Here is a 72,089-nt window from a genome sequence, read left to right on the forward strand (position 1 = left end):
CTTGCCTCAGGGTTATTTACAGAGTCCCACCATTTGTCATGGCATGGTCTCCCAGGACCTGGAAATCTGGCAAAAACCCCACTCTGAGTTGGAATTATTTTATTATACTGATGACATTATGTTAACCTGTGATGATTGTCTCTCCTCTCCTAAGCTGCTGCCCCTTTACTGACACTTTTACAAAAACAGGGATGTGAAATGAACACTGACAAGATCCAGGGACATGAGCAATCAGTAAAGTTCTTGAGAATTGTCTGGTTGGGTAAGAAAAAAGTTATACCAGCCAAGGTAATTGATAAAATCCAAGCCTTGCCCACTCCATAGTTCATCAAAGAATTACAATCTTTTCTTTTGGGGGTGGGGGTTACTAGGTTATTGGCATCTTTTCATACCTCATTTGGCACTAATAATACAGCCTCTATACTGTCTAGTTAAAAAGTAATACCAGTCACTCCTCATTCATCACTTCCTCCACTCCTTCCAGAGCCATAGGAAACTACTAATCTACATTCTGTCTGGATAGATTTGCCAATTCTGGATATTTTATATGAATGGAATCGTACATTATGTGCAAAAAAGGGGGGGGGGGACAAAAATGGGATTGGCACTACCCCCACTGTAACCTGCAGAAACAACCCCTGAGACATAGCCCTGGTCGCATTGGATGAGCCACTGACCCAGGGACCCACTGGAAAGTGTACTATATCAACCTGCTACCCACCTCAGAGGGATACAAACACACATTAACCTGTGTTGGTACCGCCACCAGTCTGATGCAATCCTTCGCTAGTAAAAGAGCAAATCTGGAGTGATTGTATGCTAAACATAGTCAACTGGGACATACTGCTCCTTTTCATAAAGAGGGACAAAATCACACCTTGTTGGCCAGACATAAACATATGGAATAGCTACCACCATCCTCTTGTTCTTTTGTCCACTTGGTTTTACAAGCTGAATGAACAGGTCAGGAGGTTTGACCAAGTTGAAAAGTGTGTAAGAGACCCCACTCACATAGATAGCAACCAAGGGACCCATTTCATTGGACATGATGTACAAGAATGGGCAGAAGCCCATGAGATTTTATGAACCTTCCATCTGATGTATAACTCAATGGCAGCAAAGTGGGTAGAAAGAGTTAATGGGTTACTGAAAGAGACATTGAAGAAGATTTCTCTGGACAGGTCTTTAAGAGGATGGTCTTCACAACTGTTAGAGGCCATCCAGCTATTAAACACTGCAACCCACTGCAGACTATACACCTGTTTATTTTATTTTTTTATTATTATTTTTAACCTTGAAGAACATCATTTTTATTATTTATTTATTTATTTATTTATTTATTTATTTATTTATTTATTTGGGTGCATTGGGTTTTCACTGCTGCAAGTGAGCTTTCTCTAGTTGTGATGAGTGGGGGCTACACTTTGTTGTGGTGCAGGCTTCTCAATGTGGTGGCTTCTCCTGTTGGGGAGCATGGATTCTAGGCATGTGGGCTTCAGTAGCTGCAGCACACAGGCTCAGTAGTTGTGGCACATGGGCACTAGAGCATACGGGCTTCAGTAGTTTTGGCTCACAGGCTTAGTTGCTCCACAGCATGTGGGATCTTCCTGGACCAGGAATTGAACCTGTGTCCCCTGCATTGGCAGGCAGATTCTTAACCACTGCACCACAGGGAAAGTCCCCATACACCTATTTATGAGACACTGACTGCACTTGCTCTGTCAGCTAGGGCCTTAAAAGTACAAGTGTTAGAAGGAGGACTGAGACCCATCTAGCAGGATATGGATAATGTCCTAAGAGTGCCACAGGACCTCCCAACTCAGAGACTGTCTTAGATTGGAGACTTAAATGGGAACCCCCTTCCAGGTGGCTTGGCCTCCTTATATCTTTGTGGAAAGTGGTAGCCCCTGCCATAGTATTTCCCCAACCTTTCTAAGTGAAGGCCCACACATAAACAAGGTGAAATTTTTCTTGAAATTAGATGGGGAACTGAAGTAGGGCTCCTCTTATGGGCTCTACCAAAGCTCGCACATATAATATATCCCTGCCCACTTCTGACATAAAGGGGAAAAATGTCTGGTATTGTCCCTTGGGAAGTGCCAAAGCCTGGGGTGACCCTGGTACATGGAGACCAAACTTTTATGGTGTTGTTTCTGGATGAGTTGCCTTTCTTTGTACCATTAAAACACATCATTCTTAGCTTTTTCTTTCTGAGATTCATGCCACCTACCTCCAACAATGTATTTCTGTCCTGGGCCACCACCTATGCTGAAGTCCATAACTACTGTGACTGCTGGGTGTTGAGATTCCTGCCAATGTCTAGCACTAAAGAAATGCCATGGGTCATTCTGCCTTTCAGCCTCATGGCATGGGGACAATGGGCAGGTATGGAAGGTAAACTCCTGTTGGGGACACTAGATGACACCATGGCTCATATTTCCCCCTTTGACTGTAATGATAGTAAAAAGTATTTCCTCCTTGGCTTGTTCTCAATCCCAACCCCTCTAAGTTGCCTATCATATGAGGGACGGTCTCAGGTGGTTATGTGCTAAACACAGTCAACTGGGACATACTGCTCCTTTTTGTAAAGAGGGACAAAATCACACCTGGTTGGCCAGACATAAGCATATGGAAGGGCTACCATCATCCTCTTGTTCTTTTGTCCACCTAGTTTTACAAACTGAATGGACACGTCAGGAAAATAAGACTCTTAAGTCAGGGGCTTTCTTATCACCCAAAGGTGGCATATGGATATGTGGCACCAACATTTGGTCTATCTCCCATATGGGTAGACTGGCCACTGGCTTTCCCTCTGTGTCTGGAAAGATCTATTCCTCATTGCCAGACACTCTGCAAAACTTGCCGGTTCTCAGAACTGGATGGAATCATAGTTTCTCCTGGGGGGAATGGCTGGTCTCTATCTTTCTTCCTCAATATGTAGGCATTTGTGCTAAATTAGAAATACAAGCCCTAGCCAAGTTCACTGCTTTTGTATTAAATAATTCTAGATAAAGCATTTTTTTTTTTTTTACTAAATCAGGAAACTCTCCAAATGAGGAAAGTAGTTTTACAAAACCATACAGCTCTGGAAATGTTGACAGAGGCACAAGGGGAAACATGCCCTAATTCAACAACAGTACTGCACTTACAGCCTCTCTTATCAATCTAACATCACTGATTTATCATCTCATATGAAAAAGGCTATTAGCCATATAGAGAGTGTTTTTTTTTTTTTTGCAGATGACTTCATCCATTGTTTGACTTCCTTACCTGGCAAATGGGCATGGCCCCATTAAGCATTCTTCCTTGTCACACAGGGATTCATTATGGTTGTTTTTGTGTATATTGCTGCTGCAGTATAGGCATACAGGTTACCTCCCAATATCTGGCCCTAGGGTATTCAGGGAAGAATACCCTAGGGCCAGATAAGATTACCATAGGGCAGATAAGATTGTGTGGGCCATATAGATGTTGGGGGTGAAATGTGTGGCTGAACCACACTGACTTAATTTTTTTCAGCTCCATCCAAGTCCTGCACTCCTATCTCCTCCCCTTTCCATGTGACTGAGCTTTAGCTTACTCACAAGGAATGTGTCCGAACCAGATAAGTTCCCTATCAACTTTCACCTTTGCCTTCATCTTATATGAAAACTGAGAGAATGGTGTTTGTTTATTTGTTTGTTTGTCAGTTTGCTGATACAGATGAGGGATGACCATCACAAGAACCCCAGGGGGAGGAAAAACCCCAGTTGCTGTTATGTGGACACGCTTCTCCCTTAGTATTCAGATTCTATTTTTAGTGTTCACCCTGTTAAATGCCCCTGTACTCCTTTCAACAGCTCAGAGTGCAGCTGTGAATACTCCCAGAGTGGTAGGTCATCAAGACCCCACACAGGATTAGGAAAAGAAAGATTAATCTTCTAAGGAGTTACATTTCTGGCATCAGAAGAAGGAAAAAGTGATCTTTATGATTGAGCAGACATTCCTGCCTGTGAGGAGGTCTGGTTAATGTATAATACAGGTGCACATTGCCCATTAGGGAGGCACCAATATGGGCAGGGAGTATGTTACATTTAAATTTTCTCACCCTGACTCAAAACAAAAATTTTATTCCATCATTTCACTGTTCTGATCATTAATCTTTCTATAGAAAGCATTAGGTGAGGAAATACTTGGTCCTTCGACACCAAGGTGGTTTCTTACCTGTCCTGGATCCATCGTGTCCTGTAATAACAGGTCCCATTAGGCCAGGTTCTTCTATCTTTCAAGGTTTTATGCATCAGTAAAATACCAGTCAAGGACTCAGTGCTAATCTCAGGCTGTTCAATAGAACTCATGCCAATTATTGTCCAATCATCCTGCTATGTGCATTGTACAGTCCAATATTTTATGTAGAATTATACATATGATCAACAGTTTCAAGACTGTCAGACATCATTATTTTACTTGCAGGTTTGTATATGTAGCAAAAAGCACAATAGTTTATTACTCTATAAATGATACAGCACATAATCAATATAGCCAACAACAATAATAAAGTCACAAGCAGAGATATAAGCCATGAACCCCCAGAGCTAAGCCATTTACCCAAGATGTCACCTAGACTAGGAAGGGGATCCCTTAATGTAGAGATTTAATTTTTAATGTGACTCATTACATCAGATATATTAGAGCACATATCTGGTTTAAAAACACAAACTCAGGTTCTTCCTTGCCAAGTGGTTAAGATGTCAAGACTCATTTGGTTTTGCAACACTGCTTTCCTTATCATAAAAAATTCAGAATTAAGCAAAATAAAGGAGAAATTAATTAATTGAATAAAGTGAACAACACAGAGATATATGTTAACAAGGAAACATTTGATAGGATATACATGTTATCAATCATGTTGCACAAACATTTATGTGTACTTTTAGCAGTAGAATTTAAGCAAGCAGTGAAACATGCTATGAGTAGACTTGATAGCTAGGAAAAGGATAATGATACATACAATGAAAATAATAGTCACCTGTAAAACAGAGCAAAAAAATTATCTAGTCCTATAGGGAGTCAACTAAACAGATTTGTACAAGGGTCTTCTTGTTTTTTAATGTAACCATTTTGCCTTTTGGAAATTTTATCCAGGAGCATCTCTACTTCTGCAGAGGTATTGATATAAGTGCAGCAAGTAGTGTGAGCAATAGCACAGACAACTTCTTGGCTACCTAGCAGAAAGTCGAAGGTGACTCTACTGTCCAGTACTACTTGGGCTAAGGAATTGAGGGATGTCTGTTGTGCTGCAATGCTTTTTGCAGTCTCTTCAGCTGTTTAACCAACGGTGGCTGATAGATTTAGGACCATATCTCTCTTTACATATACTCCTGCACTAGGAATCAAGGTTCTCAAAAGACCTTGCTACTAGGTATCCTGATAACATGGATCTCTTGATTCTGTAACGAAGAGAGAAAGGAGGGTCCCCTGTCTCTTTCATATAGACAAACATAACATCCCCCAAAAGCATCAACCTCCTTACCTGCCAGCTATTAAGCTATTTATGTGCTCATTCTTGGGAAGGTGGGTCAAATCCAATGCCACATATGAAGACAAAACCTGAGAGAGTGCAGGTGATCCTTCCCAGAATGCTTTCATGGATAGCCTCGCCAATTGGAAGTTTTACTAACATGGTATTAAACCACAGGTCACTTCTCTTGCAGGCTTTCCAAGAGCCATCTGTACGGTATTTGACATAAGGGAGTTGCTAGTACAAGTTACTTGTCTTTTTCTCCTCAAGATATTTGTCAATTAAGGAAAGGATGGAGCAAAGGAGTCCTGGGGTAAGTTATGTTCAGTCTCTTAAGGACTGAGGATAGTATCAGACAGGGTATGGATGCGTTAGTATGCTGGTGAATTTGAACCTGAAAGGTGAGGCCAGAAGGAGGTTGATCTAAGTAAGTGGTGACATTAGGAGCATCTGAAAAGTCAGTGACAGGAATGATGAGGGGCCTATAACAATCTTGTACTGACCTAGGAATTTGATGACAAATCCAACAATCGGTTAAACGGCCCCCAGTAGATACACTCTGTGACAACTTTACTAAAGAATTTTCTTTCCATCCTAAACACTGGGGCAAAAGTAGAGCTGGAAGCAAAACAGTAACTCTCAATGTTGACAGAGAGACAGACAGTTGGTGAGCAGCACAATTGAACTAGTAGGATGGGTCTTACAGGGCTGGTCTGGACCCTTGGGTTAGCTGTCTGCTACTGTTGTTGACTTCTTCTCATCCCAGCTTGGTGATGCTGGTCTTAGTCGAAGCCAGATGCCAGAAACTGGGGTCATTGATCCTGTAACAGAGAGAGAAAGGAGGTTCACCTGTCCGTTTTAAGAGCAGAAGCCTTTTTGAAAAATAAGAGATAGGAACCCAGGAGTTTCCTCCTTTGAGCTTTGCAGCACAGGGGTTGGTTAATAGTACCCGATGTGGCCCTTTCCAATGCAGCTGCAAAGAAGCTTGTATTTATGCCTTTTCCAACAGACAAAATCTCCAGGTTGCAATCCATGATCCAGAAGGTCTTCATCTCCCCTGGGAGCTCAGGGTGAAAGCACTTAGTTACCCACCTTTATTTGCCTTAACGAGTCCCTGGCAATAATGCAACACATCATCACCTTTATGCAATGTTGGTTCGTACATGCCTTCATTTGGGCACGTAGGTTGTCCAGTGGTTATTTCAAAAGGAGACAGTTGATGTTTACCAAAAGGCATGGACCTAAGTTTGAGAAGCACCAATGGGAGAGCTTCTGGCCGTGAACAATTAAAAGCCCTTGAGAGTTTTGTCAGTTTTTTTGATAGTGCTGTTAGTTCTTTCAACCAATCCTGAAGATTGGGGGTGGTAAGTGCAGTGAAGATTCTGTTTGGCCAGATATCACAAATTGATTTAATTATTTGTCTGGCAAAGTGAGTTCTCTTGTTGCTGTGCAACTCAGAAGGAGTTCCCCAAACAGGAATTATTCTTTCCAATAGTGCTTTACCTACCATTAAAGTTGTTGCTCTCCTGCAGGGAAAAGCTTCAACGTAGTGTGAAAACATACAGACCATTACCAAGATGTATTTATAACCATATGATGGTGGCATTTGAACAAAATCCAACTGCCATATCTCAAAGGGTCCCTTAGGAAAGAGAATGTGGCCTTGTGACTCATGAAGTTGTTTTCTGGGATTATATTTAGGGCACAGCGAGTACATACTTTGTGAGCCACCCTGGGAGAATGTTTCCAAAACTATAGTTTCTTTCCATAAAATCATCTTTCAAGTGCCTAATGAGTTAAAGAATGTACATGCTGGAGTAATGACCATTGTGCTCTAAATGGCACTATAGGTTTGTTTTTTGTAGTTGTTGCTGTTGTTTTATCAGGTTCAAACCATATTTGTGTGATGGAGTCAAAATTTCCCCCTTTTTGTTTCTACAACTATTTATCTTCTCTAGTGGCTATTTCTTGAGCTTGTGGGGGGAATTCTTTTACTGGATTAGCAGGGTTCACAGAGAACAGTGGACATTCTCAAAGCTGAATAAGATGAATTTTTTAAGTTATCTGTTTGACTGCAACATCAGCAAGCTAACTTTCTTAGTGTCAGATTGGGATGCCCTGGTGTTTTAATAATTGTTAACCATTTTGGTAGTTGTATAGCACTTAATAACTCTGCAACCTGTATTCCATTTTTTATAGGCTATCCTGAAGAGGTTAAAAACCCTTGTTTCCATAGCATTCCAAAGTCGTGCACCACTTCAAAGGCGTAATGACTGCCAATATATATATTTGCTATCTGGGCTTTATCTAGTTAACAAGCTCAGGTTAAAGCAATTAATTTGACTTGCTGGGCTGACTTTGTTTCTGGTAGATAAGCACTTTCTATTATGTCCACTGTGGATGTTACTGCATATCCAGCTTGCTAATGTCCCTGTTCATCCTTTAAGTAGGGTCCTTCTGTAAACCAATTTAAATCAATGGTTATCAATAGGAATTTCTTGTAAGTCAAACCTGGAGCAAGAATATAGTCTGTTAATAAAATGTAGTGTGGTTGTTCTTTTACTGTGGTGCTGAAAGCAAGGTTGCAGGGTTAAGATTATTACATTGTGGTTTGTGCCCACACAGGGACAATTGAAAAAAAAGATTATTACATTGAACTGAGGTAATGTTAAGTACAGAAAGCAATAATACTTCATAAGAAGCTACTCAGCTTACAGAATAGTGCTGATAGTGGTGAGAGTTTAGAAAAGGCTCAACTGAGTGTGGGACATAAATCATTAAAGGAGATCCCATTGTTATTTCCTCAATAGCCTTACATAAGAAAGCTTTTGCTGAAATAGCTCTCGTATAAGGTGGAAGTCCTTTTCCTACTGAGTCTAATTGCTGACTATAATATCCTATAGGTTGATATTGATCACCATGTTTTTGAGTAACACACCCAAAGCAGTTCCTTCATCTTCAGGTACAAAGAAAAAAGGGCAAATTATAATTAGTGTGACACAAAGCCCATCTCTGAGTCAAGATGGATTTTAAGGCGTTTATGGCCTCTTTTCCTTTTCCATCCATTCAATCATATCAAGCTGCTTGGACTTAAGTAAAGTATATAACAGTTGAGAAATAAGTGGAAAATTAAGTATGCAATTGCTACAATATTCAGTCAGACCCACAATACATACCGAAGGCAGTAGAAGTGTATACTACTTATAAGGTAAGGTCTCAGGATGTTCACTGAAATGTCATTTATAATAACATAAAATTGGAAACTACCTAAATATCAAAAATATAAATTTAAATAAATTAATACATCTATAAGATAGAATATTATGCAGCTATTTAAAATGATGCCCAGAAAACTGTCATAATTATTGAAATACAACAGATGATAAAACAGTATAGTATGACTCTGCTTTTGTAAAATATACTTATTTGTTCTTTTTTTTTTTTCATGGGATCTTCCTGGAGCAGGGATCGAACTTATGTCCGCTGCATTGGCAGGCGGATTCTTAACCACTGCGCCACCTAGGAAGCCCCTAAAATATACTTATTTGAATTTTTAATATAGAATAAAACTGACAAACTAAAACTGAAAAAAAAAAAAAATTCAGTCAGACCCAGAAATCGCCTCTATTGTTTCTTTGGGGAAGTGAGAAAGCTAAAATCCCTTTAGTTCTTTTACTTTTTTTAAACTGCAAATTTCAGTATGTTGTCTTTTTTTTCTTTTCTTTTCTCGTTTAATATTTGTTTATTTATTGGGCTGTGCCGGGTCTTAGTTGCAGCACACGGGATCTTTGTTGCTGTGTGCAGGATCTTTGGTGCAGTACGCGGGATCTTTAGTTGAGGCAAGTGGGATCTAGTTCCTTGACCAGGGATCGAACCCGGACCCTGCATTGGGAGCTCGAAGTCTTAGTCACTGAACCAGCAGGGAAGTCCCTGTTTAATTCTTTTGGAGTTGATTAATAGTCCTTTCTTAGATATTAAGTTGCCCAAATGTTTTATAACAGGTGAACAAATTGGAGTTTTTCTTTAGACAACTTTTGTTCCTTAGAAGCTAGTTGTTAAAACAGACGGATGATGTCTTTTTGAGAATCCAATTCATTTTAGAACATAAAAGCAAATCATCTACACATTGAATTAAAGTAGAGCCACCAGGAAAGTCAACATCGGCTAAATCAACTTTAAGCATTTGAGAAAAGTAAATGGGGCTCTCACTATAGCCTCGTGGCATGGCTGTCCAGGTATATTGATGATTTTCCCATGTGAAGGCAAAAATGCATTGACCGTCCTCTGCTAGGATACTAAGGAAGGCATAAATCAATTACTGAAAAATAGCAGCAATTGGCTGAAATGGTTGAGAGCAAAGTAGGGAGTCAAGGAATCACAATGTTATTTCTAGCTTTCATATCTTGAACAAATCTCCAACCTTTCCCATTTGCCTTTCTCACTGGTAAGGTAGGTGTATGACAAGGACTAGTACAAGAATTTATTATTCCCTCTTAAGAAATTCCTGAATAATAGGGTTTATTCCACTTAATGTTTCTGGATTAAGTGATATTGTCAAATATTAGGTAGAGCTTGGAGTGTCAACAGTTCCCTGAATAGGAGCAGCCAATTTAATTTTTCAATATCTGAAGAAGACCATATTTCTTCAGGCACTGGTGATAACAAGTCATTCTTGGTCTGTTTGAGCCACTGATTTTATAACCATTTATTTTTCAGTAACTAGATTTTGTTCAGCATTAAATTTTCTAAATCTAGAAACATTTCAGCTTTTTGTGAAAAGGCAATATGGGCATTGTTGTTTCTAAAAGGTCTCTTCTTATAAATGAATTCAGGCACATTTTGTGGCAGTTCCTAATTGGAAGGTCATCGATTCTGATTTTAAAATTTGCATAGGTAAATTAGAAAGCCCTGTTATTTGAATTGACCATTTACTCCTAGAGAGAGGGCAATGAATAAGGGTAAGGTAAAGAACAGAGCTTATAGCTCCAGTATCTATGAGGTTCTTTCAAGTTTCCCCTCTGATTGTTGTTTCAATTTCCCCTAAAGTATTGATGAGCAGCAGGGGGAAATGCCCTCTCATAATCTTCAGAGTACCCCTATTCCTTTTTAGTTTTGCCATGTTCCAAATTCCATTTAAATTTTTGGCCCTCTCATTTGAAGAGACCAGGGCTTTTGCAATACAAACAAGTGCGGGTATTTTGGCTTTGGCCAGGGTTAGAAAAAAGTGTTTTAATAGGGCCACTAAACTGCTGTAGTTGCACATTCATGACTTTAATCACTTTTCTTTTTCTTTTTCTTTTTCTTTTTTTTAATTAATTAATTAATTTATTTTATTGGCTGTGTTGGGTCTTCGTTGCTGCGCACGGGCTTTCTCTAGTTGCGGCAAGTGGGGGCTACTCTTCATTGTGGTGCAGGGCTTCTCATTGCGGTGGCCTCTCTTGTTGCAGAGCATGGGCTCTAGGTGCATGGGCTTCAGTAGTTGTGGCACATGGGCTCAGTAGTTGTGACTCACGGGCTCTAGAGCACAGGCTCAATAGTTGTGGCGTGTAGGCTTCGTTGCTCTGCGGCATGCGGGATCTTCCTAGAGCAGGGGTCAAACCCGTGTCCCCTGCATTGGCAGGTGGATTCTTACCCACTGCGCCACCTAGGAAGTTCTCTTTTTCTTTCTTTGGAAGGTTTTAAGGAGCTTCTCTGCAATAGTGACAAGCGCATTGGTTTGTATTATGGCCCAATCCAATTCATGACTTTTATTTCATTTTTTTAAGAAAGAATGAAGCTTTTTAAAAATTAATTAATTTATTGGCTACATTGGATCTTCGTTGCTGCACTCGGGCTTTCTCTAGTTGTGATGAATGGGGGCTACTCTTCCATGTGGTGTGTGGGCTTCTCCTCTTGCAGAACACGGGCTCTAGGCACGTGGACTTCAGTAGTTTCAGCACATGGACTCAGTAGTTGTGGCACACTGGCTTAGTTGCTCTGTGGCATGTGGGATCTTCCCAGAGCAGGGATTTAACCTGTGTCCCCTGCATTGGCAGGCGGATTCTTAACCATTGAGCCACCTAGGAAGTCCTCAATTCATGACTTTTAATTAGCTTTGCTATTTTTTCATCTAATCCCTCTTAAAGACTGAATTTAGACTTGGATAATTCTGATGATTTTGAAAACTTTCAGGGGCTATTCCATGGGACTCTTTGAAGGTTTTCTCAAACTTCTTAAAATAATAAAAAGTAGTTTCTCTGGGCTTTTGTTTACATTGGTGGACCATTGTCCACTCTATTTTCTCAGGAAAAATTTTGGGGTACAAGTTATGAGCCACATCTCAACACCTGTGAACATCTGCATGTTCGTGCTTATGAAAATCTTCATAAGCTTTTTGTAGCCGTACTTGGCTTTACTTTTGGATACCAGCTAATGCTCAAGCTATTACAAATCTGAATATTCTGGCTCATGTGTTCTTAAAGGATGTATTCTCTAAAAAGCCCTAAAGGATCTTGTAAAGAGCCTGGGAAATCCTTAGTTAAATTTTTAAGTTTAGTTCTAGTCCAGGGAGTATATGTTAGTGCAGGCTTACCTCTTCCAGTAGGTTTCTCTTTAAAGGGAGCTGCAATGGTTTTAGGATTCTTGGCCTTTATACTCTGGGGTCCAGTTAATTTCTCCTTTGGAGGTGAAGGAGGAGGTAGAGCAGACAAGTTGGGATATGGACGTTCAGAAAAGAAAGGTATAAAATTCAGAAAAGAAGGGAAGGAAGAGGAGGAAGGGATAGGGTCGCTTCTGAGATTGCCTCCAATTTAGCAATAGTGCCTAATAATTTTCAGTTAGTTTCCTGCAAAGATGCCATGTTATCATTGCCATGCTTCAAAGCTTCTAGTATAGATTGAAATATGTTTCCCAACCTGTCTATGTAATTTTATAGCCACCATTTTCCAACTGTGCATGCAAGTAAAGTAATTTTGGTAAGTCGAATGTTCCCAGTTTTGGCCGTTTAAGAGTCAAGTTATCATTAGGTCTTCCATTTAAGAGTTAGGTTATTTATTAGGTCTTCCCATTTTACTAAGTTCTTGCAAGTATCGGCTCCATACATATTGTACATGAAGCCAGGCGGAGTTCCAGTGGGTGACTGCCCATCTGGGAGCTGGTCAGCTTTAGAAATACAATTTCCCATTTTCCTTTTGTTCAGTTTGTATTATACGGTCACAATTTCTAAGGGCTGTGCAGTGGGTCAGAAGTGCGCTGTTTGTGAGCTTAGCTCCTCAAGGTGTCACCCTTGAGTCAGTTCAGATCTTTTGTGTCTCAGTTTCTCCCGTCAGCCGTCTAAAGCCACCCTGGGGGCTTGGAGCACTGAATAACATTCATTCTTAAATGTGTCCCCAGATGAACCATAAATTACCTAAAGTGTTATAAGGGGGTTCCCTGTGGGACTACTATTCATTATAAGGATTAATCCTCAGACACTTCCACTAGGTTCTCAGTCACCAAAGAAGGTCTTGTGGCTGGAAGGAGCAAATGTCCCTTCTCTTCAGAGCTTAATGGGTTTAGTCTCTCATTTTGCTGACAAACAGTTTGTTCAAAGCATTTATACACAATCTTTCCAACTTGAGCCAAATTAAAAAAGACCAGCAAACCCATTCACTCTAAAGTTCTTTCTTGGCTTTCCCCTTCTAGGAACTTCCATCTAGGCCATTGCCTAGGAATTTCCCCTTCGGTCCTTTTCACCTGGAAATGTGCTAGTATAGTACCCTGTTAGGACTTACAAGTTCTAAAATTTTAGCAGATTGGATAAAATTCAGGATCGTCATGCAAAGCAATGAGGTCCAGATATCAGGAGAACTCACCAAAGCAATTGAGGAATACCAAAAGGCTGATGGGGTTCAAAGGGCCAGTGCTGGTACTGAGTGCTGATTCAGAGTAGACTCCAGGTGTTCTCTGGTGATTGTCTCTGATATCCTGCTAACTACACCAAGCACATGTCAACAAAAAAGTAATCAATATCGATCTAAAGTAGAAATAGAGAATTTTATTTGAGCCAACTTGAGGGTTATAAACAGGGAGACAGTCTTTCAGAAAACACTGAGGATTGTTCTGCCTGTTAGAAGTCGAAGGCACAATTACATAAATTTTTAAGACAAAGGATCATACGTTAAAATGTCACACTGACATTTTATATAAGGTTCACCCAAGATACATAGAGCAGATCTGCACATATAAGGCAAGCAGTCACCATGACCCCTGACAGGATTAGGAAAGGAAAAATTAATCTTCTCTAGAGGTACACTGCTGGTGTCAGAAGGGGAAAAAAAATGATCTTTATGGTTGAGCAGACATTCCTGCCTTTGAGGAGGGCTGGTTAATGTATAATACAGATGCGTATTGCCCATTAGGAAGGGCCCAATATGGCCAGGGAGTATGTTACACTTAAATTTTCTTGTCCTGACTCAAAACATAAATTTTATTCCATCATCTGTTATTCAGGAAAGACTTACAGTTCCTTGTACTAGTCCTAGTAACATGCCTATCCTGCCAGCCAGAAAGCTGAATGGAAAAGACTGGAGGTTTGTCCAAAATCTGAGAGCAATAAATAACATTGCAATTCCTCTACATCCTTTTGTCCCAAATCCACACAACTTACTCTCAGTCATTCCGACTAAAAGCTGTTATTTTTCAGTGATAGACTTATGTAGTGCCTTCTTTAGCATCCCAGTAAAGGAGGACAATCATACCTTTTTGCTTTCACATGGGAAAATAATCAATATACCTGGACGGCCACACAACAGGGCTATAGTGAGAATCCCATTTACTTTTCTCAAATGCTTAAAGCTGATTTAGCTGATGTAGAATTTCCTGGTGGTTCTACTTTGATTCAACGTGTAGATGATTTGATTTTATGTTCCAAATTTGAACTGGATTCTCAAAAAGATACTACCCATTTGCACTAACTAGATTCTAAGGGACACGAGTTGTCTAAAGATAAATTCCAATTTTGCTTACCTATTGTAAAACATTTGGGTTACTTAATATCTCAGGAAGGACTATTGATTGACTCCAAAAGAATTAAAGGAATTTTAGCTTTCTAAACACTCCCACCAAAAAAACAAACAAAAAAAAACACACAAAAAACCAAAAACCAAAAAACAATTGAGGGGATTTCTGGGTCTGACTGATGTTGTAGGAATTGGGTACCTAATTTTTAATTTATTGCCCAACCTTTTTAGGCACTGCTTAAGTCCAATGGACACGACCCAATTGAATGGACAACAGAAGGCGAAAAAGCCATACAAGTTTTGAAGTCCACATTAACCCAAACTGTGGCATTAGGCCTTGCTAATTACAATTTGCCATTTTTTCTCTCTTTACATGAAAAGAAAGGTAATGCCTTAGGGCTGTTAACACAGAGGTATGGTGATCAACATCCACTGGGAGGATATTATAGTCACCAGTTAGATTCAGTACTGAGAGTTCTCTCACCTTGTATGAGAACCATTTCAGTGACAGCTCACCTATGCAAGGGACTGAAGAAATAGTGATGGGATCTCTCCTTTGACTGTATATGTTCTGCACTCAATTGAGTCTCTTTTGAATTCTCATCATACTCAATGCTGTTCTGTGAGTTGGTTGGCTTTTTACCAGGTATTGCTACTTTCTTCACCTGGTATTACTTTGGCTCAGTGCAATAATCTTAATCCCACAACTATGCCTCCACACCCCAAGACAACAACAATCGTGATTACATTTTACTAACTGATTATTTCCTTGCTCCTAGGAATGACTTACAAGAAAATTCTATTAGTAATGTTGATTTAGTTTGGTTTACAGATGGATCCTACATAAAGGAAGAGCAGGGACATTATTGAGCTGGGTATGCAATAACATTAACTATAGATGTAATTGAGAGCTCTTATTTACTAGAAGCAAAGTCAGCACAGCAAGCTGAATTAATTGCACTGATTAGAGATAGTCAACTAGCTAAGGACCAAATAGCAAACATTTACCATGATAGCTGCTACACTTTCAAAGTGGCTTGTGATTTGGCATACTCTGGAACCAGAGAGGGTTTTATGTTGTCAGGCAAACCAATAAATAATGGGAAAATAGACTCAGAATTATTAGACTCTGTAAAATTGCCTAAAAATAGGCCATTATTAAAATACCTGAACATTCAAAATCTGATTCAGTAGAGTCCTAAGGGAGTCAATTCACTGAGGCAACAGCCAAACAATCTGCTTTGAGTTCTATTTCTACCCAGTTCTGAGAATGCCCAGTGCTCAAACCTAACCCTGGTGAAACTGTAAAGAAACTTCTTAACAGGACTCAAGTATGAGCCTCAGAAGGTGAGAAGCAAATACAGAAGAAGAAAGGATTTCTTAACCCCACCCCACAAATATGGTTTGGGCCATGTAAGAGACTTACAGCACCTACAGGGGCTCAATTACCTTCACTCCAGCACGTCCATTCCCTGTCTCATTGGGTTCATGAGAAAATGACTTTTTGAGGAAAACAGCATTTTTGGAAACCCTCCCCTACAGTAGCCCACAAAGTATATGCTGATGTACTCTTTACCCAAAATATAATCCCAGAAAATGTTTTCATGGGTCTCAAGATCACTTTTCCCTTCTTAATTGACCCACTGAGTCATGGCAGTTGGATTTTGTCCAAATGCTTCCATCTCAAGGTTACAAATATATCTTGGTAATGTCTTCCACACTGGGTGGAAGCCATTCTTTGCAGGAGAGCAACAACTTTAATGGTAGGTAAAGCACTATTGGAAAGAATAATTCCTGTTTGGGGAACTCCTTCTGAGTTGCACAGCAACAAGAGAACTCACTTTGCCAGACAAATAATTAAATCAATTTGTGATATCTGGCCAAACAGAATCTTCACTGCACTTACCACCCCCAATCTTCAGGATTGGTCGAAAGAACTAACAGCACTATCAAAAAAACTGACAAAACTCTCAAGGGCTTTTAATCGTTCATGGCCAGAAGCTCTCCCATTGGTGCTTCTCAACCTTAGGTCCATGCCTTTTGGTAAACATCAACTGTCTCCTTTTGAAATAACCACTGGACGACCTATGCGCCCAGATGAAGGCTTGTACGAACCAACATTGCATAAAGGTGATGATGTGTTGCATTATTGCCAGGGACTCGTTAAGGCAAATAAAGGCGGGTAACTAAGTGCTTTCACCCTGAGCTCCCAGGGGAGATGAAGACCTTCTGGATCATGGATTGCAACCTGGAGATTTTGTCTGTTGGAAAAGGCATAAATACAAGCTTCTTTGCAGCTGCATTGGAAAGGGCCACATCGGGTACTATTAACCAACCCCTGTGCTGCAAAGCTCAAAGGAGGAAACTCCTGGGTTCCTATCTCTTATTTTTCAAAAAGGCTTCTGCTCTTAAAACGGACAGGTGAACCTCCTTTCTCTCTCTGTTACAGAATCGATGACCCCAGTTTCTGGCATCTGGCTTCGACTAAGACCAGCATCACCAAGCTGGGATGAGAAGAAGTCAACAACAGTAGCAGACAGCTAACCCAAGAGTCCAGACCAGCCCTGTAAGACCCATCCTACTAGTTCAATTGTGCTGCTCACCAACTGTCTGTCTCTCTGTCAACATTGAGAGTTACTGTTTTGCTTCCAGCTCTACTTTTGCCCCAGTGTTTAGGATGGAAAGAAAATTCTTTAGTAAAGTTGTCACAGAGTGTATCTACTGGGGGCCGTTTAACCGATTGTTGGATTTGTCATCAAATTCCTAGGTCAGTACAAGATTGTTATAGGCCCCTCATCATTCCTGTCACTGACTTTTCAGATGCTCCTAATGTCACCACTTACTTAGATCAACCTCCTTCTGGCCTCACCTTTCAGGTTCAAATTCACCAGCATACTAACGCGTCCATACCCTGTCTGATACTATCTTCAGTCCTTAAGAGACTGAACATAACTTACCCCAGGACTCCTTTGCTCCATCCTTTCCTTAATTGACAAATATCTTGAGGAGAAAAAGACAAGTAACTTGTACTAGCAACTCCCTTATGTCAAATACCGTACAGATGGCTCTTGGAAAGCCTGCAAGAGAAGTGACCCGTGGTTTAATACCATGTTAGTAAAACTTCCAATTGGCGAGGCTATCCATGAAAGCATTCTGGGAAGGATCACCTGCACTCTCTCAGGTTTTGTCTTCATATGTGGCATTGGATTTGACCCACCTTCCCAAGAATGGGCACATAAATAGCTTAATAGCTGGCAGGTAAGGAGGTTGATGCTTTTGGGGGATGTTATGTTTGTCTATATGAAAGAGACAGGGGAACCTCCTTTCTCTCTTCGTTACAGAATCAAGAGATCCGTGTTATCAGGATACCTAGTAGCAAGGTCTTTTGAGAACCTTGATTCCTAGTGCAGGAGTATATGTAAAGAGAGATATGGTCCTAAATCTATCAGCCGCCGTTGGTTAAACAGCTGAAGAGACTGCAAAAAGCATTGCAGCACAACAGACATCCCTCAATTCCTTAGCCCAAGTAGTACTGGACAGTAGAGTCACCTACGACTTTCTGCTAGGTAGCCAAGAAGTTGTCTGTGCTATTGCTCACACTACTTGCTGCACTTATATCAATACCTCTGCAGAAGTAGAGATGCTCCTGGATAAAATTTCCAAAAGGCAAAATGGTTACATTAAAAAACAAGAAGACCCTTGTACAAATCTGTTTAGTTGACTCCCTACAGGACTAGATAATTTTTTTGCTCTGTTTTACAGGTGACTATTATTTTCATTGTATGTATCATTATCCTTTTCCTAGCTATCAGGCTACTCACGTTTCACTGCTTACTTTAATTCTAACGTTAAAATTACATGTACAGGGCTTCCCTCGTGGCGCAGTGGTTAAGAATCCACCTGCCAATGCAGGGGACACGGGTTCGTTCCCTGGTCCGGGAAGATTCCACATTCCATGGAGCAACTAAGCCTTTGCACCACAACTACTAAGCCTGCCCTCTAGAGCCCACAAGCCACAACTACTGAGCCTGTGTGCTGCAACTACTGAAGCCTGGGTGCCTGGAGTCCATGCTCTGCAACAAGAGAAGCTACTGCACTGAGAAGCCCGTGCACCACAACAGAGTAGCACCTGCTCCTCACAACTAGAGGAAGCCCACGCACAGCAATAAAGATTCATTGCAGCCAATAAATAAATAAATAAATAAATTTTATTTATTTATTTATGACTGCTTTGGGTCTTCGATGCTGCACACAGGCTTTCTCTAGTTGCGGTGAGCAGGGACTACTCTTCATTGTGGTGTGAGGGCTACTCCTTGCAGTGACTTCTCTTGTTGTGGAGCATGGGCTCTAGGCTCTCGGGCTTCAGTAGTTGTAGCATACAGGCTCAGTAGTTGTCGCACATGGGCTTAGTTGCTATGAGGCATGTGGGATCTTCCTGGAGCAGGGGTCGAACCTGTGTCCCCTGCATCAGCAGGTGGATTCTTAACCACTGCTCCACCTAGGAAGTCCTTAAAATTAAAAAAAAAAAAAAGTACACGTACAATGTTTGTGCAACAAGTAAATACGATTGATAAAATGTATAGCTTATAAACTGCTTCCCTGTCACTATATACCTCTGTGTCAGCTACTCCTATTAAAATGACTGTTGCTAACTCCAAGCCTCTGCCTAATATTCAACCATATTCACTACAACCAGAGGCGTTGAACAGAATCAAGACCTATGTTGATGAAAAATTAATCAACAGTCGATCTGAAGGAGAAATAGAGAATTTTAGTCAAGCCAACCTAAGGATTATTACCCTGGAAACTGTCGTTCAGAAAACTCTGAGGACTATCCCGCCTGTTAGAAGTTGAAGGCACAGTTATATACATTTCTGAGACAAAGGATCGTACATCAAAATGACACACTGACATTTTACATAAAGTTCACCAAAGATACATAGTCCAGATCTGCACATAGGAAGCAGCAGCAGGTCATCGTGACTCCTTACAAAATTAGGAAAGAACTAAGAATGTTATCGTCTAAGGAGTTACGTTGCTGGCGTCAAGAGAAAGAAAAAAAACGTTGATCTTTACGGTTGAGCAGACATTCCTGCCCTTGAGGAGGGCCGGTTAATGTATAATGCAGATGCACGTTGTCCGTTGGGGTGGGCCCAATATGCGCAGGCATATGTTATGCTGAAACTTTCTTGTCCTGTCTTAAAACATAAGATCTCCCCCAGGGCTATTGGGTCCCACTCTCTCTTCCCTGCTGAACTGTCACGAGAGCGCCCAGAGACAAGTCACAGCCCACAATGGCCACAGCCCCTTCTCCCACTGGGGGAGGGGGTGGAGCGTTTCTGCAGCTGAAAAGGTCAGGTCCGTGCAACCCACGAGGGCAGGTCCATCCTGGAAAGGCAGTGCTGTGGGCTGACTGGACATGACAATGAGAGGGCGGGCTGGAGTTCTGGACAAACTCAGTGGGCTCCTGCTGTATATGTGTCCCAAGGTAGGGGTTTGCAGGGCAAGAGGAGGGCCTTGTATCTACTATTTAATACAACTCTGGTCTGGAGAATATTAATAAGAATAAATACGAATATGCCTACTCACACAGGGATGATAAATCAGCCATACACAGAAAGAGCACTGACTGTATACCCACTGTCTCACAATGACGGGCTGACAATGTAGGTCCCGGGACTCTCCCTCAGCAGGTCATATCCCCACAGCCCAAGGCGGAGACTGCAGAGCAGACTGGGCGCCAACTGGATACGTGCAGCCCACACCTGTACTGCAGGCCCTCCGGAGTAGAGGTGTGCCCCTCTGCTCTAGAGGCACGAGACTGCAGTTGCAACTGAAAAAAGTCTGGAGACCATCAACAGTTATCTTTCTTGGTTCATCAAAATTTTATTAACAAAACCAGAGTTGGGGGAGGCAAGGGTACGAAGACTCCACAGCCCCACCCAGGCACAGAGAACGGAGAGGCAGAGGGACAGACGAGGATGTGAGGAAATTCCAAGGCCCTCTGGTAAGGACAGACAGGCAGTCAAACGGTGGACGGACACAGGGAGAAACATGAATGGCAGACTAGACAGACAGGGGACCCCGGGCTGCTCCCGCCTGCAGCCCAGGGCGAGAGGGCTCAGCGGTCGGCACTGGAGCGCAGGTCGGTCGTGAGCGGGTCATGCTGGATGGTCTGGTGCAGCATCAGGGCCAGTAAGCCCGCCCGGTTGGTCATGGCTGTGCGTACATTGCGCTCCTGCTCAAACAGCTCGTCCAGCTTGTACCACTGCCGGGGGAGCAGGAGGAGCCGTGAGAAGGGGCTCTGAGACCTCCACGCCACCCCCGCTGTGGACACCTACCACGCGCACGCGCTCCAGATCCACCTCGGCGCGCCGCAGCTTCTCCCAGCAGTAGTGGCGGTTGCACTGGCGCTTGGGCAGACGGCAGAAGTCACCTGTGAGCTCGAAGACGTCACGTACAAGGGGGCACCCGCATACCTCATCAGCTGGCACCTGCAGGGGGGGGGGGTGGGCGTGAGTGGGGGGTGGTGGGGCATGGCTTGGGGGGAGGAGTGGCGAGCTCAGGGGGGAGTGGGAAGGAATGGAGAGGGGAGGAAGAGAGGAGGAAGAGGCGGGAGAAGGGAGGAATAGGAGGGGATGCAGTAGGAAAAAGGAGAGGAATGAAGGGTGATGGGGCAGGGGAAGTGGGAGCTGTGGAAGGGGGCAGCAGGAACACAGGAAACGGGCAGAAGGGATACGTGTGGGGCAGGGGAAGGGAGGGGGGCAGAATGGGGAAGGCTGAAGGAACACCTTACTTTGGGGTCCCGTGAGTGCTCGGGGCAGAGCACCTGGAGCCGCTTACAGTACGTCTTGCTCTGAGGATTGTAGACGTCGCAGAAGAGTCGTGTGGCCCTGGAGGTGTGGAGCAGAGAACGTAGCAGAGGAAGAGGGGGGCACCCAGGCCTGCAGCCTGCCTGCAGTCCACTTCTGACCCCAGCCTCAACCCCCTGCTCTACCCCCACGGCACCCACACTCACCCCTCAATGCGGGTGGGGTACATGGACCCAAAGGACGTCTGGCTCTCATACTGGAGGGGTGAGCACAAAAGGAGGGGACTGTGGGTGCGCGCTGCATGCCCTCGCAAGACGGCGCACCTGCCCCCCACAGCCCCACACCGTCCGCCCCCTCGGGCCGACACCCTGACCTTGGCGTAGCAGCGCTCCATGTGGCGCAAGGCAACTCGTGGGTTGATAGGGTGCCCGCAGGAGACGCAGAAGATCTGCAGGTCTGTGTCGTCACTGTCACCCTCATTGCTCTGCATGGGGTGGAGGGGACGATGAGGCCAGGCAGGGCCAGGTACCGGGCCCCGCGCTCCTGCACCCACGCCCGCTCACCTCCTCGTCCTCGCGCACAGCCTGCTGCTTGGCACGCAGGATAATGGCCTCGAGCTCGTGGAATCGGCGCTCCATTTCCTGCAGGCGGGTGCGGGCGCTCTGCTGCTCGCGGCGAATGCGTTCGAGCAGCTTCTTGCCATGCTCCTCAGCAATGCAGGGGCTCTGCTGCCACTGCTGGATGCGCTGGGGGAGGATCTCGTAGATGCGGCTGCAGGGAGGCAGCGAGTAGGGTGGGCAGGGAAGGAGGCGAGTGGTGAGAGAAGTGGGGTGACCCAGGGATGCAGCATGGATGGGTGACCCAGCGGTGAAGGGATAAGTAACCAGGGGACTGACTGGTAGATGGCTGGGTGGAGAAACGGATGGATGGGGGAGCAGGCGCGCGGACAGGTGGGTGCTTGGTTGAGTGAATGGTGACTGCCTGGCGGACGCGCTCGGGGCTCTGGTCACGCCCTGCCCCGCGCTCCCTGTCTGCCCTGAACCCTCCGGCAGTGACTCACTTGGCTGCCAGCTTCATGCCGCAGTCGTCGGAGCAATACTTGGAGCCGGGCTGAGCAGCCCGCACGCAGCCAGGCCCCAGGCACTGCGGCAGCGACGCGGGGTCCTTGGTGTCCGCGCGCTCGGGGTGTTTCCACTTGTCCTTGTGCTTCTGTTTCTGCCGATGCCGCTTGTACCTTTCTTCCTTCTGTGGGACAAGACGGGTCGGATCAAGGCGGAGCTGAAGTCAGCACCAGACTGCGGTCTCCGCCTGCACCCCGCCCCCACACCCATGCACGGCCTCCTCACCTTCTTCTCAGACTTCTTCTCCCGACGTTTCACGTGCTTCACTTTCACCGCCCTCTTCCGCAGCGCGGGGTCCAGGAACGGGGACTCCTCCGTGTCACTCACCCAGGGCTGCGAGGGAGGCACACGCTGACCGGCCGGCTCCACTCATGGCTTCCCCGCCCCCGACGCAGTCCCCACGGCAGCCTTCCATACCCTCTGCCTCCTCTCTCCTCATTACGGACACTCTCTGCGTCTGTGACCTCTACCCTTCCACCACGGGACGCTCTGCCTGCTCACCAGGCCATGGTCATCAAAGGCCCCTGCGCAGAAGTCCTGGTACAGGTCAGGGTCCAGTGGCAGGTCCTCGTCCGAGAGCGGCTCGGGCGTAGCCGTAGCCTCGGGGGGCTCCTTGACTGCTGCGGATGCCACTGCCCCCTCGTCCTCACGGCTGCGCCCCAGCTTCTGCGACGGCTGTGGCTGCTGCGGAGCGGGCAGTGGCCGGCGAGGCCTCGGCAGGGACTCTGAGGGCGTCACCGGCGAGAGCTGCGGGGCAGAATCTCAGGACTGGCCCCGACCGCCCTGCCCGCAGGCCCCGCCCGCCCTGGGGGGCTGGACTCACCGAGGAAGGGAAGTACTTGTACGATTCCTGTGCCGGCAGGAGGAAGGCCCAGGTCAGCCCCAGGTGGGTGAGGAGGGGGCCCTGCCCTAGCCATTCCCAGAAGCGCCTGACCCCACCAACCAGCCCTGCCTTGCCTCCCCAGACATACCTGCGCCCCTCCCCGCCCCCCCCCCCCCCCCCCGCCCATTACCAGGACGTGCTCGGCCCTGCCCCAGCTGCCCTGACCTGCCTGACCACCTGAACGCCTGGCCCTACCCTGCCCACCTGGCGTCGGGGGCTCCCCGGCTAGCCCAGCACATCTGGTCATGCCCCACTCATCTGGACAAGCCAGGCCCCTCCCCTCCCCGCTCACCCATCCTAGCCTCAGTCAGCTCTTCCTGGACACACTGGCCCCCGACCTGACCCTGACCGGCTCTGCCCATGCTCACCCGGGCCCGAAGCTGGCACTGACGCAGCCGACACTTCTGCCGGATCTTGTTGGGGCCCCCAAACTTCTTCATGTCCCGGCAGAAGTCGCAGTGGCCACAGTCCTCGGTGCGCCGGCAGGCCTCGCACTCGCCACACATGCGCGCTGACCGTTTGACCTGCTGCTGCTGCTGCTGCTGGTGATGCTAGCGGAGGGCGCCCGGAACAGAACTCAGGCACGGAGCAGAGCCCGAGAGGGGAGCACCACGCCCGCCCCAGCCATCGCAGCCACTCACCTGGCTGGGGGTGGCCACCAGGGGCTGTGGAGAGGATTTGTGGGGCGAAGCAGAGCCCCGAGCAAGCATGGCCCCAACCCCTGTCCCTGACCCCGCCCGGCGCTGCAGGTCCGGATCCGGGGCAGGCCTCTTGCGCCCTCCACCCTCATCCCGGGGCTCACTGCCGTCTCGCTCAGTGCTGTCCCGCTCCCGTGACTTCTTGTGCCGATAGCGGATCTCCAGCTTGGGGTCTTTCTCTGTGGGGCAGAGGGTAGAGCCAGCGCAGGTTGGCACTGGGGGATCTGGATGGCCCCAAAACTCTTTCTTCCTCTTCTCGCCTCTTCTGTCCCACCCACCTACTCTGTCTCCCTACTCCAGGGCACAGCTGCCCCTTCTGGTGGGACCTCTATCACGGCTCACAATTCCAGCTCAGCACTGACCAACAATCACTCTGCCCACAGACACAGATCACTACTCCTCATGACCCACCCTCCCATGAAGGCTCCTCCTGCTCCTCCTCCTCCCTCGAAGCCCCAGCTGCCTGCCCTGTTCACTCCAGGCCCTCACCTCGGCACTCCCGACAGTACCACTCCCGGATGGCCTTGGCCATCTTCTCAGTGATCCGGATGCAGTCCCCGTGAAACCACTCATTGCAGTTGTCACACCCGCTGTGGAGGATGGGGCGAGTGATGGAGCTGTGATGGGCGGGACCCATCGGCCTCACCCCACCTGGGCAGGTGTCCATCCCGCCCGCCTCTCCCTGGCTCACATCATGAAGCAGTTGATGTCTGGTTTGCGGCAGATGCAGTAGATGGGCGCATTCTCCCCATTCTCTGACTTGCTGTCCTCCCCAGCATCTGGAGGCTCTGGGTCTGAAGCATCCGCCTCCTGTGGGATCCCCCCATCATGGCTCCTTAGAGAACTCCCATCATGGTGCCTCATCCCTCCAGTACCGCTCCATCATGGAACTCAACAGCCTGCCTAAAACAGTCTGCCAACAGACTTCCCACCATGGCTCCTCATAAATCTCTCCATCGTGGTCCCCACAGACCACCCCCCATCACTCACCCCTGACACCCCATCACCCTGCTTATAAACCCCCATCACTCTGCCGCAGGCCTTCCAATCACTTAGCCCACTGACACCCCATCACTCTATTCATCCACTCATAACAGCTCGTTACAAACAGCCCACCGCTCACCACATTTTGCCCCTGTCATGGCTCCTCACAGACCCCCATCACAGGGTCGCACAGACAGCACATTATTTATTCCTCAGACTTCCCACCACGGTTCTCCTCAGATCCCCCATTATTAACCTCACAGACAGCCCCGCCCCCCTAGATCCCTCGGTACAGACTCATTCCGGCTCACTCCAGACTGTCCAGTACAACTCTTCGCAAACCCCTCATCACTCTGCACAAAGAATCCCCCATCCGGACCCCCAAGGAACTACCATCAGGGATCTCCACTAAACTTCCATTACGGACCCCAATAATGGCTCATCACAGAACTCCCAGATGGTTCACACACGAATAAGAAGATTGACCCTCAGACCCACATCATTCTACCCACAGACCCCTCTTAAGGCTCACAACAGCCCCCCCACCCCCCGCCATTCTGCCTACTGACTCGCGTTATGGTCCACCACAGACCCCCATGCGTCTGCCGATGGATCCCACCATTTGCAACAACCCCACTGACCTCTACCGCCGACTCCCTCCTGGGACCTCGTACTCACCATCTCTTCGCTCCCGGCGAACCCCTTTCACGAACCCCGCCAGCGACTCGCAAACCTGCACAGACCACTCGGCGGCGTCCACGGCCGTTGCAAAAGCGCCCACAAGCACTTCCGCTTTTCGTAGCGCCTCCCAGGCAGCGTACTCCTATTGCGCAGGCCCAGTGCGTCAGCTCCGCGGCAAACAAGTTGGTCGCCCGCCTAGAACTCCAGCTAGCTCTAGGGCGCCGCCATCTTGACTACTGAGACCGTACGGCGGCGAGTCCATACGACCGCAGGAAACATGGCCGTGCCTGTATTGCTGCTTTACCGAGCGCGCCGCCACCTTGTTGATCGGTCCAGGCCGTACAGTGACTGACTGTACGGCCGACACGTTTAGGCAATATGGTCGCGCCTACTGCGCGACTTCCATGTGGACGCCGCCATCTTGGAATGTGATTCCGTAAGGTGGCCGAGTCGTTACGTTCACTGGCAACACATGGCAGCGTCCTAATTGGTTTCCAAGGGGGCGCCGCCATCTTGGCGGTCGATTCCGGCGCCCGCAGCTGGTACTGCCTAGATGTCCACAGGGAGCGGGACCCGCTTAAGGAACCCTACCTGGAAAGAGTCGCTCTCGTTTCACCGTCCAATCATTTTCCCCTTCCGCATGTACTAATGCGCGTCGGCATGCTGCGTGCCTTACGCTGGGAAGGAAAGCAGTCTTCCTGCCTTATGCCTCCCAGATTACCTCTGTTTAAAGAAATGTTTGCATATTGGGAGCTGGGGCAGCCAGTCAGGCTTATTCCTGATTTGGCCTGAACTTTACGTAAACTGGAACAGCCTGACTTATGCTCTGTCAAATATACGTTGTACATTTGCTTTAACCAATACAAGAAGAATGCCCACTCTGGCAATAGGGAGAAATGCCTCCCTTCCTATGACACCGATGCTAGTATTCCTTGGACGATAAAGTTCCATCCCAGATGCCAAGGTCTACACTCACTGTGTATCTGCTAATTTGTAAGTATGCATCTCTGTTGAAACCTTGAAGGAATGTGCCTTCCTATATGTCATGTGTGATATATGTTTGTTCTGACAGGGTATAAAACTGCTGAAAACCATGCTTCTCTGGAGTGCTTTCTTCCTAGGTAGCGGCTGCATTCCTGGACCAGTCCTCAGCTCGGCGCAAACAAAACATTTCTATTCTTTTTTTTTTTTAATAGATTGTTTATTGATTATCTGTGTTGACACCTCTCACCACTCTTTATGGCTGTTACTCCTCTCAGCCGTTTCTTAGCCAGGCTTAGCCTGATGATTCAGCCTCTGGGCCTCTACAACAGCATTCATCCCTCAGAATTAGCCCAGAGCAACAATCCAAGGCCATAAATGATGGTGACCTGACCATCTCTGGTGAGAATGGCTGGATCAAAGTAGACTTTGAAATCAGGGACCACCAACTTCACCAAGTCTTCCCCTGACCAGACACAATGGGTCTGCCACTTGGGGTGCTTAGCCAATGAACATACCAAGAACTTTCAATTAAGCATTTACTACTTGTTTATTACTTGTGACAAGTAAGGAGACATGGAGATAGCTCTCAAAGCACTGTGTCCAAAAAAAAAGGGGGGGACTTCCCTGGTGGTCCAGTGGTTAAGACTCTGCCCTTCAAATGCAGGGGCCTTGGGTTCCATCCCTGGTCAGGGAACTGGGATCCCACAGGCCATGGGGTGTGGCCAAAAAATAAATACATAAAAACCAGCACTGTGTGTGTGTGTTGGGGGGGGGGGGGAGGGCGGATTTTAAGCCTGGGGTAGGCATTAGCATTATAATGAGGCAAAGTTTACTCTAGGTTGCCCCAAACTGCAAGTAAGTAGGTGCTTGGTTATTTGTTCTCACTGTGGTATCTTTTTAACTGAAATGCACTGTAACCTTTTTGAAACATCTGGTGTCTGCAACTTTCTGCAAATTAATGGTTAGTTTCTGCAAAACAAAGCACACTTTGGTTTAACCCCATCCTACCCCTACTGCCTAGCTGAAACCCACCAGCACCAGAGTGTAGACTTCCCCAATTCCTGGTGATGTCCACTTCTGTTCTCTTGTTTCATATGTATTTAGTATTCTCACCTATAAAGTTAATTTTAAATTTTTAAAAAAACTTACGTTACATACCTGAGAGCTAGACACCTCTTCAGGGTAATGTTCTATCCTGGGCAACCATGAAAATCAAGTGGGATACAAAACATCAGTACACTCCCTGCCCCCCCTGACACTGAATGTCAAAATTGTGATCATTATAAATGTCCACATGTCCATCTTCAAAGTCAACATGACTTTGTTTCAGGTTGAGGAGAGGGTCTGGGGAAAATGAGATTTTTCACCCTTGGCTGAGATTTTTTCTGGCTTTCTTGGCTCTGGACATAGTAGTCACTTATTTGCTATTTGTGGTTTAGTTCTGATTTTTTTTTTTCACCTTTCCTAAACCTTTTTAGTCATGATCCCCTCCACAGTGTCACAGACACCAAGACACAGGGACTGCAACATGGGTTCTGTGACCCTCTCCTCCCAAAAGGGGTTTTTAAACCACTAAACAGAGACCTTCAGATTCAACATGACTTGCCTCATTTTTATTTATTAATTTAGAATTAATCTTAATTGGATTGTAACTTATTTTAATTAAAATTTAATTTTTAATTTAGTTTTTCAATTAATGTATTAAATTAACTTTAATATAGTTGAATTTGTGTTGGTAAGGTACTTAGATAAATTTATTTTCTTACCATCAATTAATGAATTCTATATAATTCAATTTTAACTTAATTACAATTTGATGTATGAAAATAAGTTTAAGGCAATATAGTTCAACTTTAATTATTCAAATTTAATTTAACATAATTTGGATTTATTAGATTTAATTTGGTTTAGGATAATTTAATATTAATTTAATGTATTAAATTCAATGTCTTGTGTATCATTTAATTTCAATTTAATTTTGATTTAATTTATTATATTACATTTTATTTAATATGGTTTAATTTAATTCATTCAATTTAATTTTACATATTTAAATTTTAATTCAAATTCATCTTAATTCATTAAACTAAAATTTAATATTATGTAATTAATTACATTGAATTAACTAAATCCCATCAATTTCTGTTTTTGAAATATAATTTATTAAATATAATTTAATTAAGAAAAAAGTGAGAAAACATACATTACCCAAATCACGAATGAAAAAAGAGCCATCAGTACAGATCCTACAGATATTGAATAGAGAATATTATTCACACATTTATACCAACTTAATGTAATATATTTGACTACTTAGATAAAATGGACAAATTCCTTGTCTTTAGTAACACAATTTACCAAACTAACACATGAATAGAAACTTTGAGTACCCATACAGATATAAAATTATTTGAATTTCTGATTAAAAACCATCCCACAAAGAGAACTCCAAGTCTAGATTACTTCACTAGAAAATTCTGTCAGATATTTGAGGAAAAAAATAGCAATCCTAAATAAAATCTTTCAGAAAATAGAGGAGGAAGGAATACTTCCCAATTCCTTTTGGGAATCATTTCCCTAATACCAAACTACACAAAGACATTACAAGAAAAGAAAATGATAGACCAGTATACCCCATGAATATAGATGCTGCATAATTTGAAGAACAGTCTCCAAGAAACCATCTTTACTTCTGACATCACTGCAGAATTTAAGGGTTCCCAAGACCATGCTTACTTCTGACACCAATTGCAAGTCTGGAGGTCCCCAGCTAATTCATTAGAAGGACTTACAGAACTCACTGAAAGTTGTTATACCCACAGTTACCACAGGAAGAAGATGTAGATTAAAATCAGTCATAGGGCAGAGTCCAGGAGGTTTCCAAATGCAGAGCTTCCAGTTATCCTCTCCCTGAGGAATCATGGACAGGGTTAGCTGCTCCCAGGGACGACGTATGACAACATGCATGGAGAAGTGTCAACCAGGGAAGCTCACCTGAGCCTTGGTGTCCAGAATCTTTATTGGGGTTCCACTACGTAGGCACCGTTGACTACGCATGTGCCTGATCTGTTTTTAGCCACTCAGGTGGTCGAGCTGATACCATGTGACCCAAAGTCCTCACCCTAAATCACATTGTTAGACTTTGTGGCATGGCCAGCCCCAACCCTAAGTCACATTGACTATCAAGTGACTGAAGATCCCCAGGTAAACAAAGCCACTCCTGTGAGGAATAACATTGACAGGCTTAGATATCACCACCCAAAGCCAAGGAGGGCAAAGGGCTGACCTCTCTTTGGGCAAGATTAAATTCTTTACTACTCATTAACAAAATATACGAAAATTGAATTCAGCAATTTATAAAAATGATAACACACCATAAGCAACTGTATTTATGCCATGAATGATCCCAGGAATGCAAAATTGGTTTACGATTTGAAGTCTTTCTGGGGAATAGTTACACCACGGCATCCTGCGTACCTTATACATCTCCATACAGGCCAAGTAAGCAAAGCTTAATTGCAGTGTACATGAGTCTTGATAGAATGCCCTGCATTTCCCCCAAAACAAGGGAGACGAGCAGCCTTAAGAGAAATAGCCAAAAGACCATTTGTCATCCACCTTCTCAGTTGCAGTTGAGCACAAGACTTCATTTCACCTCCTCTTTGGATGTGGCTGCAGGTTATAGAAGCGCTTGGCTGAAGTTGAGAGCTGACTCTTCAGCAAAAGAATGGCCACCATTCTAACTACATTATAGGGCTCCTCTGTTATAGTGTTTTCCATGGGACTAGGGACGCAGGAAATTGATATCATGATGATCATGCTTTCGCTAAATGCAATGAACTGTCTGAATGTATTTGGGCTTGTTGTCTCCCAACCGAGTCTATTGAAGCATGGTAAGCAACTGAACAGCAATAGTAGTGACTCACATAACCTTATTAGTCACCACCCTACAGCTTAACGAACACTTGTCCACTTGACAGTTTGGGGCAGCGAACACTGACTCCCTGGAGCCCAGTAATAAATTCTCTTGCTTAAGTGGTGGGTGATGGGGGATTAAGTGTCCCCCATTGTCCAATGTGTTAATGAATGTTCACAGACTAGGCAGCAAGAAGTAGGATTGAAAGAAGCCACCTGAATGGTGCTTTGGTGGTGGTTCACTCACCTCCAGTGCAAGCAAAGAAAGCAATGTCATCAAGATAATGGGACAGCAGACCCTGCTGCCTAGGTCAAAAGGCAGTGTGGGCTATAGGGTGTTGAATTAGGGGATCAAAAAAATGAAAAGAAATGATGTCAGCAATGAGGACATAGAGCTTTGGGTAAGTTAAAAATGTTATGAGTTTGTATGCTGAGCCTGAGTGGGCAGCTGCAAGAAGCTTTATGCAAAACCTTGCTTACTGGTGCGGAGCTACTCTCTCCCTCCCTGATCTCTGCTTCATGCTGACCTTAGCTACTTTAAAAGGAAAAAAGTCAAGTATGCTGGATAACTCCCGGTAGAGGAAGGACTCAAATTTTCGTTGAGTTGGATTTGTTGGATACAGGTGCCCAAGTCATCATGCTGCCGTGGTGGATGGGGGTGGGTAGTGGTTGAGGCACAGAGGTAGCTGATTGCACCAAGGCCTGCAGGGCTAAGCTGTGGCACGTGTAGAGGAAGAGAGAGCACACCTCGGAACCCAGGTGCTCTCCAGACGCTGGAGGATGCACAGGGGTAGAGAAGGAATCCTGTGGGCAAGAAGCCAAAGGCTCCCCAGCTGCTCCAGCCAACCTATACCCCGGAGCCTCCACCATCCTCCAGCACCCCTCAAGCTCCACCCAGAATGTAACATGATCTCCTGATAGAGTTTGGACAAAACTCACAATGGAAAGGGGAAAAAAATTGAAAGTGACCATAGGGGTGAGGGCTCTGGGCCAATTTATCTACTGTTGCTATAGCTTCCTCTGCCAAATATGTAATAAAATTGATGTGTTATATGCTTGAACTATAAATGCTCATATACTGCCAGGAGAGATTCTCCCCTTTGGGGTAGAGCTACAGGTAGAAAAGTATTATGGGACAAACTCCCCTGCCACTGGCACCAGTGCAAGGTCAGGATACACTACAATTGCTTCCATCCTGATTCCAAAGCTTTCTCTTAATAGATGATAACCTGTTGGTTGGCAAATCAAAGTCTCAGTGTCAAGAAGGTCTCACTTTTGCATGAAAAGGTGGCAACTATGCTACAGTTGCTGTTAAACCTGTCAGCTACGTAGAATCAAAAACAGGTGTTGTCGCTATGCTCGGTGAGAAGGACTCAAAAGGCATTTTCATAGCCGAAACCGATACTTCCCTTCACGAAACTGTTTTGTTTAGCTTTATGTACTGATTCTTGGGCTATTTGGTCTGCCAACTTAAGAGTATAGCCTGGCAGAGTAAGACACTCTTCTCTGGGGGCCATGAACTACAAGAAAACAAACTGCAGCTCCTAATCAGACCATCTGGTCACTCATGTAGGCACTCAGTGGGAAGGGATTATTCTCTGCTGAGACGGACTGTAATCAAGCTACTGATCAAAGTGCACTGCTCTGACCACCAGACATGGCAGGGTATCCACCATCAGGGATGGGCACAAAGAAAAGGACTTTGGCCCCATCTGCTCCTGATAGATTGACTACATAGAACTCGACATGCTTTTGGAGATAGCAGTGATGACTCATCACTCCTGACACTTCGCAGGTTACAGTGAGATTCCAGTCTAATCAGCCACACCATTTGGCCCAAGAACTAATACATTGGTGGGAGAGTAAAATGGTGCAGCTGCTCTGGAAAGATTTTGGCATTTCCTTCAAAAGTTCAGCACAGAACTCCCATGTGACCCGGTAGTTCCACTCATAGATATGTATCTAAGATAATTAAAAATATATGTCCATACAAACACTTGTAAATGAGTGTTCATAGCAACAAATAACCAAAAAGTGGGAACAATCCAAATGTCCGTCAACTGATGAATAAACAGAATGTATTATTATCTATACAATGTCATGTTATTCCATTGCATAAAAGAACGAAGTACTCATACACCATGCTATCAATACAACATGCATGAACCTTGAAAACACTGCCAGATAAAAGAAGCAAACACAAATGGTCACATACCGTATGATTCCATTTATATGAAATGTTCAGAATATGGAAATCTACAGAGACATAAAGTACACATCTTTGTTTTGTTTCCAATCTTGAGGGAAAGTATTCAGTCTTTTGCTATCAAGTATGATGTTAGCTGTGGGGTTTTTTGTAGATGCTTTTTATCACAGGGGTCCCCAACCCCAACTGGTCCGCAGCCTGTTAGGAACCCAGCCCCACAGCGGGCAAGGGAGTGAAGCTTCATCTGCTGCTCCCCATTGCTTGCATTACCACCTGAACCCCTCCCCCCCCAACCTTGGAAAAATTGTCTTCCACAAAACCGGTCCCTGGTGCCAAAAAAGGTTGGGGACCGCTGTTTTATCAGGTTGAGGAAGTTCCCTACTATTCCTAGCAGGTTGAGTGTTTTGTTGTTTATTTATTTATTTATTTATTTATTTATTTATTTATTTGGTTGCACCGGGTCTTAGTTGCGGCAGGCAGGTTCCTTAGTTGTAGCACGTGGGCGCAGTGGTTAAGACTCTGAGCTCCCAATGCAGGCGGCCCAGGTTTGATCCCTGGTCAGGGAACTATATCCCACGTGCATGCCGCAACTGAGAGTTCACATGCCACAACTAAGGAGCCAGTGAGCCTCAACTAAGGCGCCCTCCTGCCGCAACTAAGGAGTGTTTTGTTTTTGAATCATAAAAGGCTGTTGGAGTTTGTCAGATGCTTCTGTGTCTATTGAGGTTAATATTCTATAAATATTGATTTATAAAGATTGATCTTTTTTTATATTTTAAAGATTGATTTTTTATGTTAAGTCATAACTTGCATTCCTGGGATAAACCCCTCTTGATCATTGTGTATGATCTTTTTTATACGTTGCTGGATTTGATTTGCCAATAATTTATTGAGGATATTGTGTTTTAAATTCACAAGAAATCTTGGTCTGTAGCTTTATTTTCTTATGATATGTTTGTCTGGTTTTGGCACCAGGCTAATACTAGCCTCTTTTGATGTTACCTCCTCTTTTTTTTTTTTTTTGAAGAGTTTGTGAAGAAGTGACATTAATTATTCTGTAGACATTTGGTAGAATTCATCAGTAGAGTCATGTGGGCTGGACTGTTATTTGTGGGAAGTTTTAAAATTACTAATTCAATCTCTTTGCTTGTTATAGGTCTACTCAGATTTTCTATTTCTGTTATAGTTGTTTTTGGTAGTTTGTGTCTTTCTGGGAATTTGTCCATTTCAACTGTTATCTAATTTATTGGCAATGATTTATAAAATAATTTTTTAAAATAATCATTTACTTCTATAAAGTTGGTATTTTGTTTCTGATCTTAGTAATTTGAATCACTCTTCTTTTTTTTTTTTCCTCTTGATCAGCTAATTTGTCATTTAAAAAATCTTTTCATGGGAATTCCCTGGCAGTCCAGTGGTTAGGACTCCATGCTCTCACTGCTCAGGGCCAGGGTTCAGTCCCTGGTTGGGGAACTAAGAACCTACAGGCCAGGTGGTGAAAAAAAAATCTTTTGAAGGACCTAGCTCTTTGTTTTTTCCATCTTTATTAATTTACACTTTAATCTTTCTTTTCCTTCCTTCTGATTGCTATGGGTTTAATTTGCGTTCCTTTTTATAATTATTTTAATCTGAAAAGTTAGGTTGTTGATTTGAGTGTAATGGACTCTAAAAAGAGAAACTAAATACATGGACAATCAAAACTCAGTTTCCAGTAAAGCACACAATAAGATAGGCAGTAATGTGGAAATTCTAGGAAGCATGCCTCCAATTTGATAGAATGTTCAGCCTCATGGTTGGGTAGGGGAATAAAAGACCCCAGCTGGCTCTAGGAGACCCAAACCACATTATTAACCCTCCTCACTCTTCTTTTACTCCCCATGGTTACCTCTGGGAAACCGGACTGCTGGAATTCATCAGTGGCAAATAAGAGCAAGGTGTGGGTGAGGACTCAGATCTGGTGCTTCCTTTACCACTTGGCTACGCTGGCTGAATCTGAGCGTTTGTGGGTATTGTTGACAATGATTATGCGTATGAAAGTTTTAATTTTTACCACTAGCAACAAATGGCATCAGTTGTTTTATTTGAAGTGATGGTCTTACTATTATAAGTTTATCGATTATTTGTCTCTGACAGTTTTGAAAGCAGGGAGTGTGAGTCCACCAACTTTGTTATTCTTTTAAAATACTGATTTGGCTATTCTGAGTTCCTTAAGTTTCCATACAAATTTTATGATCAGCTTGTTTAATTTTTCAAAGAAGTGAGCTGGGATTTTGATGGGGGTTGTGTTGAATCTGTAGATCAAATTGGGGCAGTACTACCATAGTAATAATATTAAGTTTTTCCACTCACAAACAGGGGATGTTACTCTATCCTCTTACCATGAGCCCTGACTTCAGGTCCAGCTGGGCTAGGCTGGGCCTAGGAATTCGAGGAAGCTATTCAAGTCTCTAGGGTCTAGGGTCCAGGTCATTAACTCTCTTCTTCCCCCTTCCCCCTCCCATGTCCAGCTCCCTCCCCTCCAACCCCTCAATTGCCAGGGTCGCCAAGTAGGGAGTGTCAGGCCTTTCACCTCCCTGTGCCCCAGAAAGCCAGAAAGTTGTCTTTACGTTTTCAGAGCCCCTGGTACCGTCAGCCGCCGCCGCGTTGGCAGGATGTCACAAATCGCAGCGACCAGTGAGGAGCGCTTCTAGGTGCGGCGTTCCGTTGCCCCGGGCTACCCGCTCCAGAGGGAAGGTGTGTGGCGCTGGGTTTGCTTCTGGCCGGAAGCGGGCAGCGTGACCATGGGAACCTAGGACGCCGAAACCAGCTGCTTCCTCTTGGCTCGGGTCTTCGAGATTCTCTCCTCCACCTCTCTGGATATTTTCCGGGTTCTACCCGGGAGGCAAACCGTGTTCTAGGACGTCTTTCCTCTTGGAAAAGTCGAAGGTCTAAATACAATTCCAATTGACACAGCCAGTTGTATCTTATAATAGGTATAAAGGTTTGGTTAGAGCTCATCTGGTACCAGGAGTGCACAGTTCGGACTTAGCACGTCGGGAAGATTTTTGTTATTTTGCTATTTATTGTACTGGCTTAAAATGGGGATGGGCGGGCAGGAGTGCCCCTCCCGGATCAGGCAGAGGAGAGCGAAGGTCCTGGTAGAGGCCACGGTGTCCCTCCCCCGTCTCCCGCAGCATCCGCGGCTCCGCCCCGCGCCCGGTCCCCTCCGCTGCCTGCCGCTGCCTCGGCTTCGGCTTCGGCATCGGCGGGAGGGGTCCCAACCGGAGACCCTGGGCACTCCAAGAGCTCCGCATCCCGCCAGGGAGCCCCCAGAAGTCGAGTCCCGCGTGAGGTCCGTCCGCCCTCTGCAGGTTTGTCCAACTTCTGAACCCGTTCCTGGGAGGATGGGTTTTCATAAGAGAAATCCTGCATCCCCCGTCGATCAGCGCGCACCTGGAGCTGTAGGGCCTTCGGCTCAGCGACAGGAGGCCCCGGGCTGTCCCCGAGCCCGGCATCTCCTGGGGAGACTCCGTCATACGCTACCTACCGTCGGGGTGGCTCTCAGCCGAGCCCCGGGAACCGGGTGGGGGCCGGGCGTCTTCCTGGCCGGGTCTGCAGCCAGCCGCCGGGCGCCCTTCACTCTTACGGAAGAAACCCCCCATGTCGACATACGGAGAGTTTAGCTAAGCTACTCCTGGGTATTGCTGCCTCCTCATCCATTTTGTTTGGCCAGGTGGCTTGCAGAGATCTTAAACGGTCACTAGCCCCTTCATGCAAGCGCATACCCTCCATGGCAGCCACAGAGTAACAAGCAAACAGAAGTATGCCTTCCCCAGCAGCTCTTTGGATCAACGGTCTCCCCCGCTTCCTAGCGTCTGTATGCCTTATGCAGCCCTTAGAGAGACCTCCTGCGGCTCACCAAAATCCCAGTCTGGTTTGAATTGACCAATTAGGCCCTAGTCTGGGAAGCCCAAAGCACTCCACCCAGGGACCCTAATAAAGGCATGTGTCCCCACGCACGTCCTGCCTGTGCCCTCTGCCTTGACCTGACAGCCGCTGGAGAAATAAAGTGTACTTTCTGCAGGACCCGTGAGTAATAAACTTCTCTGTTTTAATTACTCTTGAGGTCCTGTTGTCATCATCCTGCACCCTATGCTCCACGTAACAAATGTTAATTTAACAAAATCACGAGGTGGTGACATAAGACGGGAGCCCATGGTCAAGCCACTCTCATCCCCCTCAAGGACTCAACTCTCTGCCGCTACCTAGGGAGAGTCAGATCACAGAGCCCTGGCCCAGCCAGTTCAGGTCCAGGGACAGGTGGCAGGAAGAGCATGCCTAGTGGGAACTGGGTTGACCTCAGTAAGCTAGGAAGTGCATCATGGGCCTCTGGGGACTGTGACACAAGGTGGAGCATCATTGGCTGGCTGGAGTTTGCAGCCCATCAGGGATAGGTGTCACCTGGACAGGGGAACTGAGGCTGCTTCCTCAGGTATCTGACTGCATCTGTCAGCCTCCATCCTCCCTACCTTCTGTGGGCCTTGAGTACTAGGATAGAAAGAGTAATCCCTGCAACAGTGGCAGATCTGCTAACGGCCCTGTGTGATAATTGTTATTGTCTCCCAGGTACCGCCTTTCACACCACAACTGAATTAAAAGTTATTGTCACCGCTTGCCAAGTTTGTTTTTTCTAGTATTGTGATATGACTTTGTTTCCCTCCTGTGTCCCCAACTGACCCTTTTCTTCTCCTGATGACTTAGGAAGATAAAACAAATGTTTGCAATTTTCAGAATGTTTATGGTAGGCCACCATGTTATGTCTCTGCTCTGTGCTGTTTTAAAAACTGTAATTGTCCCAACATTCTTTTGATCTCAAGCATAGCAGGGAATTGTGTGAAAAGAAAACAAAGAAGCAAAAAAAAAAAAAAAAAAAAAATTTCCTGTGTAACTTCTTTGAAATAGTTTGAAATAGTTTTTAGTGTTTTACCTTAATATGGATAGTAGTTACATTTGCATTTCAAAAAACAAATGTAACTATAAAACATTGTACTGTATTATGTAGTCTTTATGAATTTACAATACATGTGCTTATATTTGCTCATTATATAAAGGATTTTTTGAAAAATCATTTGTAATATTACAAAGACAAATAGAAAAGTTACCGTTTTCATTTCATGAATGTTTTCCTTTGATCTAACAAAAATGGGAGAAGAGGGAAGTCACTGATGTTTTTCTACCATTATAGTATTTTAAGATTACTTACAACTCTTCCTCAATAAGATACCTGTTTTTAATCTCAGCATTGTACAAGCGATAGCTTCAATTCATCAAGAAGAATCTTTGGGCCAGACCCTTCCTATTAGGGCGTTTGGAACTCCTTTGTTACAACATGTTAATAATTATACTATTTAATTAATTAACTGGCTTAGTTGGGTCTTCCTTGCTGCATGTGGGCTTTCTCTAGTTGCTGCGAGTGGGGGCTACTCTTCGTTGCAGCACACAGGCTTCTCATCACAGTGGCTTCTCTTATTGTGGAGCACGGGCTCTAGGTACATGGGCTTCAGTAGTTGTGGCACTCAGGCTCAACAGTTGTGGTGCACGGGCTCAGTTGCTTCGAGGCATATGGGATCTTCCCAGACCAGGGATCGAACCCATGTCCCCAATGCTGCATTGGCAGGCGGATTCTTAACCGCTGCACTACCAGGGAAGTCCCAATAATTATACTATTTATGAGAGTGAGCAACATAAGAAGTGCCATGTTAAAACTTGCATGGATTGTGCAAAGCGACACAAATGAGCATTGTAGACATGAAGAGCTTTATCCAATTGCTGAGGAAAACTGCCACCAACATGTATATTGCTAAAAGCTAGATTTAGTCACTGAACACATTCTGAGATCCTACAGGCACTTCACTAATTACCTTTAGATATGTCCCTCAATCTGGCAACAGGGAAAATGGAGGTGATTCTTGGTGGGAGGACAGTTGGAACTTGATCTTTTCTTCCCATCTTGGAGAGGAAAAAACGAGCCCCTGCACTCTGTTCTCATGTACTTCATAAATCGGATTTTAAAAGTATGTCCTTTGTCTTTCTCATAGTTATTTTCTTTAGGCTCACTCTCCCTTAGTTATTTCTGAAAACGTCAGCTTCCTCATCTATGCAGTGATAGCCCCACCTCTCTTGTTGCAGCACCCGTGTCTACAAGACTACTTCTTGGTCCCACAGATGTCCCAGGTTCTTCCTTACCGACCACTTTCAAAGATGACAGTCAAACTCTTCCCAGCTTGAACTCAATTTGTCCTTCTGTACACATCAGTATATGAGCTGTACTCATATTGGAAGTAACAATAAAAATCCTTGTTGCATCTCTAAAACTGCTGCCCTTCATTCACAAAGATGGGAACAGCATCCCATAGTCAGAACTAAATTGTATGTTTTATTTAGTTCATTTATTTTAATTTATATACAATAAAATTCACTCCTTTTACTACGGTTTTGTGAATTTTAATAAATGCATAGTCATATAACAATCACCACAATCAAGATACAGAACTGTCTCATCACCCCCCAAAATTCCCCTGCGCTACCCCATTGTAGTCATTCCTTCGTCCTTATCACCTGGAAACCGCGAATCGGTTTTAAGATTACTTACAACTCTTCCTTAATAAGGTACCTGTTTTTAATCTCAGCATTGTACAAACAACTGCTTCAATCCAACAGGAAGACTCTTTGTGCCAGACCCTTCCTTTTAGGGTGTTTGGAACTCCTTCATTGCAACATGTTAATAATTATACTATTTATAATTTCACCTTTATACCAAAATGTCATATAAAAGGAATCTTTTAACATAGGCCTCTTTCATTTGGATTAATACTTTTGAAATTCATCCAAGTTGTTGCATGTATCAATAGTTCCTTCTTTTTAATTTTGTTAGTATTCCTTGTATGAATGTACCATATTTTATTTTTCTATTGAAAGGCATTTAGGTTGTTTTCAGGTTTGGGTGGTTATGAATAAAGTTGCTGTAAATATTTGCTTACAATTTTTTACGTGAACATAAATTTTCATTTTTCTTGAGTAAGTACCTAATTGGGATTGCAGGATGATATGGTAAGTTTTTTTTAAAATTGCCAACCTTTGCAGAGTGGCTGTACCAGTCTCGTGAGCAATGTATTTTATTTATCTTATTGTTTCTTTAAAAACATCTTTATTGAGATATAATTCACATGTCATAAAATCAGTGTACAAGTCAGTGTTTTTTCATATATTCACTGTTGTGCAATAATTACCAAAATCAATTTACAACATTTTCATCACCTCAAAAAAGAAACTCTGTACTCATTAGCAGACATTTCCCATTTCCCTTCAATCTCTCCAGCCCTAAGCAATCACTAATTTCCTTTTTGTTTCTCTATATTTGCCGAGACTAGACATTTCATGTTAATGGAATTATACAACATTTAGACTTTAGTAACTAGTTTCTTAGCATAATTTCAAGGCTCATTCATATGGTAGCATGTATTAGTACTTCATTCCTTTTTTATTGCCAAATAATATTCCATTATTTAGATATACCACATTTTACCTCTCATCTGTTGATGGACATTTGGGTTGTTTCCACTTTTTGAGCAGTTATGAATACTGCTGCTATGAACATTTGTGTATAAGTTTTTACATAGACATATGTTTTCATTAGTCTTGCGAACATACCTGGGAATGGAATTGCTGGATCATATGGTAACTTTATTTTTAATCATCTGATGAACTGCAAGGCTGTTTTCCAAAGTGGCTGCATCATTTTACATTCCCACCAGCAATACAAGGGATAATTGTGACCTCTTGGGTCTTCCATCTTACTGTACACATTGCAGAATCAAAATGGAGCTAAATCAATTTCTCTGTAATTGCATAAGTGCAAATGGAGGGGTTACTAGAGTGCTGTACTGGCTAGGCAGAAACAAAGGAATTTGGGTGTTTATACCAACAATTCTACAGTGCTGTGCAGAAACTATCAATATTCTATGGCAAGCAGCATTCCCTTGGTCTCTTCCAAAACTATAGTCCTTCCAGTCACATATCCTTCCTCTAGTTTCCAGGTCTACAGTGTTGGTTCCACCAAGCATCCCTCAGGGTAGAACTGGTCACATAAAGCAGTCACAGAAGGCTGAGAGAAGGCTGAGGGACGTAGGCATGACATCCACAGCTCCATCACATTCCACAGACCACACTCCAAGAGATGCAGAACTAGTTCCATATCTTGAGCTGGTTAACAGGCAGCTCAGAGCCCAGATCTCCTATCTCTCAGCCCTGTGTCTCTTGGGAGATAACCTATCACAAGTGGACAGTACTCCCACCCCAGGTGTCTTGGAAACTGAAGGATCTTCAAGATCTCAAATGATGATTTTCCAGAGACATAATTTATATGTTGAATCTGACTCGTGGGGGATATTTCTTAGAGGTAGGGTACGTTGTGAACTCACCTGCCAAATCTCCCTAGGATATACAGAGCACCCTCCCCTCTTACGCGGAGCTCTGACTGCGATCCAGTTGGGTGGGCTAGGTTGGGCCTAAGGATGGGGAAAGCCGTGGAAATCTCAGGGTCTCGTACACTTCCCCTACTCTCGAGTTTTACCATGATCTCCATTGGGAGTGGGGCCCTACACCTCCCGCTGCCGGATGTTTATCAGCGCCCTGCACTCAGAAGGGACACTTTCCTGGTAAGAAATCGGAAGGGGGCTCTGTCTCCATGGGAACTGAAGACTCCAGAACTTGCGACTGCCTACGGGGTTGAATTGCTGAGTCTTCGCAGTCCTCGCCTCATCATTGGTCACGCCCACAGTTCCGTTGCTAGGTTGCTCTCAGGTTCTGACGCAAAGGTGCAGACGCTCAGGAAATCGATTACGGTAACTACAGTAACAATCCTTTCCCATGAGAAACTCACGATGTAGTTGGAGAGATGATATAAAATCAAACAATTTCATTAATTTTTAAAAAGCCCATCAATAATAAAGGAGTGCAAGTTTCAGAAAAATCTGACCCAGTCGAAACGGATAAAGATATAATAGATTCCCTGCAGAGGTAATTATTGACCTAAATTTTGAAATATGATTTGGAATTATTCAGAGAGGATAAAAAGGGTTTGTGGGCCGAAGGATATTCTGGACAGAAGACTGTGAAGAACAGAGACTCCGATGGGCCACACAGCATGTTCTGTAGTGGTAGGGTGCCGTTGGAGGCACACAGAAGTGGCAATTTCCACAAGCAGCTGTTTCGGTGGGATTAACTTCTTGGCTAGAGGGGCTGGTTGCTGAGGTAGGCAGGAGCCAGGTGGACTTGCATGTCATGCCAAGGAAACGGACCTTTCTTTTGAAGACAATAGGGAGCCATAAAGGCACTTTTTTCAGGAGGAAAAAAAAGTGTGAGTCCTGCCACACTCACCTTGCTCACCCTTGGCCATTGTGTGTCAGACATTCCTGATCTGGTTCCCCTGTCAGCTGAACTCCAATCCTTTTTTAAAATATTTATTTATTTATTTATTTATTTACTGGCTGCGTTGGGTCTTCGTTGCTGCACACGAGCTTTCTCTAGTTGTGGCGAGCGGGAGCTACTCTTCTTTGTGGTGCACAGGCTTCTCTTGTTGCAGAGCATGGGCTCTAGGCACACGGGCTTCAGTAGTTGTGGCCCTCGGGCTCTAGAGCACAGGCTCAGTAGTTGTGGTGCACAGGCTTGGTTTCTCTGCAGCACGTGGGATCTTCCTGGACCAGGGCTCGAAACCGTGTCCCCTGCATTGGCAGGTGGATTCTTAACCACTACGCCACCAGCGAAGTCCCTAAACTCCAATTCTGACCCTGTTTTCCTAATCGATAAAAAAAAATCTGAGTGTGATGGTTCACAAGAGGATATTGTTGTCAATTCCAGATCTGTCATGAGCATCTATGGGACAAGTGAGATGAAAGGGCAGGACCCAGAGCTGGGCAAGACCAGGAGAGCACAGTAGATCATGGACCTGATAATCCAGACATTCCATTCTGGAGGATAAATAGTTTAGCAATATATGTACAGGTATAGTGGATTCTGTACTGCACTTCCCTGATCCCACTGAGGGACATATTTTCCCAGCTGCAGGTAGTGTTGTTAGAAAATTCACCAAGAGGCTTTACTGAGGGCCTAATGCAGGCACTGGGAAAAATATTCATGGAAAACGATGCTAAAAGCAAAAGGATTAAAGTCTGGGATATTTAGTTGTATGGAATAACTTATTGATTGGCTGATTAAGTGATCAGAGCTGGAAGGTTTATTTATTTATTTATTTTTAAATCCAAGGGAGAGGCGGTTAATTACACAGTAAATAGAGGGCAGAATCTAATGGGCAAAGTCTGGGACAAAGTGGGGAGATTGATCTTTAAGGGGAGGATCACTGCCTCTTCCTTGAGAGTAGGTGGGAGGAAGGAAGGAGGTTCAGCATTTCCAGATTTGCCCCCTGAAAGTTCGAAGATGTCTACTCCTAAACAGATCTATATTATCTCTGAAATCAAAGCAAGACAATTTATGGACTTGAAGAGGTTAGATTTAATCTGGAGGTGAAACTGGAAGGCTAATGCTGTCCACATGTAGCCTGGCCTTTATCTTTTGATATATTTGGGCCCCTTTGATTTGAATGTGTATCAAACTGCGTATAGTTGAATCGTGTTTGTTGTGTTTTTTTTTAAATCTGAAAATCCTTTTTTTTTTAATATTGAGTATTAAATAATTTACTTACTTTGTTATAGTTTGCAAATCAACACCAGAAGATGTTAAAAAGATTCAGGGCTCAAGGAGCACTGGGGTTGAATTAGGTAGGGAAATGCTGGCGTGGGGAGGAGGCAGATGGTATGCACTGAAAGAATGGGTCCTGTGGAATTAGAACTGGGAAGTGAGTAAGCTGCTAAGAATTACATAGATTTTAGATGCTGCAGGTCTATAGTAGAGCAAGGGATTGGATCTATATCTTGTGTTTTCAAGGTGACAAAGCTCCTATTTCAGTTTTAATATTTTCAGTTATAGTTTCTAGGATGCTAGTGTACAATATACTGGCTTAAAGAACAAGGTCCTACAACCTGGGTTTGATTCTAGGCGCTATCAATAATAGCTGTTCGACACTGGACAAATTAGTTTCTTTAAGTCTCAGTTTTCCCTTCTACAAAAAATGGGCAAAATCAATAAGACATGACGGTCTGCTTGTCATGGTGTGTGTATCCTGCTAGGTGCAGAGAGAAGGCTTTTCATCACGGTGGAAACTTAGGATGCAGAACTCCAGACTTTTCTGGCAAGGAGGAGCTGAGTCTGTGCGGTCTTCACTTTGTTCTAGCTTGACCCACCGCTTCAGCCAGAGAAGCGGGTAGAGGCTCAACCTAAAAAGAAGTCCAGGGTCTAATTGCAATCCCTTTATAACTTGCAATTTATACACTATAATAACTGAACTCCAAGGTAGATCGCCTCTAGTGTTAAAGAACACAGTTAGGGCGTCCTCTGGCAAATTCTGCAGCTCCTGTCTGGTGGCCCTGTCCACAGAGCTGTTCTCACCAGGTTTCCATGAATGTTGCCCTTCAGACTCAGATGTAAAATGGCTTCCTGGCATTGCAAACCCTGGGGAACTCATCATTGCTTCTTACTTTCCCTAAATCCCTACATTTTTGCTGGGATCCTGACCAGCATAGAATATTTACCCTTTTTCCTCTGGATGAATTAATCCATGCTTTCAAAGTATTATAACAAGATCTATAACTGAAAAACTGAAGAAATTTCCTACTATACAGTTCTGACGTTGATTTTCTATTATGTTTGTTTAAATAAGAAACCAATGCTCTCATTTTCAATCATTTCTGAGTCTCTCTAGCATTCAGCTCACATTACAGACGCTCAGAATTTAAGACATCATTAAATACATGATCATTGTTGGGGTTGGACATTTTAACTTTCATAAGTAGAAACACTCCAACAGAATATATGAAATATCGTGATATCTGCATCCAAACTTCACATGGTTCAAAACAAAAACAAAAACAAAGAAAAAAAACCCCCAACTCCTAAAGAAAATGAAAATACAAAAAATCAAAACAAGTTTAAGTCCATGTCTAGATAGAAATAAACAAATGAGGGTAATGTTATTAGTTGGTAAATCTTGGTGACAGTTATGTGGATGTTCATAGAACTACATCTTTGATTTTTTTTTCAAGTTTGAAGTTTTTCAAGTAAAATGTTAAGGGGAAATATTGCTGTGAAGAAATTTTAGGTCAGCCTGATTTTTCAGTTGTGTATGTCATTTCCTTTTTCTGTCCTGATGCTCGTGTAAGTCTCTTTTCATTCTTGAAATTCCTTATGTCAGTTAAGTAGTGTCTATGTGTTAAGCATCTTGCATTAAAAATACCCAGACGAGGATGGAAGATGCCTTAGAGGACTGGGGTGGGGAGGGTGGGGGGGACTTGAGGAGGGGGGAGTCAAGGAAGGGAGGGAATACGGGGATATGTGTATAAAAACAGATGATTGAACTTGGTGTACCCCCCCCCCCAAAAAAATACCCAGAACACAGCATTTTTTTTCCAGATGGTGCACAATTGTGGTGTATCTATGTATTTACCTACTATTTTCTTGAAGTCAGAATTTATTAAAGAATGGACAGAAAAGATCCAAATTGAAAGCAATGCCCCTTCAAAAAATTATGAACAACATCAGTACTGGTGTCATTCGCCGATTAATATACCCTCTTAGGGCTGTTACTATAAATTGCCATTTTGAAATCCTTTTCAATCCATACACTTTGGATTCTGTATATATATATTTCTAGATTTAGCTTGCCTGTCTGGTTTTTCAGCCACAAAATCTTGTATCTGTTACTTTATTTTCTTATAATATTTTTTACATTGTCTGGTTCTTTTTTTCCCTTTAATAGTTTCTTCTTTGCCAATTGAATTTGGCAAAATACTCATTTCCTTCTAGGAGTTCATGTGACCTAAAAGAAACAAAGAAGTTAAACTGTAGTTGGGGTTTTCATAAGGGGGTTCTGTGGGCAGTTTATTTATCTGGGGCCCTTGATACAAACTCCCCCACGGGAGGGGTGATTTCAATGAGAAATGGCCAGCACTGTAGCATGAGGCCACCTACCACATTTCAAATTTCTCAAGTGTGAGGATCACTTCCCAGAGGGTAGAGGCTGGTGAGGACATGATTCAGGCGACAGATTGAGTCCTCTGGTCCAGGGGCAGGGCTAGCCATGGGCGTGGCTTGGTGAGAAGGGTGGAGTCTAGTGAGAGGGACAGAGGTTGGCTAGAACAGAGCCACTAGGGGCCACTGGAAAAGCCAGGTTCTTGTCATACTGGTCACAATTGGTACTGAGCTATGACACTCTGAGCTACCTGAGTGGTGAGTGAGGGGGAAACAAAAACAAAAACAAAAACCAAAAAACCTCCTAGAAATTCAGGCGGCCCAGAATGTCCTTCCTGCTCCCCTCTCAAAAGACAGGAAACTGAGGTCTTAGAAAGCAGCCCATCCTTGGCCTTGCAGACAGGGGAAAGAATGATAAATAACACTCACCCCTGGATGGAGTTCTAAGGACACCCACCATGTGCAGAGATTTTGTAGTATTTATTAACTAACCCACTGGCTGACTGCACTGATCACAGAGTGGGAGCATCTCTATTGAAAGGGAAAAAAGATGCCCTGATGAAGAAGTGGATAATTATTCAGTAAGGAGAGGGGAGAATCTAAGGGGGAACCTCCTGTATAAAATCAGAGTGGGCATCAAGTCCAAGGGGACAATTAGGTCTTCCAGAGGAGCGTGAGCCCCTTGTGGGGGGACACTTGGGGAAATAGGCACTTTTGGGCTTGTGCTTGGAAGTCTGAAGAGGTTGGCTCCTAACTTATCTTTGACTGGAAGGCCAGGAACCTGCTGAGGGTGATGTGGTGAGAATTACACAGGGAGTGAGACTGAAGGGATAATGTCCTTCATGTGCAGCCAATTCTTTACTTTTTTATACATTTGGAGCCATTAGGGTTGGGTGGATTGCATTTTTGAATCTGTTATATAGAAGATTAAAGACTTACTATTCTTTGCAGGTAGAAATCAGAAGTTAGTGAGAGATTCAGCATTCTGGCTGCATATATAGCTGCACAGACTCTGGCTGAACTAGGGAAGGCAGTGCTGAAGTAAGGGGTGGGGCGACAGAGAAGTGTGACAGAGCTATTTGAGTTAGAAGTGAGATGTGGCAAAAATACATCAGAATACTCCAGAGACTGGTGACCCCCAATCGGGGGTGTGCCGGAAAATATTTAAAATCTTGCTCTCTTGGGGAATAAAAGGAACTCTGGTTTGTAGCATTTTCTGTTTTCTTTGGTTAATACACCAACCACAGCACATTTAAAGCCTCCAACTTAATGTGACTAAAGGTGGAATTGGGAAGAGATGGGCAGTAGCATTATAGAACATTTCCACCATAGATACAATAGACAAAGTAACATCAAGAACCAAATAATAGTAAAATGTAGTAATTAGGAAGTGATGAGTTTTGAGCATTACCGTTAAGTCCTTTTAAACATCTACATCAAAATATAACTCACATACCATAAAATCCATCCATTTAAAGTATACAGCTTAACAATTGTAGAATATTCAGTGTTGTGCAGTCATCACAAAACAATTTTAGGACATTTTCACCACCTCTCAGAGTTGTCTAAGAGAGTGAAAGACTTTCAAGACTCCAGATGCTGGTTCTCCAAATACACATTTTGTGTAAGATGAGTTCACGCTGGTTGTGGATGGGAAAAGGTTTTCTTGATCTTTCAAATAACAGCAAGTCACATCTGGTCCCCTTCTCCCCTTAAAGGGAGCCCTGACCTTGGGTCCATTGGGCTGTGCTGAGCCTGGGGCCCCTCACGTATCCCCAACGCTGCGTTTACCATGATGATAACCTTGGGAGTGGAACCTCTCACCTCCCACCGCACGATGCCAAAAGGCTGGCCGGACACCGTTCTGGTCCTTCAGGAACACGGTGGTGTGGTTGTCGTTGTAGCAACCACTCAGAGTAGGGCGGCGGTGGGGCTGGCCGCAAATGGGCCTCTCACCGTGGGAATCAAAGACGCCAGAAGTTGTGATTTTTCTCTCAGCCAAGTAGCGGCGGACTCAACTTCGCGTCCCGGAGTTCCCTCGGGGCTTCAGTCAGAGATGCTGAAAGAGCTCCTTAATGCAAAGAGACGTCCAAAGTCTGATGGCAGCCCCAGTTTATACACTTATTTGTGTCTCACAATAGGATAAAGGGCGGAGAAGATCCCATTTCCTGCCGCGTGCGCAGCTGGAGCTTTCACAGCACGTGGGGGAGATTTTCGTTGCCGCGCTTTTCCTGGGTCACGGTACCCCTCCCTCCCGCAGCGGCCGCAGCCCTAGCCCCCCCACCCCCGCCCGCCTCATCCCCTCAAAAGCCCTCCTCCCTCATCTCCACCAGGACGTCGGCGGGAGGGTCCCCAGTCGGGGACCTTGGTGGCCACAGGTGCGCGACACCCTGCCAAGGAGCCTCCTACAAGCCGAGCGGGGTCAGTAGCCCACCAAGAAGTGTGCAGCCTGAACCCGCGGTTTCCATTACAGAAATCCGCATCCGGTGGCGTCAGCGAGCACCCGGAGCTGGAGGGGTCTCGGCTCAGCGACAGGAGACCGGGGCTGTCCCGGAGCCCGGCACCGTCCCAGGCAGATTCCTCCTGATGCTACCCACCGCCAGCGTGGCTCTCAGCCGAGCCCCGGGGACCCGGCGGGGGCCGTGCGCCTCCTGCGGCCCGGTCTGCAGCCGTTCGCCGGGCGCCCTTCCTTCACCCTCAGTGCGAAACCCGGGACCCCTCGGAGGACTCGACCTCAGCCCCACATCAGGAGAGGCAGATCGCAGAGTCAGGGTCCAGCCGGCTCAGGCGTGGACACAGGTGCAATGAGGAGCATCCCCAGGTGGAAACGGGGTTGACCTCTTGGAGGCCAGGAAGGGCATCAAGGGCCTCAAGGGACCGCGATGCAAGGAGAAGCAGGAGGCTGAGACTACCCTCCTTGTGGCCAGGCTAGAGAATGGGGTCCGTGTCACCAGCCTCCTGAGGCCACCTGGAGCAGCCGTTTCCTGCGGAATCTTCTGTCTGCAGTAGCCCCCAGAGCCCACACGGTCCTGAGGGCCTTGAGGACCAGGCAAGGAGAAGAGATACAGCTACTCCATCCGTGCCACGTGAAATTAACCATCACAGTGAGCAACCCAAGAAACATCAGAGAAAGCTTGTTTTTTTCTTCCTGCCTTGTATAAATTCTTATAAATAAGAATTGCAGACCCGAAGGACTTTGCCCAGTCACCACGGAGGACCCCCGGGTGTGCTTAATAACAAAAGTGCCCTTCAGTCACTGAGTGCGTACCTGGCACCCACAGGCACTCTGTTAACTCACTTTAGGTGGTTCCTCCATCTAGAAATTGGGAGGATGCACAAAGGCTCCGGAGGAGAAGTGTGGGAATCTGATCTTTCCCTCCTCACCCAGAAGGAGACAAAGGGCCCTGCAATCTTCTCCCTAGTAATTGGGTGAGATTTAATTGACTTTATATGGCAGGCTGGGAGGTGGAGATGGAAGAAAGCCAGAAAATCTGGCTGAAAAAATTGACCATCCCTATGGAATTGGGTTTATCAACTATGATAATGTGTGTTTTATGAGCTGGATACCTTAAAACTCTCATTTGTTTTCTTGATTGTTTCCTTCAAGTTCACTCTCTCCTGAAGCCTAGTGAAATTATGTTTGAAAATGTCGGTCTGACCAATGGGGACTCCACCAGCCTCTCTTTTCTTGCTCCTCTCATTGCTGGGGACACACCCCCTCCCCAGATATCTGGGACTTTTCTTTGTTACTACTGTCTGTGAAGTCCCCAACTCTCTTCCCTTCTGGTTCCCAACCCCCTTCTCATTCTGTTTCTGTCTCTCACCCTCTCTCCTATCAGTTGTCTGTGCTCATTTACACTTTTTCACACATCTATACTGTATGGGCTAAGCTCACTTCGAAAGGGATATTGAAAGCCCTCTTCTGGTGTCTAAGAAGCTGCCACCCTTCAGTGACAAATATGACTTTTCAATCAATGGATTTTAATTATTGTTTTGGTAATGCAGGAAATCTTTCATTCATGATTTCCCCTACTTATTGATATAAATCACAAATAAACTTTACCTATATAGATAAAAGTTTTTATGAATAGTTTGCTTCACTATGTTTTATTCAAGCATTTTAATCTATGGATTTTAGTTCAAAAATACTTTTGAATTTCTTTTGAGGCTTCTTCATTGGCCCATGTGTCATTTAGAAGTATGTTGTTTTCTCTCCAATTATTTGGGGGTTTTCCAGCTATCTTTTTGTTACTGAGTTCTAGTTTAATTTTATTGTAATCTATGAGCATATTTTGTAAAGCTCCTATTCTTTTAAATTTGTGGGATGTGCTTTACGGCCCAGAATGTAGTCTACCTTGGTGAATATTCCACGTGAGCTGGAGGTGAGTGTGTAAACTGCTATTACTGGATGAGGTATTCTATAAATGTCAATTTTCTTCTCTTGTTCAGCTCAATTATGTGCTTACTGATTTTCTATCTGCTGGATCTGTCAATCACTGATAAAGGGGTGTTGAAGTCTCAACCTATAATAGCAGATTTGTCCATTTCTCCTTGTGGTGCTATCAATTTTTGCCTCACATCTTTTTGGTTCTGTTTTGACAAGGGATTTTTTTTTTTAATGTGTCAAACACCAAATTAAGCAGTGACAATACTGCTTAATTTTTTTTTTGACAAGGGTTTATTTTATTTTATTGGGGGGGTTCTTTTTTTTTTTTTATGCTTCACATATTTCGATGCTCTGTTGTTAGGTGTGTACACGTTAAGGACTGTTATGTGTTCGTGGAGAACTGACCCATTTGTGATTATGTAATGTCCCTGTTTATCCCTAACAACTTTTTTCCTTGCTCTGAAGTTGGCTGCCTGAAATCTATTTCACTCAAATTTATACAGCTTTGTTTTGATTAGTGTTAGCATGGTATATATTTCTCTATCTCTTTGCTTTTAATCTTTGTCCTTATGTTTAATGTGGGTTTACTGTAGATAACATAGTTGGGTCTTGGTTTTCCATTCATTCTAACAATGTTTGTCTTTTAATTGGCTTATTTAGACCACTGATATTTAAAGTGATTATTGATATAGTTGGACTAATATTTACCATATTTGTTACTATTTTCTATTTGTTGTCCTGGTTCTTTGTTTGTTTGTTTTTCACTCTTCTTCTGCCTTCTCTCTCTTTTTTTTCTATAAATTTATTTATTTATTTTTTATTTTTTTTTATTTTCTTGGGGGTACACCAGGTTCAATCATCTGTTTTTATACACATATCCCCATTATAAATTTATTTATTTATTGGCTGTATTGGGTCTTTGTTGCTGCATATGGGCTTTCTCTTAGTTGCAGAGAGCAGGGCTATTCTTCATTGTGGTGCATGGGCTCCTCATTGTGGTAGCTTCTCTTGTTGTGGAGCACAGGCTCCAGGCATGCAGGCTTTAGTGGTTGTGGCACATAGGCTCAATAGTTGTAGCACATGGTTGCCCCACATCATGTGGGATCTTCCTGGAGCAGGGATCAAACCCGTGTCCCTTGCATTGGTAGGCAGATTCTTAACCACTGCACCACCTAGGAAGTTCCTGCCTTCTCTGGTTTTAACTGAGAACTTTATGATTGTATTTTCTCTTCTCTCTTAGCATATCAATTATACTTCTTTTTTTTAAAACTTCTTTTAGTGGTTGCCTTCTAGTTTGCAATATACATTTACAACTCCAAGTTACTTTCAAATGACATACTACCACTTCGTGGATAGTACCAAGTACCTTATAATAACAAAATATTCCTAATTCTCCCCCATCCTTTATAATATTGCTATCATTCATTTTACTTATCAAGAAGCTATAATTACCAAACACATCACTGCAATTATTATTTTGAACAAATTGTTATCTTTTAGAGAAATTAAGAATAAGAAAAATAGAAACTTTTACACTCATTCCTTTTTTAATGCTCTTCCTTTCTTTATGTGGATCTGAATTTCTGCCCTATATCATTTCCCTTTTCTCTGAATAACTTATCATTTCTTGCAAGGCAGGTCTACTGGGGACAAATTTCCTCTAATTTTGTTTGCCTGAGAAAGTCTTTATTTCTCCTTCACATTGAATGACAGTTTCACTGAATACAGAATTCTAGGTTGGTAATTTTTTTTTCTTTCAAAACCATAAATATTTCACTCCACTCTTCTTGCTTGTACAATTTCTGAAGAGAAAGAAGTCCAATTGAATTCTTACCCTTGCTCCTTTTTAGGTAAGGTAAAAATGAAGACACAACATACTAAAACTTATGGCATGTAGCAAAATCAGTGCTCAGAGAAAATTTTATAGTTATAAATGCCTACGTTAAAGAAGAGGATCTCAAATCAATAACAACTTTATACTTTAACATACTAGAAAAACAAGAGCAAACTAAACCCACAGTTAGCAGGAGGAAGGACATCATCTAGGTTAGAGTGGAGATTAAAGATATAGATAATAGAAAAATAGAGAAAATCAACAAAAACAAAAGTTCTTAGGAAGGAAGAACAAAATTGACAAAATTTAGGTAGGGAGTGTGTGTGTGAGAGAGAGAACACAAATAACTAAATTGGAAATGAAAGTGGGAACCGTACCTCTAATCTTGCAGGAATAAAAAGGGTTGTAAGAGAATACTATGAAGAATTGTACACAACAAATTAGATAATCTACATGAAATAGACAAATATCTACAAACACAAAAGTTACAAAAACTGTCTCAAGAAGGAATAGAAAATCTAAAAAGAACTACAATAATTAAAGAAATGGAATGAATAGTTAAAAACCTCCCAGGTAGTTGCCAGCAACTGGGGAAGAGGGGAATGGAGAGTTATTGCTTCATGGATACAGAGTTTCAGTTTGGGAAGATGAAGAAACTCTGGAGGTGATGGTGGTAATTGTCACAGAATAATGTGAATGTACCTAATGCCACTGAACTATACACTTAAAAATGGCTAAAATGCTAAATTTTATGTTATGTGTATTTTACCACACAAAGAAAGTGTGAAAATTCTTTTTTAAAAAAACTCGCAACAAAGAAAAGTCCAGGACCACGCGGTTTCACTGGTGAGCTTTTTTTTATAAATTTATTTATTTGTTTATGTATTTATTGGCTGTTGGGTCTTCATTGCTGCATGCAGGCTTTCTCTAGTTGTGGTGAGTGGGGCTACTCTTTGTTGTGGTGTGCGTGCTTCTCATTGTGGTGGCTTCTCTTGTTGTGGGGCACAGGTTCCAGGTGTGTGGGCTTCAGTAGTCATGGCACATGGGCTCAATAGTTGTGGCTCATGGGCTCTAGAGCACAGGCTCAGAGCACAGGCTTTGTTGCTCCTCAGCAAGTAGGATCTTCCTGGAGTGGGGATCGAACCTGTGTCCCCTGCATTGGCATGCAGATTCTTAACCACTGCACCACCTAGGAATTCCTCAGTGGTGAATTTTACCAAACTTAAAAGAAGAATTAACACTACTTATTCTCTAACTCTTCCAAAAAATAGAAGAGGAAACACTGTCATAGCTATTTGTACTGCTACAACAGAATACCATAGACTAGGTGGCTTATAAACAACAGAAATTTATTTCTTACAGTTCTGAATCAAGGCACAAGGAGATTCTGTGTCTGGTGAAAGCCTGCTTCCTTGTTCATAGGTGACTGCCACCACACCATGTCCTTACATGGTGGAAGGAGCAAGGGCACTCTCTGGAGTCTAAGGGCACTAATCCCATTTGTGAGGGGAGGCCACCTCTCGATATAATCACTTCCAAAGCCTCCATCTCCAAATATTGTTATATTGGGGATTAAGTTTCAACATATTGAACTTTGGAAGGGATACATTCAGTCTATAGAAACTTCATAACTCATTTCATGAAACCAGCAGCACGGATACCAAAGTAGAAAAAGACATCACAAGGAAACTACATACCCATATCCCTTACAAATATAGATGCAAAAAATCCTCAACAAAATACCAGCAAACTAAATCAAACAGCATATTAAAAGAATTATGCACCATGATCTAGTGGGAATTACTCCAGGCATGCAAGAGTGGTTCAACAAAAGAAAACCAACCAATATAATATGCCACATTAGTAGAATGAAGCAAAAAAAAATTGTTGCAGAGAAACATTTGACAAAATCTAATACTTTTTCATAGTAAAAACGACCAGAAAACTAGGAATAGAAGGGAACTTCCTCAACATGACAAAGGGCACAACTTTGAAAAATCCACAGCTAGTATCATACTAAATGGTAAAAGACTGAGAATTTTCCACCTAAGACCAGGAAGAAAACAAGTAATGGCTACTCTCACCGCTGTTTTCAACATTCTACTGGAAGTTCAGAGTAATCAGGCAAGGAAAAAAAGCACCCAGATTAGAAAGGAAGAAGTAAAACCATCTCTATTCCTTGATGACATAATCTTATATATAGAAAATTCCAAAAGATTCACAAAAAATAAACTATGTGATCTAATAAACAAATTAAGCAAATTTGCAAGGTGCAAGGTACAAAATCAACTTTTTAACCTGATAAAATGAATCCATAAGAAAAAATCTAACATCACACTTAAGTAGCGAAAGACTGAATGCTTTCTCCTTAACACTGGGAGCAATGCAAGGATGTCTGCTGTTGGGAAAGGCAGTCATATGCAGCTCCTTGCTCCTTGCAGAGTTGCATGAGTGTGGCCTTGGGCCTGGAGCAATTCCTAGCAAAGAGATAAAGAGCCCTCACAGCCTGAGCTAGGCATATCTCTTTGCTCAGGAATAACTTTCCCTGTTCCGGGCTTAATGTGTACTTTATTCTGCTTATGGGTGGGTTCACATGACTTCATCTTCAGACATGAAACTAGAGTAATCAAGACAGGATGGTTTTAGTGAAGGGATAGACAAATACATCAATGCAACAGAATAGAAAGTCCAGAAATAGACTCACTCAAATACAGCCAAGTGATTTTTTGCAAAGATACAAAAGCAATTCAATGGAGAAAAGATAGTATTTTTCAACAAATGATATTGGACAATTGGACATCCACAGGCTAAAAAAGAAGAAGAACCTCAGCCCAAACTCACATCTTATACAAAAGTTACTGAAAATGTACCATAAATGTAAAACACGAAACTATAAAACTTCTAGAAGGAAACATAGGAGAAAATCTTTATGATCCAGAGTAATGCAAAGAGTTCTTAGACATGACATCAAATTAAGGTCCATTAAATTAAAAAAAATAGATAAACTGGACTTCATCAAAATTTAAAACTTTTGCTCTGTGAATGACATTGTTCAGAGGATGAAAAGACAAGAAGGGCTGGGAGAATGTATTTTTAAAACACATATCCAACAAAAGACGTCTATCTAAAATGTATGTTTTAAAACTCAACAGTAAGAAAACCTAAACAATCCAATCTTAAAACATAGGCAATAGATTTGAACAGACATTTCAGCAAAGTCAAATTTCTCTGTGATGTCTCTTCAGATGTCAGTGTTTACCTATATTTTAAAATGACAGTTTTAAAATTACAGAAAAATTTTCCTTGATTGGTACCTACGGCTGCAGTTGTCACAAGATTTGGTATCCACGGTGAGCCCTGTGAATGCTGAATGTATCCTTTTACCCACAGTGCCAACAAATTTTTAAAAATAGCCATTATACATTTAAAAGGGAGATAATGATTTGGGGTTAGGTTTGGATTGGAGGTGGAATGATGGTTAAGTTTGGGTAAAACTCATAGTAAGTGAAAGAAGAGGAAACCATGAGCAGAGGGTGTTTACAAAGTATGCTGGAAATGGTCCACATTTACCCATTTTATCCTACGACTAAGCACCTGGACCCTACGTTTGTTTCTGACAGGTGGAATAACAAGAGTTTTCATTTTATTCTTTATACCGTTTTGTGTTTCATTTCATTCTTTATTTTCTGTTGTTCAAATTTTCCATTAAAAACATGCTTCTTTTATAGTAGAAAAAGCAAGGGCTAAAAAAGAAGATAGTGACGTTTAATTTCATAAACTTTTAGAGCAGGTAGACTGCCCATCTTGGCCACAGTTCCCTAAGTTTACATTTTGTGTTGCTGGTGCCCTCAAAACAATGGTGTGCCCTGCCATCTAGTGGCCATATGGCAAGGAAGCCTTCCAACCAGCAATTCAATAAAGCGAAAGTCTGCTCTGTGAAGTTTGAAGAAGGCAACAAACATACTGTGTTCTAGGTAAAACTTTGATTTGGTTGAAGCCTTATTGATTCCAAACACAGATAAAGTATTCTGCTTCATGGTAATATCTCATCTTTTTTGCATCATCTAGGAAAACAGTTTTCCACTCAAAGCTTAGCTACATAACTTATAAAAATTAAATGAACATTCTCACTCAATTCTTAAATTGAATATATTGGACATAACAACCTATCCTCTGGAGTTCATGGTCTTTTTAAATGGATACATAGCTTTATCATCAGGAAGAATCCAGGCTTAGTTGTAGCTAATCAGTAAATCCAGGGCATAGTGTAGCCGTTTCTTTTCTTTCTTTCCTTTTTTAAAAAAATTAATTATTTTTAATTGGCACAGTTATGCCCTGTGTTGGTTTTCTAGAACAGCTGTAATGAAGTGCCAGGCTGGGTGGCTTAAACGACAGGAATCTATTGCCTCACAGTTCTGGAGGCTGGAAGTCTAAAATCAAGGTGTTGGCAGGTTTGCTCCTTTCCAAAGGCTATGAGGAAAGGTGTCCATCCATGCTTCTCTCCTTGGCTTGTGGCTGGCCATCTTCTTCCTGTGTCTCTTCACTTCATCTTTCCTTTATAGCTGTCTCTGTGTCCAAATCTCCCCCTTTTAATAAAGAAACCAGTCATATTGGATGAGTGCCCACCTAATGACCTCAATTAACTTGATTAACTCTGTAAAGACCTGATCTCCAATAGGTCACATGCTGAGGTAGTGGGGTTGGACCTTCAACATATGAATTTGAGGCGGGGGGTGCACAGTTCAACCCATAACACCTCCTTTTGTTACATTTCAGAAGGCGACCAGTCAGTGTCGGATTGGTACCTGCACATCCCCGCCTCCTTGTTTCTTCCCATCTTCCTTTTCTTCCCCCTCAATGGTGTTTAACCCTGATGCACATTAGAATTATCTGAGGAATTAAAAAAAATTCTAATCATGAACCCTACCCCTAGATCAATTGAATCAGAATTGCTGAAGAAAATTTGCAGGGAAACCTAACCCAAAAGAAGGGATCCAGGAGGACTTTGGATAGAAGGGAATTTATTTGGTGAATTTTGAAAAATGAATGGAAATGAAATAGAGAATGAAGAGGAACGGAGAAAAACACTGTCAGCAAAGACACAGAGGGGATGAACAACACAGATGGGCTAACAGGGCGTGTGTCTTGGCAGGGCGCCTGCATAGGGGAACAGGTGCATCCCTACAAACAGAGGTGCTGGGAGGTGAAGCTGAGGAGGCAGACAGCGCCCAGGTCCAGGGTGGACTTGGGCATCAATTTCAGCACTTGGCAAAGGGAGCCTTGAGACCCACCATGATCGCCAAGCTCACCCCTGACCATCCTGTCCCTGCCTCCCTGATTTGGCTGCCCTCCTGTCTGCCGAATCACAAGACGATTAGTGTAAGTCGAAGGATACCAGGAAGAATGCTGTTACCAGATCCAAAGCTGCCATGGACGGCAGTGAGTCAGGGTAGAGTGGAAGGGGCAGGACCACAGCTGGGCAAGAACTCATGGAGCATCATGAATGGGGAGATCTGGATCCAGTCAAACAATGGGGTGGATAGTGTAGAAACACCTTGTGTGGAGCGGGGAGGGGAGGTGAACAGCTGGGCCCAGGCGTTGAGGTGAAGGGCGTGGTATAAGGACCCATGCTGGGTACAAGGGAAAAGGCAAAGGGGAAAGTCTGGGCGAATGAAGTCCTGGGCGTGGCTTCACTGGGATGTGGTGAGGGGGAGTGGAGCCACTCAACTGCAGAATGTGCTCAACTGCTAAGCTGTGCACGGCGGAGGGCTGAGCTTCAATGCTCCAGGCACCCACAGGGCGCAGGCGCACATGGGCCAGCGTGATTTTGCTGCTGGCTCTGACTGCCACCCGGGAGCCCTCGTCTGCGGTTCAGACTCCTGAGTGGCCTCCGTGTCTCTCAGACATCAGTAGTGGGCTTCGCAGGTGGCTCAGTGGTTAAGAATCTGCCTGCCGATGCAGGGGGCAAGGGTTTGATCCCTGGGAAGGGAAGATCCCACATGCCACGGAGCAAGCTAAACCCATGTGCCACAACTACTGAGCCTGTGCTCTAGAGCCTGCGAGCCACAACTATTGAGCCTGTGTGCCACAACTATTGAGCCCATGTGCCACAACTACTGAAGCCTACAGGCCTAGAACCTGTGCTCTGCAACAAGAGAAGCCACTACATTGAGAAGCCTGCACACTGCAATGAAGAGTAGCCCCCACTCTCTGCAACTAGAGAAAGCCTGCGCAGCAATGAAGACCCAACACAGCAAATAAATAAATAAATAAAAATAATAAAAAAATTAAAAACATCAGTAGCAACTGCGGGGGTGGTAAATGTGCTGTGCTTGGGTTTGTTGCCTCTCCTACAACACATTACTATGCGTGGTGAGAGATTCCTGATGTAATTTGATCATTTTCTATGAGATTTTCTGGTAGATTATCAGGGAAGTTTATCTGGAGGTTTGGGGGATATAGTAAATCCTAAGAGTGCTCTGATGATTTCTGATAAATCTTTGATGCAAAGATTGAAAAATCTTGCAATGCATTTTAAGCACCTTTGAAACACATGAATTATTATTCATTTAGCTTTATATAAGGCTCATACAAGATTTGTAAATATACCTGTTATGCAGAATGTACTTCAGTGTGTTTGGTTGCATCCACACAGACAGAAGTTTTCCAAAACATGGAAATTACCTCATCATATAGACTTGGACATCATGATGACAGTTAATAAAATGAGATTCTGACTGTTTTCCTTTTCATCATTTAGTTTTTCTTAAGGAAAAGAACTTTTAGAAGGTAAGAAAGAAAAATACCTTAGTTCCAGGAAGTTAGAACATATTCAGCAAAATGAACACATTGATATAAATGATACCCAAACAGTATTTTCTGGCTTTCCTGTGATCTGTTATTAGAGAACTTTTTGGCAGCTATTTCCACAGTTAATTGATTCTGGAAAATTTGGCAAGCTCTACTCTTCTCTATCTCAAGAACTGGACAACTGCCCACTTTGTAAATATCAATATAATATCCTTTAAGTGTTGTAAGTGCTTTGAGGAAAGTGTCTAGCAAATAAAAGACACAGTTATGTAACTTATTATAGTACTTGATTTCAAATATTTATATATAAATAGTGATAGCTGTTCTAAGAAATATTTTACCAAATTCACAAAGTATGTCAACATATGAAAGCCGTAACCTAACTGTTTGTCCTGGCTTCCTTCTGCTTGCTCCTCAGTACCCACTCTCCATGGCCTTCCATCCAGCCCTGGACCCAAGGAGGCCTGACCTATATGAACTGCTTCAAGAATTTCCTTTGCCTTCTGACTTCAGGATGGATGTAGCCAATGGGAGTGGGAGGATCCATAGGTGGGAGGAGAGTGGAGGCAGGTGTTTATTCTCCCAGCTTCGTTCCTGCTGCATTCCTGACAGGTGTGCTCTGAACCTAACCAGAGGCCACGGCTGCTGCCAGGAGGCCCCTTCTGTAGAGCTGCCTCCCCAGGCTCACGTGACTGTTAGTCTTTGTGCTTAGAGATAATAACTGGTCCTTGAGGTTATGAACCCCAGGAACTTCATCGTCACTTGCTATCTTCCATAATCTCTGCTTACACATTGTGGGTAGCCCATTTTATTAAATTCTCCTCCAATTATCCAATTTAAGTTTTCCTTCTGATTCTTGCCAGAACATTGAATGTGGTTATTCTCTTCCCCTGTGTGAACTAAGAATATGCCCAAAAAAGTGCTGAAACACAATCTCTAATTGTGAAAAACTGGAGAAATTGTGTACTAAAAACCCACTCTGTTAATACCTCTCTCTTCTTCCTTTTCTTTAAATATTGATAGAAACGAATGCTCCAATTTCCATGCAGCTCTGAGTCTCTTGAGATCAGCTCACCCACAGCCTGTCAGGATTCAAGGGATTATTCATACATTGTTAGTGTTTACATTGGACATTTTATACCCCTGCAGCAACCTTCCTCTAGAATATATGAATGAGAAAGAAGATGGGTTTTCTTATTATTATTGAAAAATTAATAAGTAATTTCTTTCATTTATGTCCTTGTCCCTTCCCCTCAATAAGCAGCTGATCCTCTCATCTTATCCTATCATTATATACACACATTCTGTCACGTTAAAATGCTAGACTCTAGAAGCCAGAGACATAATAGGTTAGCCTCTCATAGTTTATGAGACTGTTAACCTTGCTGTGGACTGAATTGTGTCCCCTCAACATTCATATGTTGAAGCCCTAACCCAACAATATGACTATTTGGAGTCAGTTAAGCTTAAGTGAAAGCATAAGGGTAGGGAACTTAATTCGATAGGATTGGTGACCTAATTAAGAGGACGAGATCTCTCTCACTCTCTCTCTCTTTCCCCACCCCTGCCCCACCCCAACCCAACCACTCCTGCCATGGGAGGACACAGAAGGAAGGTAGTCCTCTACAAGCCAAGAAGTGGGTTCTCACCAGGAAATGAATCAGCTGGCACCTTGATCTTGGACTTCCCAGCCTCCAGAACTGTGAGAAATAAATCTGTTGTTTAAGACACCAAATCTATGAATTTTGTTAAGGAAGCTCAAGCTAAGACTGTGTGTGTTTTATTTATGTGTATTGCAAATACATGGACAAAAATCCTATAATACTGGTAATAATGGATGTAACCACTGTTAGCCTACTTGGCAAATTTGCTTCCAGTTCAACCCCTCCCCCCCAACCCCATTTAAATAAAACCCATATTGGTTAACTTTTTCACGAAAATGACAGATGCTCACATATAAAGATTTAAAGAGTACATCAAAATGCAAAAGTGAAAATTAAAATGTTACGCAAAGGGCAAAATCTCTGAACCAATACTCCTGGTGCTGGGTGGGGGTCTTTTCGGCTGGCCTCTCCCAGCATGGACCCTCTGCCCTGTGAATGAGCTGGAGTGAGCGCCAGGGGGGCCCTAGTAGTCTCAGCTTGCCAAGCCAGGGTGGAGCCTCTGTAGAGGGAGGGGCTGGGTAGAGGAAGGGGATCCCCGGACTTTTCTTTGGTCACTCTCGCTAGAAATTCAAGCCTTTACAACACAGAGGTGGAGAGAATGAGAAATAGGTGGCGGCTTGCCCTGCCAGTGAAATACTGTGTTCCCTTTTAGAAATCCGAGGAGAGAGGGATCCCCACCATCTTCTTAGCCACAACTCCCTGGAATGAAGCTTGCATAAGGCTGAGCTGGAGTTGGAAAGACAGGAAGGAGGTGGTGGCTCAAGGGCCACAGACTTTCACTGGTCCTACTAAATTTTAGTAGCTTTTGTGATTAAATATTTCTTAATTTTCTGTATGCCCTTCAGACAACTTCCAGACACTTTAAATGGCTTTGTTTTTCTTCATAGTCTACACCAGTTATGTTTGTTCTGCTGGGAAGCAGGTCCAAGGGGCTCCCCACGTTGCCATCCCAGGAGTGAAACCTTTGCATATCTTCTACTTTCACTTGAGACTCCTCCTTTCACCCGTGTGTTGCTGAGGTTTGTTTAATTTCCAAATATTTGAGGCTTTCCCAGCTATCTTTTTATTATTGGTTTCCTGTTTAATTCTGCTGTTGTCTGAAAACATACTGTGTATTATTTCTATTCTTTTACATGTGTAAAGGTATATTTTATGGTCCAGAATGTGGTTTCTCTTGGTTAATGGTCCATGCAAGCTTGAAAAGAATGTGTATTCTGCTGTTGTTTGATGGAGTATTCTATAAATGCTAATTAGATCAAATTCATAGTTTTGTTCACGTAAACTATATCCTTAATATTTTTCTGCCTGCTTGACCTATTGGTAATTTGACAGGGGGGTTTGGCGTCTCCAACTGTGATAGTGGATTTGTCTTGTTTGCCTTTATTGCTATCAGTTTTGCCTCATGCATTTTGATACTCTCTGAGGTTTATACATGCTTAGGGTTGTATGTCTTTTTGGAGAATGACCCCTCTGTTATTATGTTGTGTCTCTGTTTATCTCTGATAATTTTTCTTGGTCTGAAGTCTACTTTGTCCAAAATTAATATAGCAATTTCAGCTTTCTTTTGATTAGTGTTATCATTGTATATCTTTAACTCTCCCTTTACTTTTAACCTATTGGGTTTTTTATATATAAAGTGGGTTTCTTATAGACAACATATAGTTGGGTCCTCTGTGTGTGTGTGTGTTTCTAAATCCAGTCTGAGAATCTCTATCTTTTCATTGGTGTAATTAGACCCATTCACATTTAAAGTGATTATTGGTATATTTGTATTAATATCAACAATGTTTGTAACTATTTTCTATTTGTCACCAGAGGCTTGTTTTTCCACCTTCTCTGGTTTTAGTTGAGCATTCTTTATTTATTTTTTAAATTTATTTGTTTATTATTGGCTGCATTGGGTCTGCGTTGCTGCACAGGCTTTCTCTAGTTTTGGTGAGTGGGGGCTACTCTTCGTTGCAGTGCGCGGGCTTCTTATTGAAGTGGCTTTTCTTGTTGCAGAGCACAGGCTCTAGGTGCTCGGGCTTCAGTAGTTGTGGCACATGGTCTCAGTAGTTGTGGCTCACAGACCCCAGAGTGCAGGCTCAGTGGTTGTGGCACACGGGCTCAGTTGCTCCACAGAATGTGGGATCTTCCCGGCCCAAGGATCGAACCTGTGTCCCATGCATTGACAGGCAGATTCTTAATCACTGTGCCACAGGGAAGCCCCCAGCATTCTTCACTTGTAAACAATTCTTCTTCTTTCAAAAAGAAGAGCTGCCAAAAATACATGCATATATACAGACAAGCCAAAGGAGTGTAGTTTAGTAGGAAATGTGAAAACAAAATCTGCCTTGGATGTTATAATTCTCTACAAGTTCAGACCTATCCTGTGTGATCAGTGAGGCATCTCAGGACATACCCCATCTATTAGGGCAGGCCTTCCCTCTTCTGAAAGGAAGACCCATTAGCAGAGAGCTATGAACCTGTCCCCAAACTTATTGGACAAACTGGTCACTAGTCATTGGCCAAAACCAGAGGAATAAATATTTGCCAAGCTGCCTAGAAATGCAGAGTCCTATTGCTTAAAGAGATCTTTGTTCTACAGTGAGGACTTCAGTTAATTCCAATTTAGGGACATTCAGAAGTTAAGCTTGACAAGAGAAAGACAAAGAGGAGTACAAAAAGTATCAGTAAAGTCTTTTTTGTCAAAGTCAATTGGTTATCGAAAACTTCAAATTCATAAATAATCTAAAATTGCTCGTGTGTGGTGATATAAATGTCATGAGGGAATTAATCAGTGATGGAACTCTATAGGTTCAGGAACACAAAACATGGCGGCAGATAACCCCTTGCTCCTGGGGAGGCAGCAGAGCATCATGGTAAAGAGGAGAAGTTCTGAGGTTAGGGACCACTTTGCCATTTATTGACTTGGGCAAGTTACTTAATTAGAAGCCTCAGTTTCCTCATCTGTAAACTGCAGATCATAATTTAAGTATTCATACATTTATTACAAAGGTTAAACAGGATAATATACGTAAAAATGCCTGAATTAGAATAAGCACCCAATAAATGTTAACTGATGTTATTGTTGTTATTATTTTTCTCTGAAGACTAGACTTCACATTACTTTTTCTCTTGCTCATATTTCTTGCAAGGAACAGTCCGGCAATTTTGTACATCTTGCTCTTTTCATTTTTTGACTCGTAGATATGTGGTCATAACTTTGAAGAAAACAGGTTTTCGTTTTGTTTTACGTCTCCCTGCCCCATTGTCCCCTAAAAGCAGCTAGATTTTCGTTTGAGAAACCACTTCTGTCCTACTCTCAGCCTGCGTGTTTTGGGTGGGGCTGTCTGGGCTTCCAGCTCCAGGCTGTCGAGCGAATCAGACCTTTTCTCCCCTCCACATAGACTGATTGATTCAGGAGTGGGCACATGACTCAAGTCAGGCTGATGAGATGCAATCCTCGGGCTTTTGCTAGATCTCTTAGCAAAGCGAGAACTGCTAATGCATTAGGATATAAGTCTGGAGGTACCAGGGTTCACCACAGGGAAAAGGCTGCCTGAGAAGGGAACCAACACAGAGGAACGCAGAACTAAGAGATGGAGACGGCTTCCTAATAGTATGTTTGAGTACCTGGGTTGAACTGTAACTGAACACACACACACACACATTACAGTTTTATAAGCCAAATAAGTCTTTTTTTCTTGATTAAGTCATTTTGGATTGAGTTTCTGTCATTGCAGTTGAAGGAGTCCTGCCAAGTAAACCAGTCTCAGAAAGAAATAAGAAGTAGGCAGTGTGATCCAATTGCTCATTTCTACATTTCTTCCACATCCCTCCTCCACCCCCTTGTATTCAGTGCATTTATGCTCTCTTCTTCTCATTTATTTTCTCATGGGAAATAATCTGGCAATATTTGTCCTTGATGCTGCAGGGTGAATTTCTGTTATTGTTATTTTTTGTAGAATATTGATATTTTAAGCCTTACATTTAGTCCTACAATGAAGGTCTTTGTTCCTGCTAAAGGAATTTAGCTCTAAATATGTAGGTGTGTTGTGATTAAAAGAGATTTAAGAAATGTATCAACCAAATAACAGTGTGTAAATCTTGTTTGGATTCTAATTCAAACATACCAACAGTTTTTAAAATAAACACTTTTTTAAAAGTTTCCATCTTTAGGAGATAAATATGGAAATGTTTTTGGATGAAAAGATGGAATGTTTGAGATTTGCTTCAAGATAATCCAGGAGGCAAGGAGTGGGAGGAGAGGAGGTGTAGATGAAAGAACATTTGCAATAAATTAATAGTGGTTGAAGCTGGATGATGGGTTGAGTGTGGGGTTCACTGTACTCTTCCTTCTAATGTTAATTATACTTTTGAAATTTTCCATAATAAAAGTTTTTTTTAACGTAAGAAGTAGAAATGGCCAAGGCAGCTCTTTACCCACCCAGAATCTATGATTTTGTTCTCCCTTACAAAAAGAACCCCTATATTGTTGAGGATGCAAAGTAACAGTCCAGATCAAAACAATTTTAATGATTTTTTTCATCTCCCTTGCAGATGTAAGTGACTAGTGGAAAGCAGATAGAAGCCATTAGGTGTGATTTCCAGGAAAACTTTTTACAGGTGCTGTTTCAGCTAGTTCTTTCTCAAAGAACTGAGAAAGGAACTGGCAGAGTTATCTTGCACCACAGGCAAACTTAGTGTCAGAATGCATGATGCCATGGACAGTTGGCACCAAAAAGATGGAAGGAAGGTGGATCCCTGATGACTGTGGAGCCCTGGGTGGCTTTCCCCCTTTTTCTCAACGGGGAGAATTAAACGTTTTTTCATTTGTTTGTTTGGCTACGCCTGCGCGGCTTGTGGGATCTTAATTCCCTAACCAGGGATTGAACCTTGGCCACGTAGTGAAAGCGCCGATCCTAACCGCTGGACTGAATTCTGCCTCCCCCTCCCCTCAACTTTTAAAAAAAAATTTGTATTTGTCCTTACAGAGACTGTCAACTACACGAAGACAGGATGTCTCAGTCTTAGAGCTCACAAACTTGACTGCCTTTTGGAAGTAGCTGGGGTGTTTTTAAAATGTTAAGGTTTGGATCCCACTTAAAGAGAGTGTCTGAATTCACTGATTTTGGGTACGGTTTAGGCACTGGAATTTGTAAAAGCTGCCCTGGTGATTCCCATGTGCAGCCAATTTGGAGGCCCACTGTTTAAGTTAGCGATTTGATCTCCGGACCACTTGGCCTGGTTGCGGAGGGTCAGGATTGGGAGACCAACTGAGATCACCCATTACTGAGATCACAAAGTAGGAGCGGCACACGTCCTGCAGCCTTTCGCTGAGGAGCCAACTCAGCCCCGCCTCTTCCCCGGCCCAGTCCCGCCCCGGCCCCGCCCAGCTGCGGCCCCGGGTAAATGAGGAAACGCATGACGCCGCTAAGCGGCGGTCCGGGAGCGCTGATGTGCGCTTGCGCGGCGCAGAGTCCCGGCGGGCAGTTTGAATTTCGCACCCGGAGTCGGGTCTCGCGATCCTGGGCTTCCGGCCGCGACTGGAGCGGTTTCCGTGCTTCGCGACCCCGCTGAGTCGCCCCTTTGCTGCTGCACCCGCACAAGGTGGGAGTTTGGTGTTGAGGATTCCACTTTCGGAAGCAGGAGGAAGGCATTGCTTTGGGCGGCGTGGGGGGCTCGGGGCGGTGCCGCCGGGGCGGAAGAGAGGGCTTGACATTGCTTCGCTGGGTTAGCTGGGGTGGATGCTTTAGGCCTTCTCATCAACCCTCGGAGTGAATAGTACCCGATTTCTTTCCTTCCCTCCGCCTCCTTACCGACCCCAAACAGTAAAGCCCCAAGCTCCACAGCATAGGAGAAATGCTTACCTGTCCCAGTTTCTTTGACCTTAGTATTTTTACTTAAAATTCTTGGGTTTTTGAGTTTTCAAAGAAAATACCAGTGTTGTCTTTATGTATACATAGTGCATTTGTCCCCCTAAATCTATAAGGAGATGACGCAGGCTTATCCCGTGTACCCTGGTTTGGGATGCGTTAACTACGGAAAGCTCTAAGACGAGTCACTACTGGACTTTAGTTAGAAACTGAATCTTGTAGAATCGAAAGATATTGCTCTTGAGTTTTTGTACCTTCTTTTCAAGGAGATGTGACTTACTGGATATTTACTCTTCTTGGATTTTGAAAGTGAACAGAAATTTGTCTGGCTTCTCTTTTTTTTTATAAATGTTTATATTTTTTTCTTCAGAGGCGTAAGGGATGGCCTCCTCAGATCTGGAACAGTTATGCTCTCATGTTAATGAAAAGATTGGCAATATTAAAAAGACTCTGTCATTAAGAAATTGTGGTAAGTAAAACAGATTCCACTGACTTTGTACATACGGGATACATTTTGATTATTGTTCCACTTTGAATGATATCTCATGCCTGTTAAATGAATGTATCTTAGAAAGGTAATTTTAAGTTTCAAATAGTGATTTTTAAAACACTCCAGCATCAGTATTTTGAATGTTGCAGAGGATACTGCATTGAACAATCAACTAGCTATTAATTACATTTATTTACTTACATTTTTCTGAGATACACAGGCAGAATAGTAAGATTTGAAGGTTGTGTAGCATTCTGGGTTCTAGAGCTAAGTAGAGATACTAAAAGGCAAGGAAAAAACCATAAGTGGAAAAGACCCATCTTCAGCCTGCATTGGAAGAAGCTTATCAGTATATATAACTAGGAAACAACTACTTGAAGATGAAATCAGTTTTTTAAACATCCAGAAACTTGGAGGTTGTAACCATCTAACAAAATATTTTGAAGTGCTGAAAGTAGATGATGCAATGGAAATGCAGAGAAATAGGGGATCCTTGGGAAGTCTGGGAAAATATTATTTACAAAATTATATGTGCTCCCCAGCCCTATCTAGGAGAGCTAAAGATTTATTGATAGGCGGAATTCCACCTGCTGAGACGATCCTATTGAACTTATTGTACTTTGTATTATGAATTGGTAATTTTAAAAAATTCAAATATGAAATTATACTGTTGGAATGGCCTTTCGAACTGTTCATGTCCTCCTGAGACTTTGATACTCTCCGTCTCTTGTTGAGAACCGCTAATAAAGAGCCTCATCCATTTTACAGTTAGAGGCTGACATATTCTGTAGAAAGTTAAAGCTGAAGGGACTGTGGGTTCATCTTCTCAAGTCCCCGGGTCTCGCGCATGAGGAAACTGAGGCTCAGAAGTCAGATGACTTGCCCTGGTCCCCCAGCTCATGGGTAGTCGGTGGGGACTACACTTTTCATGTCTTGATTCCCAGGGTAGTACTTGTTTACTTCTGTGCCACTTTTATTGAATAATCTGAAAAAGGGCATTTAGATTTTTGATAAGTAGTCTTCTTTAGAGTCTCTTTCTGAGGGCATGATTACTATTGGAAAAATATAATTTAGAGATCTATTAAACTATCAAACCTTGGGTTCAAATGACTCCGTTAAAGCATGAAGCCTGGCGGAAGCAGTCTGACCTGTTAGATTACTACATGCTGGGTAACCATCACTTGTCTGTGGGGAGAATAATTTGTGTTTGGTTCCACAGCCTATTTAGGAAAGACTAGTAATTTGTTTGCCACTTTGGCTGCTGTAATTTACTAGGTCACTACTATAAAAGTAGTGAATTTGCTTAGTGAATTTATTTTACTACAGATCAGCAAACAAGGCCCTAAAATTTAGGTGACCCAGTTATTTGAGATGCAGTAGGGTGAAATGGCCAAAGCCTCCAAGCCTGAAGTCAGAGACACTAGTACCTGCCCTAGTTGTTTTACCCCTTGGAATTAATGTCAGCAGAGACATCGTAATTTACTTGTTATTTTCTTTTAGTTGTTATGAACCTACTGTCAGATTCCATTTGCATTGTTATATTATGCCAAGACCAGCTCGGCGACTCGAGGTGAGTGACGGGTGCCGCAAGCTTGAAGAAAACACAGACACAGACTGAAGAGAAAGATGGGACCCGGGGACTCAGGACCTCTAGGATCAAGAGCCTTGCTGATTGTTCCCACGTTGCTTTTATTGAGTTCTTGGCATAGCCTAAGGGTCTAACACTTCCCAGGTTAATCCCATAAACAATCAAAGGCCTTGCATGACTGGGGCAATGATCTTTGTTTGCCTCCTGGGTCCGATTTGAGCAGGTGTGGATCTGAGCAGGGTGTGGATTTGAGCTGGGCGTGGAGAGCAAAGCAGCCCTGGGGGCTGAGACCTCTCTCAGAAGGATTAAGGGTCTGTGCCCCACCCCTGTTGGCCCCTCTGCGACTGTGCCTGTCTTAGGTTGTTCCTCCCCTGAGGAATCTTACCCGTCTCTGGCTAACCAGCCATCCTCCAGGGCCAAACAGGGTGATATAAGGAATGCAGTGAGAAAGGGGCTGCGCCCCCAGAGAGGGTCAGTTTTCTGCCTATGCCCCCATAGTCTCCATGCCTCGCACCCTTAGCTCCTCCACTGCTCAAGCAGGACATTCTGCATCCAGTCGCTCGGCCCACATACTTTAACATTTTCAAGGTTTCAGAAAGACTCCTGAATGTCTTCCCACAATATTAGGTTATATCAATTAATAATAGTTTGCCTTTACTGAGTGCTTTACTAGGTTCCAAGCACAGTGCTCACCCGTGTTATATGTACTTTCCTACTTCTCCGTAACCCTCTGAGGGCAGGTACTGGTGTCTCTGACTTCAGGCATGGAGCCTTTAGCCATTTCACTCTGCTGCATCTGTAATCTGTAGATGTGGTCAAGTTATGTTTTCACTTATATGTATTTCATGATGTGGTTGCTAGAAGTGAGGATGGAAAGATTGGATTATGAGGATAGTTTTTCTTTTTGTGCTTTTGATCTGCCCTTAAAAATTCTTCTTCTTCTTTTTTTTTTTTTTTAACTATTTCTTTTTCTAGGGAGGAGGGAACTCAGGTTTTCCCATCCTTGTATCTAGGAAGCTAGAGAGAGGGGCTAGGAGGTGGGGTTGGGAATTTGAGAGCAGGCTACTCTCCCCTGTCTCCCACACATACTTGCGGGCCAGTCCAAAACATAAGCCTACCTTCCTGGCCAGTGATCTTTTAGGTTTACACATTCACTGAAGATATATCCCACGAAGAAGGATCCTGGCCTCGTTTGGGATTCTCACTACCAGCATCCTGTGCTTTGAAGTCCCAAAGTCTTGACTCTGATCCCCATTAAAACCAAGTAGATTAGGTTTCTGTGACTGATAGCCACCTCTCTCCAGCATTCCTCTGCACCTCGTCCCTCCCATTAGGGCCGCTGCAGCATCGGCTTACATATGCTGCCTGGTCTGTGGTTCTCTCTTCATGTTGAAGCCCTTGGGATTTACCTTTTTCTCATAAGAGCTCAACTATGCATGTAAAAGGGTGCTTATTTTATCTAGCATTTCTAGGTGTTTTATTATAGTGGAGCAATTTTCCAGAAGCAAGAGATTCAGGGGGCACTTTGTACTTACCTCTCCCTTCCTTTTCATTTATGTTACTTAGAAATGAGTTCTTAAAATTATCCATGAGACAGGTCCTATGGGCTGAAACAATAGTTCTTTCTCCACCCTGTGTCTCTTTAAGGTAAAGCTCTGTTCCAGGAGTTCAGTTGGATACATGTATATTTTGTGCTTTTCTATACATTTTATTTTCCATTTTATCTTTGTTCATTAATAGGGCAAGAACCTACCCTGAAGACTATATTAAATAAAATTGGAGATGAGATCATTGTAGTAAATGAACTTCTAAATAAATTGGAATTGGAAATTCAGTATCATGAACAAGCCAACAGTTCACTCAAGGTAATGGTTTTCTAGTGAAGAAAGAAATTTAAAAGGTGATAGATACAAAGTCCCTAATAACCAGGGGATTCTTAAGGATTCTTTAAGTTTATAATATTCTTAGCTTTGTAAGTTATTATTAATGATGGAGAGTGCTGTTTGCATTTTATTTTCCCAGTATGATGGACTCCAGAGTCCCAGAGGTATTTCTTTCTCTGTGCTGGTAGCCAATTTATTTACTAAAAAGGAATATTTCCTAAATAATTCTTGGTAGGTTTAATTTAAATAAATGATCTCCTGGGAGTGTGGTGTGGGAGGAATGCCTGCCCTGGGGTGAGGAGACGTGGATTCTCACCCTGGCTGCCCGTAGCGCCCTCTGCCACCCTAAGAAGGTCATTTTTCCTCTTAGGGTCACAGTGTTCTCATTTGGAAAGTAATGGGTCATACTGAAGTGTATGAGGATTCCCATGTAAAGAGGAACTTGAGCCTCATTTACACATACATTTGGGTCTAAATAAGCCTTCACTTATAAAATGCCTGTTTACTTCCTGATGGGAAAGTACTCAATCTGTACCATGTACCTCATGCTCTTAGAGCCATTGGTATGTTCAATGGGATTGAACATGGTGGGCTCTAGGGTCTCTTTCAGCCTTATAATCCTTAATGTCTGTAAGGATTTTTCAACCGTAGCGATGGGCATGACTGTGCCTATCCTACTATTAGTTGAAATGGAGGTAGTATCTCTGCACATGATTCAGCTCTTTAAAAGGAAGATGTCATACAAATTTAAACAGAAACCAATAATGGTTTCACTTCTGTGCTGCCCCAAAATGCTCAGGGTTAGGTGTGGGTTTAGAGAATGTTCAACTCAGGATTAAAGGCTATTTGGAATTTTTGTTTACATTATGATTGAAAATCAGATGACAGGAATTCAAAGGTACAGAGGCTTTTTCTTTTTTTTTTTTTTAAGATATACACTTCATTTTATTTTATTTTTAATTAATTAATTGGCTGCGTTGGGTCTTCATTGTTGTGCTCGGGCTTTTGTGTAGTTGTGGCGAATGGGGGCTACTCTTCGCTGCGGTGCCTGGGCTTCTCATTGCGGTGGCTTCTCTTGTTTCGTCGCACAGGCTCTAGGTGCCCGGGCTTCAGTAGTTGCAGCACCTGGGCTCAGTAGTTGTGGCTCACGGGCATGCTCGTTCCGTGGCATGTGGGATCCTCCTGGACCAGGGCTGGAACCCTTGTCCCCTGCATTGGCAGGCGGATTCAGGGTATTTTTCTTATTAAATTTGCATGAGTTCATAACCTCAAGTTCTAGGGAAAGTTAAATAAAGACAACACAAAATGAAAGCGGTTATGATCAAGTAGAAATTTTCATTAAGCTGGAATATACAAAAGCCCTTCCAAGTAATGTCTAGTCCTTGCCTTCCAGGAATGCATTATCACTCCTGTGCTGGGGAACGTTTGCTAAGTCAACAAAAGCACTTTACTAGAATGACAAACATAAATCTTTCATATACTTTTTAGTTGCTTCCCAAGTTTGAAGTATTTTAGAAAGACATGAATGTCAGCCCTGCCTGTAGTAATGTGATTCTAACAATTGTTCTCTGAAAAAATCCAGTAGAGGAAAAGAAAATAATATATTGCCATCTAAAAACAGCTCTAGCAGGACTTCCCTGGTGGTCCAGTGGTTAGGAATCTGCCTTCCAATGCAGGGGATGTGGGTTCGATCC

General features: G+C 43.4%; 2 protein-coding genes across 3 annotated transcripts in view; one reads left to right on the forward strand and one right to left on the reverse strand.

Annotated features, from left to right (window-relative positions):
- Positions 1-20,343: 20,343 nt before the first annotated feature.
- Positions 20,344-25,780, reverse strand: CXXC1 (CXXC finger protein 1). Of its 2 annotated transcripts, XM_057700616.1 has the most exons (15): positions 25,655-25,780; positions 24,684-24,802; positions 24,482-24,582; positions 23,936-24,171; positions 23,663-23,845; positions 23,235-23,261; positions 22,913-23,158; positions 22,637-22,744; positions 22,351-22,535; positions 21,854-22,061; positions 21,664-21,774; positions 21,497-21,546; positions 21,275-21,371; positions 20,820-20,972; positions 20,344-20,746 (listed from the first exon to the last, which is right to left on the reverse strand). In XM_057700616.1, the coding sequence occupies exons 1-15, from the start codon at positions 25,655-25,657 to the stop codon at positions 20,600-20,602; spliced, it is 1,974 nt and encodes a 657-aa protein (XP_057556599.1). In that variant the 5' UTR covers positions 25,658-25,780; the 3' UTR covers positions 20,344-20,599. The 2 variants fall into 2 exon arrangements, with proteins under 2 accessions (XP_057556599.1, XP_057556600.1); XM_057700617.1 differs by lacking the exon at positions 23,235-23,261.
- A 40,272-nt stretch (positions 25,781-66,052) lies between these two features.
- Positions 66,053-72,089, forward strand: part of SKA1 (spindle and kinetochore associated complex subunit 1) — a 16,804-nt gene continuing 10,767 nt past the window's right edge. The window contains exons 1-3 of the mRNA XM_057699796.1: positions 66,053-66,168; positions 66,805-66,903; positions 70,253-70,377. Of these exons, the coding sequence (XP_057555779.1) occupies positions 66,816-66,903; positions 70,253-70,377 (213 nt within the window). The 5' untranslated portion in view covers positions 66,053-66,168; positions 66,805-66,815. The remainder of the gene's footprint in view (positions 66,169-66,804; positions 66,904-70,252; positions 70,378-72,089) is intronic.

Source organism: Hippopotamus amphibius, chromosome 11, assembly GCF_030028045.1.
Source record: "Hippopotamus amphibius kiboko isolate mHipAmp2 chromosome 11, mHipAmp2.hap2, whole genome shotgun sequence".
In the NCBI taxonomy this organism is placed as follows: domain Eukaryota; kingdom Metazoa; phylum Chordata; class Mammalia; order Artiodactyla; family Hippopotamidae; genus Hippopotamus; species Hippopotamus amphibius.

Coding starts and splice junctions, on each gene's coding strand:
- CXXC1 (XM_057700616.1), bottom strand. Junction 21,775..21,853: donor CTGTGCGCGAGGACGAGGAG/GTGAGCGGGCGT, acceptor CACCCCATGCAG/AGCAATGAGGGTGACAGTGA. Junction 20,747..20,819: donor ATCTGGAGCGCGTGCGCGTG/GTAGGTGTCCAC, acceptor CTCCCCCGGCAG/TGGTACAAGCTGGACGAGCT.